The sequence below is a fragment of the Amblyomma maculatum genome, chromosome 9 (genome assembly GCF_055883805.1).
Source record: "Amblyomma maculatum isolate TAMU_Amacu chromosome 9, ASM5588380v1, whole genome shotgun sequence".
In the NCBI taxonomy this organism is placed as follows: domain Eukaryota; kingdom Metazoa; phylum Arthropoda; class Arachnida; order Ixodida; family Ixodidae; genus Amblyomma; species Amblyomma maculatum.
Genome location: NC_139352.1, coordinates 61432565 through 61504653, shown reverse-complemented (window position 1 = coordinate 61504653; position 72089 = coordinate 61432565). Strand labels below are relative to the sequence as shown.

Genomic DNA, 72089 nt, shown 5'->3' with positions numbered 1-72089 from the left:
TGTGATAATTTAGAAGGGCTGAAGAAGGCACGCGTCTGGAGCCGACGCCAGATTACTTCCTGCCTTTTGTCAAGTTACTTGTCTGATGGAGGATATATCCGCCTTTCGAGTTTAAAGTGATTAGTGTAGTCATAAAATGAGATTAGTGCATCTCTCGAGAAATTGGGGGAATCAACCTGGCTCACTGCTCGGCTGGCATAACCTCGAGCTATAGGGAAATGGATAAAGCCTTCGCCAAGTTGTCTGTAGGCGGCTTGCGAATGCTTTCCTGTGCGTTCTGTTGAATTTACCCAGAACTGGCAATAAAGAAAAAAAATAATACGGTGCTTTAAAAGATTCATATGCTTGCACTAAGAACAAAATAAAAGCAAGAGAGGGATGAATAAATTATGGAATAAAGGATACCAACAACACCGGAAAAGAAAAAGTATGGAGGAACGAGGACTGATGAAACTAGTTAACTCGTTTATTTTTAGTGATGTACACATCAAAGACTCTCTCTGCACTCTAACTCTTGGCCGACTCCCCTGTGTGAGTATGTGCCATAAGTTAAGACGTGGTTTTGGTTTTATGGGGTTTAACGTCCCGCGAAGCTACTCAGGCTATGAGAGACTCCGTAGTGGAGGGCTCCGGAGATTTCGACCACCTGGGGTTCTTTGGCGTAATTGACATCGCGAAGTAGACGGGCGCCTTACTTTTCGCCTCCATCGCAGAACGGCCGCGATGGAGGCGAGCGCTCTAACCACAGCACCACCACGGCAGGGCCAACCATTACGAGGATAACAAGGACAACTTAACTCGTGCAGCAATCGCAGTTAGGTATGGCAGTGATGATGTTGTTAGAATAAAAAAAAAATGTCATTTGTGGAGGTCCCAATGACGGAATAGTGACGATACGTATCTAGACTACTACACCTTATAAGAGCGTTTTATCTTTGCGAGACGGGTTATGACCGGAATTCACTTTCGCTGAATCGGCATTCATGCAACTTGCCTACTTAATAGCGATGAAGATACTACGCTACAAACTTACTAATTTTACAGGACGTTCCTTACTTCCCTTTACTTTAAAACAGCGCCAGAACAAGGACATATAGACAAACACACATTGCGCTGATGAGCGACATGCAGCGCAATGTGTGTTTGTCGCTTTGTATCTGTCCGCGTTCTGCGCAGATTTAAATAATGCTCAACCAACTCGCCCAACGAGCCACTCTGGTTACATATCTACCTGGTCCCAAGGGCTCTCGACCGTCTGATAAGGACGGAGGGAAAGGCCGCCCTCCTGATAATTGATCTGAAGTCATAAAATTTTCTATGCTATGCTGATGGCGCAGCCTGTCGAATCGGCTGATCTGCTCGCCAAGACAAAAAGTTCCGTCGCAAACAACTGGAGATTTTCGCCGATTACAATAATTCAGGCAAGTTCAGACGCTAAATTGCATTATCGAAAAACGTAGACTGCCACAGATTGCCTTTTGGTCGACGCCTTAACCGAATAGTCCAGTAGTTTGCGCAGAAGAATTTTTTACAACTGGGACAAATAAATACGGAACGCCCTAGCTTAGAAGGAAGTCGTCCTATAGTAATGGAAGGTGTTTTGCCGTAACGACCGAAGCTTATATTCCGTCGCTGAGACCTGTTTGTTTGCTTTTTTACTCTCAACGAGCTGAGAAGCTTCAGACAGCAAGAATTATTATTCACTTGTGACCATTAATTACTAAGATGCGCTGATCAGAGAGGCTGCCTTCGTGCACCACACAACTGCTTATTAAGACAAAAATATTCGTGTAACGTGCACCAGTGAGCGCGACGGTGGAAGGCGAGCTTAAAGAGATAGCGTGAAATGCTTCTGAAAACCCGATGTGGTCGCCCGGCGTCCTGCTTCACTTCGAAAAACCGCCGGAAATTGTAGATGAAGCTGACGAATTGGGCGGGTCCAAATGAAGCCGGAACTTCCGAAGACGATACTCTATTTAGAGTATTAAAAAAAATAGAAGGAATTACAATTACTTCTGCTATATTTACTTACTATAAGAGATATTAACAGACGCGCCGAACGCAGTGCATTGTGGGCGATCTTTGGGTCCATGGGAGAACAGTGCCGACGTACGTATATTGAAAGGAGGTTTTACTGTGTTTAACAGGGAATATAGCCCTCTCTAAGCTGCACGGCGAACATCACAAGCGAGCTCGAGCAGCGCAGCGGCACGTCGCCGTTCTCATCCTCGTCTTCGTGAAATCCTGTCATAGTTCACTACAACTTCCCCGGGAAAGAAGAGGAGCTGAGCGGATCAATACGTCTTGAAGCGGTCCACGTGCACAGTTTCGCGGCCGTGATGACGTATGTCTGAAGAGGGAGTTTTTGGCTCCATGATATAATTCACAGGGGAGGTTTGGTGGCAACAAGCCCTATAAGTGCGAACTTTGGCCCTTTAAATGCTTGATGAAGACACATTTAAGCTACCATACGCGAAGCCACAAGCATGAAAAACTATCTGAATGTTCCTTTTGCTGTGTGTCATTTACTCGGTGTCATTTACACGCAAAGATCCGAAACGCCATGAACAGAGTTCACCCGAAGTCTGTAATTTTTACCATGGCCTCCGAGATCACCTGCGCACGCGCGCGGAGGTAATCTTGGAGGCCATGTTTTTAGGGCAGAGGCTATTTAAACGCACGGAAATTACGTTTTAACCAGACGTGACGTCATAAACTAAATTTTTTTTTTTTGTTCTAGGTGTGCTCCGTACTGCCTGGTGCTGATGAGACCGTAGGCCGAGCGATGAGTCGTCGACGCGATCGTGTTGCATCTTGTCTTTCTAGGCGTGTTCACCGTCACTGCATTGCATTTTATGGTTTTTAGCATTGTTTATATACGCTGCAGAGCTTTATTTCCAGCGCTCTTCGTATTTGTGGGCCCACGCCTCTGCAGCCTCGCTGGACCTTTGTCACGGCAGTTCCTAGCTCGATCGGGGCTGTCGCTGAAAGCATGGAGAGGATACCCAAGTGCAGGTACTCAGTTATGGTACATCCTGTGCTCGACCCGCAGCTCGGGTTTGCTTCCATTGCAGTGTGGACTGTTCGGAACTGCAAGAACGTGGCCTTCGTGCACCATCGCCCTTGGAACACTGATCATTTTTCTGCGTCTACCGTGCGCGACTCTCCTGCTGGTGACGGTGTGCTGGGTTTTGTGCATGCGAAATTAGCTTCAGAATGGAGATAAAAGAACAAACGCGAACAAAGTGCGAATATCTTCATATTGGTCCGACGGCAGTTTGCTTCGGCCTGTCACGACATACATGAAAAAAAAAATTCTACTTGGCAGTGCCCATGACTGGTTTTATTTACGCCGCTTATCTATTGTTCGGTGTGTCCCGAGCTTCAGCGATGTGCTTCTAAATGTAAAATTACTTTACCAGTCAATTTTTACTGTCCGCATAGTTAGTGCACGATGCAGCTGCCTGGGCGGGAAAGAACATCATCTGAGCTGTCCGGCAATGACTTGCTGTCCAGAAGGTTTCAGCCGGGCAACATAGTGGATACGCATCTATCAGCAGACCATTTTTGCTGTTTATATATAAGATCCTAATTACAACAAGAAGGTCCATTCATCCAGCCTTTCTTCGAATGTTCGCTGATGATAGCATTGAGTATCTTAATGTAATGCTGTACCATTCATTTCCTCCCAAAAAATGCATTTTACATCAATAAACTTGGTTTCGCGGATCCTAATCAGTGTGTGAACTGATGCTACCTGTAGTTGCTGCAGCCCCCGCTACCCCCGCTCAACAGCAACGAGCCATCCGCCTTGCGGCTGAAGCCGTGAAGCGACTATGTATCTTCACAAGACCTTATGGTGACTTCGGCTGACGGCACTCGTGGAGCACTGTTGCAGTGGCTGACAAACCAACACCGCCACAATCGCAACATTTCGCAGCATGCACCGGCGTCTCTAGTTAGCACATTTGTAGAAACGCAGGATAGCCTCCGAGACCCTTAACTGTCTTAAATGCAGGAGTGCACAGAAAACTCCAAGAGTGCCGTCAGCCTTAAGCCTGCATGCCGGAGGTATAGTGATCTAGAATATCTTCTAGAGCACTATACCGGAGGGGTCAAAAAGGAGTTTCGTTTCGGTGGAAATAAAACGTTTTTGATGATGATGAGGACCAAGCGGGAACGGGTGCGCTCGAACGCCGCCGGTCGGTCGGCGCTTCTGGCCTTCCGCGAGTGACAGATGCTGCGCCTTTAGAATGCCGGTGAACATGGAAGCCAAGGAGTTGTTTCCTTCCTCCATGCCAAGGAGAGTTTAGCTGCTGGCGAATGGCGCGGAAGACTGGAGAAATTAACTTCTGATCACGAAAGTCACTGATTTTCGCTGCATATATCCCGGCACAGCAGAGCTAAGCCATCTTTCATTTTCTGAATTGACCAAACAAATCACAAAAGTTGGCGCGGATGTACAGCGCATACCCTGCATCATGCCATTGCTATACTTTGTTTTGTAGAGGTGCAGTGGGGTGTGATCCTAGCCTAAAAAATGAATTATGAACACATCATGATGGCAGCAAGGACAAGTGCATTTGAGCTCCGTCCTACCTTCACTTTCGGGAAATGCTATGCTGATGCATAGCATTGCATATTTTCCCATTCTGCAGTGCTTGCCCTACCAATTCTGGTCATTTGAAGAAGTGACTGCCAGTATGCACGAGCAGGGCAAACAGCTTGCAATGAACATTTTTTGACATATTTTTGGTGCATGGAGAGTGTAGTGTAGTGTTCTGCAACTTTATCATACCCGTTTTGAAAAATTCTTCCGCCTCAACCGAAGGCCCATTTACTCTGAAACTGCACCAAAAGCTTCTTTACCAGGTAAGCTTGGCCATGGTGCTTGCTCGGTTTGTCAGCGCATGATGAGAAACCAGAACAGTCTGCGACGAGACTGAGGAGCAAAAGACGCAAACACCAGTTTTCCGTTGAAGGGCAGCGGTGTCGCCATTAGCACCATTATAGGAACGTGCCATGCTTGCCTCAGCGCTTTTGAACCACAGCGCTTTCCTTCGCCACTGCTGCCTTTTGCTGGAAACTGCGTTGGCATTTTTTGCTCCTCAGTCTCGTCGCAGACGGTTCTAGTTTCTCATCATGCGCAGTTAAATCAAGTAAGCACCCTGGCCAAACTTACCTCGTAAAGAAGGGGACAACAACTCACAAGCTTTGTGCGCAGTTTCAGCGCCAATGAATCTCTGAGGAGGCAGAATTTTTCAAAAGGGGTACAATAAAGTTGCACAAGACTGTATACTACCCACAACTTGAGCAGTGCTACCTTTTTCTGGATAGTCATTTTCTGAAAATGTGTTGGCTTTAAATCACCATGCTTCTGATCAAGATGCAGGCAACATAACTTTCTAACCATAGCACACCGTCAAAAAAAATACAGCACATCAGCTTGTGCCTGGTCATTCTGCCCTTAGCATGCAGCAAGAATGGTTTAATGCATGGAACATATTGCAGCTACTATGGATAAGAGGTGATGCCAGTCCCTGTGACAGATGTACGCACAGCTGCTGCAGTCATGTACTGACGAAACACGTGTGTGTGTGTGTGGGGGGGGGGGGGGGGGGTTCTTTGAGTTAGACACATCTCTGGAGCACATACTATGGTGGCCCACAAGCTGTGATGCAAATGCTGCATTTCCTTTTCCATGCATTTTTACCATTAGCCACGGCCTGTCTCAGGAGAGAGTGCACTCTCCCTCGATCGTGACTGGCCATGCACTAGCCAGCACCTGCTTGTTAGGGCATTTATGGTTTCAAAAAGTTCCATTTTTGACGATAGTGCGGCACCGCAGAATGTCCAGCATTCAGGCAAAGCCAACATAAACCTCGTGCACTGTGGCGCTAGTGAGGCATTGACGCAGACAGAGCCAAAAATTTAGAATCGTCGCATATGCTGACTATAGGTGTAAATATAAAAGCTGCATTGCCATCTGGCTGCTGTTTTTTCTCCCTAGACGTCAGCTTTGTTGTTATTTATCAGTTTACGTCACCACACCTTTCCACCTTCTCACAACCCTCAAATTTGGTCCACCTCACAAATCTTTCTGGAGAGAACCTTGCATATTTGAGAACACTGTACTAATAGCAGCCATGAAATAGAGGATCAAGCAGTTCAAAGTTTAAATCCATCTCTCATCAGCACAAAAGACAACAAAAGAAACATCAAACAGTTCCACTGCAAATCAGTAAAACACTAGTTACTTTAGAAACTGTGCCCTCTGATCCATTCAATTAAAAAAATTCCAAGAACAGCTTATAGAAGTTCAAAGATCATGATACCTCTAACAGAATTACTTTACAGATGAAAGACAAAACTGCAGACCATCAGCCATATGCTCCAAAGCCATCCAATATACAGCTGTAATATACTGGAAGGAACCCAGTAAAAAAAAATCAATGGGTCCAATTGGGAAGACCAGTCAGATTGAATTGGTTCTGCCAACCCCAAATGGTTTGTCCAATGGGTACTGTCCAACCCAAATGGTTTCTCCACTCCTAATTAGGAAGCCCTGTTGGTTTCCTCACTCCCAATTGGGACGCCAGTTGGTTTCATGACTCCCAATTGGGAATGAAGAAACCATTTTGGGGTCCCAATTGGGATTGAATAAACCCATTGAGCTAATGGGAAGCCCAATGGGTTATTTCAATCCCAATTGGGATTCCGTCGCTCCCAATTGGGATGCCCATTTGAAACGAATTGGGCTTCCAACTGGGCTTCCCATTGGTTCTAATTGGTCCTAAGCAAACATTCCCAATTGGGAAAGTCGTCAGTGATATCCTTGACTGAGATGTGCACAGATATACATACCTCTATTAAGAGACAACAGAGAAAAATTTAAGTTCTTATAAAAAGTATATGCCGCTTAATCTTATTAATTGATTATATCATGTTCACTCTAAGTGCAGGCATAATTAAATAAGTTAACTCTGAATAACAAAAATGTGTCACTGGTCCCAGCAGCACTGTTCAAAGAATGCAGTATATAAGTCTGCAACCGGTGGTTATATACATTGAATCTGTATTAGTTGCGTGTGTGTAATGCTTGCTTGTCTCATATATGATTTCTGTAAAAAATTGTAATTTCATTCCACTTGTATAGAAGTCGGCTCCCCTATAACTTCTGGACACAAAACATTGAAATTGCATTTCCATTCTTTTTTTTTTCAGCTATGTGAGTTCGAACCATTTGGGCTCAATGGGTATGCCATTTGAGTTCAATTGGTAAACCATTTGGTCTTCATGGTGACCTATTATTTCCAATTGGGAGCACCAATTCATATCAAATGGTCAGGCCCAATGGGTGGCGAAAACACAATTGGTTTTTGACCCATTTATTTCAATTGGGAAATTCCCAATTGGACCCATTGACTTTTTTTGACTGGGAAATAAGTAAATTTCTGTGCCCAATGAACTAGAATCCGAAATTACAAAAGTGACTTCAGTGGCATCGATATTTTTTCTATCTTGTGAACCATGGCTTACAACTGTAAATGATTTATGCACTATAAATTATTTATAAATATGCAATATTGTTTGTAAGTGGACTGCAAGGACACACTGAACAGGGTTTTTTCCTTCATCACACCAACTAACCTAATACTTTCTTCAGTGCTCAATATGCCAATTTTGGTTACCCATACCACCAGTCGTTTCGCTGTGTTTAAATGCAAAGAACACTCTGCAGCGACTTGTTAAGAATGGTGCGCCTTCCAAAATATTTTAAACCCATCTGCTACGAGTCCCATGCATTACTGACAACACAGATGCTGTTGGGAATGCTATGAAAAAGGCGCAGGTAAAAAATTACATATATTTAGCAACATTATATAAACAGCTCTCATTCAAAGTGAACTTCTTCAGATATTTATTAATCAGTAACTGGGCTTCAAAGAATTTTGTTAGTGTAATTGGCAGAATGGATAAGCGAGGCTCCCAATATCCACTGGCAGGATCTGAATGATCACTGCTTGTCAAAAGCAATAAAGATAAATCTGCAGATATTTGTGCCAATTGTTTTCAATGAGCCAAAGTAAAATTTTCTTGACAACTTGAAAAATACTTATTGCAAAGCTTTATTTTAATATTCAAGCCCTTTTTACTTCAGCTTTTTCAACAAATTCTCAGAGCGAAACTTTATTTTTCACTTCCTTAAAGCTTCAACACTACCAAAACAGTAATCAGTAGAGCCACCAGCCAAAAAACATGAAATAATTGTTACTAAAGTTCTTCACACTGAAGCTACGAACCAATGCCATTTGGAAGGTATACCATGACATAAATTGACAAGCCATGCAATAAGTATGCATTTACCTTGATGTGGCAGCATGTCAGAAAACTGGAGCTTTATTTAGAGCAAAAAAAGACAAGAAATGAAAATGATATGCTCTAGATTAGCCAAAGCACAATGCAGTCATACAAAGTCAACCATTTCAAACAGATCTGCAAAACAATTGCATATAACTCCCTTTGCAGTACTCGAAAAATAAAAATAATTCAGCTAAGGTGAAAAGATGATTCTTTTGTAGAAAAAAGGAAGCTCTGTGCAACAAAAATCAGCACACAAAGCGCTAAGAATCAAATTTTCTGTTACAAAAAAAAAAGCACGTGCCACGAGCTACCTGCTTTAATTCTGAAGGCAGGCATCACAGCCAATTTGCTGTTGTCAACAAAGAGGAGTTCAGGAACATGAACCATACGAATATTCTAAATGAATATGAATCAACAATATGCACACCAGAAACGCACATCCATGACCAGAACATTTTCTTCACACCACACCTCATGAGCAGAAAATCGGAATTCTCCGAAAAAGTGGCTTGTCACACCTTACACATCGTCGGTAGCAATATCACATTAAGTGAATATCAGAACAACATCCTTAACGAAATATACTTGTCATTCGACTACAAAAACAACAAAACCAAAATACTAAATGAATGCTGAGTAATAAAGTTAGCATTTGTTGTACCGAAGTGCCTTGAATTGACAAAGATGAAACGAGTTGCTTGCCATTTTGAAAGAGGAAATGTGGTTCATTTATGAAGACAGAAAGGTCTCTTTTTGCAGTTCAAAAGTTATGCCTACAATTGGACATTGCCAAGTGGCTTGGTAATATAACAGGCTTTAAGGAGTAAATATCTTTCCAACTTTTTAAGCTTGGTTAGTGCTACGTAACTATAAACAGCGATGCTACTGGCAAATACAGACAGAACATGTCATGGCTTTAAAAAGTAGATGTGTTATTTCCTTTCATGAAATTGCATACTTTTCTTGCAAGCAAATGCCTTTTAGCGAGACTAACAATCTTTGCGTCCGTGAGTTTGGACATGCCTTTTTAGATGACAAAACTGAGTAAAAGCCATAGGGCATAGTGTGCACTGGTATGGCTTTTCGCCTGTATGGACTCGAAGATGCCTGTCCAGGCTGAATCTCATTGCATAACTCTTGCTACAATGACTGCACTGGTAAGGCCTTTCCCCCGTGTGGGTGCGAAAATGTATCATCAGGCTGTCCCTCCTTGTAAAGCTCTTGCTGCAACCACTGCAACGAAATGGGCTCTCTCCAGTATGGCGCCTCCGGTGCCGCTTGAAGTTACCACAATCAAAAGTAGAATAGCTGCACTCAGCACAAAGGAATGGCTGGCTTCCATCTCGCAATACGTGTTGATGCGGCAGGCCACCCTGACTCCAAGTTGTGGCCGAGCCTGCAGGATAAGATATAGCATATTTACTAATTCGAGGGTTGCATTAGGGCAAGCCCAGTTCTCTATAAGATCATGCAAGGCACAAATACTCTTAATCACACTCATGCTGCTGAAATAGGTGGTCAGAAATTGAGGCAGTCAAAATTTGACACATCTTGGTCTCGAAGAAAAAAAGTATTTCTGACCAGCACAAATTAAGGAGTATATCCCGCCCGGCACAGAAAATTAGGATGACATTTCAGATGAGTAAAAGGCCTGTACGTTTAGCCACTGCCCCAACTCATTACTGGCTCTACTGGATAACACAATAGCTACAACAGCAAACCATACAATGCCTGACACCTTAATGTCAGAATGCTTGATTGAAGCCCAAAAAACATAAAGCACTTTTTTCAGAATTAGTTTAAATTTAAAGTCACCTTTGCAACCTAACGGCCTGAATAAAAAAACAGTGGCAGGTGTGATATCCAAACAACATGTAAAAAATGATTCCACTCAAATGTGCAGCAGCAGTAGCAGCAGCTCTACAACAAAACAAAGAAATGCTCCATAGGAAAGGCTTCTATGTGTAAGTGTCTAATCAAGGGGTGAAGTTATCAATGTAATCTTTAGGGTTGTACCAATATGAAAATGATACAAAGTAACAACACATAGCACATGCCACAACAGTGACATGCAACAACCAACGTAAACTATAAAGCAGATACAAGCGCCTGCAAAATGTGATTTCTACTATGTATATCTAATATATGGAGAAGAATGAAAATTAGTCACACAAGAACAAGGGCAATGCTTACAATTACTCTTTACATACAATTTGCACACAAGCAAAAGCACAACACAACAGAAGGGAAAACCCATGCTCAAAAAGGATAGGTGATAAGAGCTCCTGATACCATTAGGAATAGAAACCAATTGCATGCCCTAATCAACCTTATTCATTCTTTCCTTTCTCTATGTGAAAAATTACAATAAAGAATCAGCAGAATCACTACACAAAACAAATCAAACAAAACAAGGATTTAAAACATACAAAAAATCACTGCTCTGTGGTTGGAACAGTTAACAGCAATAATAATAATTATCAACACATTAACAGAGAAAGGCCACCAGCTAGCTTTTTTTTTTGTGATACCAATTAGGTCCAGTGATACCAATTAGGTCTTTTAAAAAATCTAATAAAGCACTATAAGAAGAGGTAATAAGATATTACATGAAGCATAACTACGCAAATTAGTCAGGTGCTATAGAGAAAGAAGGCATCACAAAATGCTAGTGCTGTTGAAACTGTCAATGCTTCGTCAGATTACTGACATCCTGTAAATTATGATGGAGACTGGGCACATCTGGGCACACAAGAAAGCAAAGATAGCAAATTCATTATCTGCAGTCAGAACTGTTCTTAGTGCCTCTTCAACCATTTTTAACATGACGGCATTAAAGGTCCCATTCATTGAAAATCTAGTGCCGGTGACTCCACCCATTGGGCCCTGCCCGCCACGCTTACGAACGACCCTCAAGCCCCAGGAAATGTGATGCCTGGAGGGCTACGAACAACCGCCCACTATACTTCCACTGTGGTAAGGCCGGCAACGTCCTTCGTCATTGCCCATACAGACGAAATAGCCTGACGGCTTCACCATCGACGCCCCGCGACCCCAACCTGGGGAACAACCACAGGAAATCGACATGCCTGCACATGGGAGATAATGCACAGTCAAGCCGTCTGCTCTGCTTCTCATTGCCCTTCATGGTCCACTTTGCATTCCCCCGCCGATGATATGTGCGAAGGTCTCCAAGTCCCTGCAGGGGAAGCTAATGAGAGCAGCCTTTGGAGGTGAGGTGTTTTGTCAACCTGAATTTGCAAATAGCCACTCTTCAGGTCCATCGATGTAATTTAGCATATTTTCACTGCCACTGCATAATACGACAGCGACGACGTGTCTAGACCCCAAACTGAAGACGCCCAATAAAGTGGCAATGGTGTGCCTCAGCCACGACCTGAATACACAACAAAGCTGAGGCCAGACACCGAAGCCAACATGCAATGCAAAGGCATGTACAAGTGATCGTAAAGTGACTACCAACAGTAGCTAGATTACTGCTTAGTAGACACGGAAGCTGATATTCAGTCATTAGTGGCCTGTTTGCCTCCCAACTCAAGAAAGTGACAATCACTTGGGATGGACCTTTGATCTGCCCCACTGGTGGTAACCTTACTATGCCATTGGTGCAATGCACCACAAGGGTTACCGTAAATAAATGTACTTACCCTACCAGCTTCATCGTCCTACAGCTACATCTGTGCAACCTGATTTAAAGTATGAATTTTCTGACTGAACATCGGCCGATCATTGACTTTCGATCTCAGCTCAAGCTCTCGACGGACAAAGCCATACCTACTAAGACAACTCATGCATAACATCGCTCTCAACATCCTCGATGGTGAATTGATGATACTGCCCCAATCAAGCGTCATCTCCATGGGTACAAGAGTAATAAAAATCACTGAAGGTGTCGCCAAGGAAAACGCTCCGTTCTTACTGAAGACTTGATTTTGCAAGAAGCAATGCCCATTTCCGAAATAGAGAAGCTCAGGTGTTGGTAATGAACTTCACTTAAGAATAGCGGCATCCTAACAAAGAAACAACAGTACCTTTCCTCGGTGAGTTAGCAGACATGCAAGATGTCTTCATTTCACTGATGAATCCATTAAAGATCAACCTGACCAAGGCTATCATCCCATGTTTGATATCAATCCAGTGCTACCCCAAAGCAGACAAGACTAGATACGGGCCCTTCTTCGAAGCTACATTGAGTGCTTTTCTACAGATTCTAAATTGCGACAAACTCCGTTGACCAAGCACCACATCACAGACAAGCACGCTCAATGTTCGCGCTAAAGCCCTTGCCATGTATTCCCGTGAGAACGCCAGGCCATTCGCGATAAAGAAATGCTTTGCGAAGGTGTTATCCAGCCATCAGAGCTCCTGGGCAGTGCCAGTTGTTCTGGTAAAAGAGACTCTTCATTTTTGCGTCGATTACTGCTTCTTGAATAGCAAAACGAAGGAAGACGTCTACCCCCTCTCCACATCAGCAACACACTGGACCGGTTATGCAATGTTAGCTGATAAGCGGCTATTGACAAATTAAGACTGACAAAACAGATTGTGAGGAGACCGCATTCATCACACTGCACAGCCTATTTGAGTTCAAGGTGATGCCATTTAGCCTCAAAATGACAGCTTGAGGGGCTAATTGGTGCTGCATAATACCAAGAATGTGGCGCAACAAACACAAACACATGTGCGTGTGTTGTGTCTCTTCGCATGTGTTTGTGTTTATTGCGCCACCATTCCTGGGTACCATTTAGCCTCTTCTCCGCACCAGCGACACTTCAACAAGTAATGGACATTGTGCTGGCAGGCATGAAGTGGCAGATTTGTCTGGTATATTAGGATGATGTCTTCTCCTCAAGCTCTGAAGACCATCTGAAAATGCTTCAGAGTGCTCGAAACAATCAAGTCATCAGGGCTAACGCTGAAACCAGAGAAATACCATTTCGCTTCTTAGGTTGCATCGTTAACAAGGGTGATGTTCATTCAGACCAAGAGAAAACAGCTGCGATAGCACAATTTTCATCACATATCGACAAGAAAGCTATGCATGCAGATTCCTTGGATTGTGCACTTACTATCAGTGATTTGTGAAGAAATGTTTCGTGCATCGCCGAACTACTGGCACAGCTTACAAAGGCTAACGTACGTTTTAAATGGGAAGTGCCGCAAAATATTGCTTTCAAGGAGCTTAAGCGCCACTTACAGCATTTCGATGCAAATGCAGAGACAAAAATTCATACTGACACAAGCAGCGTTGGCCAGGCGCCCTTCTCATTCTGAAAATTGATGGACAGAAAAAAGTTATTGCATGTTAGCTATTCCCTGTGGAAAAGCTGAAGCCAACTATTCAACAATGAATAAATAGTATCTTGCCATCAACTGGGCCACATAAAAATTCACCAATTAGTATGGACAAATGTCAGCCATTGTAAGTTTGTCAGTACTTGGAGCAGAAATTAAAATATGTGCAATGTTTGTATGATAGCTCTTGCTCGACACTGCCGCGCCTGAGAACAAAATTCAGTGCTCGATAAAATTTCTCAATGTCGTGGCAACACCGTCGCAACTCTGCTAAACATACTGATTACTCTTTTGTTCACTCGTTTTGAAATACTTTTAGGAGACATGACAGTCGAAATGCTTTATGCATGCAGTCTTGCACTCCTATGGCCAAAAGCTTAAGCGAAAAACACAAAGCGCTGATCATAACACTTGACCTAAAGCAAGCAAGAGCAAAGAGAAATATTGTTCGATGCATCTTCTACCGCTTCTACTTGTTTGAAGTTGTAGTCGTTGGCGCCTCGCCGGTCGTGCCACACGCTGTCCTTTTGCACTTTTGCTTGTCGCCATGCCATGCTTGATGCGTACTGCGCTGGACCTCCTGCTACTTCTGTGAACTCAATGAAAAATAATAAGGTCAAGAGAGAAGTCAATTTATATAAAATCTAAACCTTTAGTTCAAAAACATAGCCACTGAAATCTGCCTGGTTTTCACCAACCACCGACAGCCTCAGGAAACCTGCGCGAAAGAGAACGCTAAGGGCGTGGCTTGTGATGCGTCGGCTGCTAATGTGCTCGCAACGTGCAGTCTGCTTCGACAGGACCTGCGATTCCAGTGCACATCATAAAAAGACGGGGAAGGGGCGTGAACACACTGCTTTGTTTTTTTGAAGGGACCTCCTTAATATGTAACGTATATATATATATATATATATTGTAGAGTGGTAATCTTCATCCTTATAACCACTGACATGCATCGCGTGCTGCCTCTCTCAAGGACGAAGAAGTTGTTCGCTGCCTTGCTCTTTCGCCACGCCTGACGCTCCGCTGCGAGTCCCTCCTGAGCGGCTGGATCCATCTGGGTTTACCGAATAAACGCACCCCTACAATTGGTGCAGGTGCTGCTGGGTACGTTCCCGTCCACCCTGGAACTAAGAAGCCGCTTTGCTCCTGACATGGCTCCGTCTTTGGCCCCTACCATACGGCGTGTCGTTCAAGATCACATCGCTGATGTCCTTCCGCCCAACTCCATGCTCCCGCCCAGCCTTGTGCTGCCGCCCAGCCCTGTGCCGGCGCAAGTAACGGCACCACTGACTTACGCCCAAGTTGCGGCCAGGCCGCTCATGCCATCAGCATCTCTTTCCTACCAAGCCGCTCCTTCCAACCTTCCTTCGCCTTTGCCTGGGTCTGCATTCCATGTCCCTATTCCAAGGGTACGCCAACGCCCTACGAACCCTTGGCGTACCGCGGACAACCAGCCAATCTGCTACTCTTGCAGGCTGCCGGGCCATGTCGCACGCCTTTGCCGCCAACGCCTTCCACCTTCTCGACCAGACCTATGGAACTACTCCTACAATACAGACCAGCGATCGCCGAGAAATCCGCCCAGTTCCGTCTTTGTATCTCGTGACAATCAAACGTACACAACTTGCCGATCACCTTCCCCTCGTCGCCGTTCCCCGTCCCCACTTCGACGTTCTACCGGCACTGTTGAGGGAAACTAACAGTCGCAGTTCCCGGGGCAAGAACTGCGCTTAGTTCGAACTCTTCAAGTCCTCGGTGTTCTCCCACTAACGTAATTCAAGTGTTTGTTGACGGCGTCGCAGTACTCGCTTTTGTCGACACGGGCGCTGCCGTATCCGTCATCAGTGAAGCTCTTTGCCGTCGTCTTCGTAAGGTGACCACCGCACTTTCCGACTTTTCGCTTCGCACCGCCTCATCACAGCGCATTCATCCCTCAGCGGCATGCACGGCCCATGTTCTCATCGAAGACGTCTTATACACCATCGATTTATTGTACTGTCTCGCTGCTCACACAACATCATCCTGGGCTACGATTTCCTTTCCACTCATTATGCCGTTATTGACTGCGCCCGCGCGGAAGTTTCCTTTTTACCTCTTTGTGATACCGTCTTGTGTGACGTCCCTAACCGGCCTGCAAAACTCCTCGTCGCCAATGACACAGACATTCCTCCATTTTCTGCTGCCCTCGTTCCACTCTCCTGTGAAAGCGTTATTAGTTCGACTGTCTTCTTCACACCTTCCGACGCCGCTTCAAGCCATCCCTGCCTCCTGCTTCCATTTGCTGTCCTCAAGTTCGAAGATGGCCTTAGTGCAATGTACGTCTCAAATCCATTTTCGTGCCCGTCCGTCCTGCTATGCGGCGAGTGTCTCGGTCGTATTGAAGAACTTGATCCCGCGCTTGTAAATACTCTTCCTGCAACGCCTACTTCATTAGACGCTAATGTGCTCAGCTCTTGCGATATAGCGACCGCTTCGACACCACCCGATGTTCTTCAACAAGCTATTGACGCAGATCTTCCACCCGCACAACGCGATCAACTCGCTGCTCTTCTACAAAACTTCACTTCTGCCTTCGACCTTCCTCACACTGCTCTGGGTCGCACGTCTGTCGTTGCGCACACAATCGACACTGGTACAAACGCACCTTTACGACAGCGTCCTTATCGCGTGTCGGCCTCTGAGCGCCAAGTCATTGCTGACAACGTAGACGACATGCTTCGCCGGGGCGTCATACAGCCATCTAACAGTCCATGGGCTTCTCCGGTTGTTTTGGTCACCAAGAAAGATGGTTCCATCCGGTTTTGCGTCGATTACCGTAGGCTTAACAAAATCACGCGCAAAGATGTCTATCCTCTGCCGCGAATCGACGACGCCTTGGACTGTTTACAGGGAGCCGAGTATTTCTCCTCTTTGGATTTGCGCTCCGGCTACTGGCAGGTACCGATGGCCGATGGTGACCGCTCGAAAACTGCCTTTATAACACCGGATGGATTATACGAGTTCAACGTTATGCCCTTTGGCCTCTGCAATGCCCCAGCTACTTTTGAGCGCCTGATGGACACTGTTCTTCGTGGACTCAAGTGGCAGACCTGTCTTTGTTACCTGGATGACATCGTAGTTTTTTCTACCGACTTTTCTTCTCACCCTCTCCGCCTAAAGCATGTCCTCACATGTCTCACAGATGCTGGGCTTCAGTTAAATTTGAAGAAGTGCCACTTTGCCGCTCGAAAACTCACAATTTTAGGACACATAGTTTCTAAGGACGGCATTCTTCCCGATCCCACCAAACTTCACGCAGTTGCAGAGTTTCCGAAGCCAACCTCTCTGAAGCAGCTCCGGAGCTTTATCAGCCTCTGCTCCTACTTTCGACGTTTCATCTTGAACTTCGCCTCTATCATCGCTCCTCTGACCCAGCTCCTTGCCGGCAGCTCCGACCTTTCCGCCTGGACTCCAGCCTGCGATAAGGCCTTCGATACTTTACGCCGCCTTTTGGTTTCGCCTCCCATTCTACGCCACTTTGATCCGGCTGCGCCTACGGAGATCCATACTGATGCCAGCGGTATTGGGCTTGGTGCCGTCCTTACCCAACGTAAGCCTGGTTACAGCGAGTATGTTGTGGCATACGCCAGCCGAACATTGAAGAAGGCAGAATCTAATTATTCAGTCACGGAAAGGTAATGTTTGGCCATTATTTGGGCCATCGGAAAATTTCGTCCTTATGTGTATGGTCGACCGTTTTACGTTGTGACCGATCACCACGCTTTGTGCTGGCTTGCCTCTCTCAAAGACCCATCCGGTCGCCTTGCTCGCTGGGCTCTTCGTCTTCAGGAGTTTGACATTCATGTCATTTATCGATCAGGCCTGAAGCATACGGACGCGGATGCTCTTTCCCGCTCGCCATTGCCTAGAGATACTTCGTCTGACCATGTCTGTGCCTACGATTTGTCGACTCTTACCACTATCGACATGGCTACCGAGCGGAATGACCCCTGGATCAATGCACTTTTAAATTTTCTCTCAAGTCCTACTCCCGGTCATTCATCGCCAAAGCGCTCGTCCGCCAAGCCCACCACTTCTCCATTCGTGACGGTCTTCTCTATCGCCGCAATTATTTGCTTGATGGACGGAAGTGGCTTCTAGTCATACCGCGCCATCTCCGTGCCGACATTTGTGCTGTGTACCATGGTGACCCACAATGTGCTCACGGTGGCGTATTGAAAACCTACACGCGCCTACGTCTGCGATTTTACTGGCGTGGAATGTACCGCTTCGTACGACATTTTGTGCGCGCTTGCGAATCTTGTCAACGCCGAAAAACTCCTCAGAAGTCCCCTGTTTCGTTGCAGCCGTGACCCTGCCCTGCTCGTCCGTTTGACCGCGTTGGCATAGATCTCTATGGCCCTCTTCTTACTACTCCTGCTGGAAACCGGTGGATTATTGTGGCAGTAGACCATCTTGCTCGCTACACTGAAACATCACCGTTACCCTCTGCCTCGGCAACAGACGTTGCTTTGTTCATTCTCAACAACTTGATTCTTCGCCACGGGACTCCGAAGGAACTGCTCAGTGACCGCGGACGCGTTTTCTTGTGCGACGCTCTCGAGGCCCTACTGAAAGAATGTCGCATCATTCATCGCACCGCTACTTCTTACCACCCTCAGACGAATGGCCTGACAGAACGCTTCAACCGTACTCTGAGCGACATGCTGGCCATGTATACGTCAACGACGCTCATTCCAACTGGGACCACGTTCTTCCCTTCGTAACCTACGCGTACAACACTGTGATACAGCTGACCACCACTGGATTCTCTCCCTTCTTTCTTCTTTACGGGCGCGAGCCAACCTGCACAATGGACGCGCTTTTTTCCTACCGCCCTGATATTTCTGAACCGACGCCACTCTCGGACGCCGCCCAGTACGCAGAAGAATGCCGTCAGCTCGCTCGTTCGCTTACAAAGGAAAATCAGTGGCAACAAAAACACCATCGTGACACTGGCGAGGCGCCTTCATATTCGCCCAACTCCCTGGTGTGGCTCTGGGTTCCTGCCACAACCGCCGGCCTGTCAAAGAAGCTTCTTGCTCGGTATCATGGTCCATACCGAGTCCTTCAAAAAACATCTCCTGTGAACTAAGTAGTTGAGCCCGTTACGCCATCTGCGGACTCGCGTCGCCGTGGACGCGAAATAGTTCATGTGGACCGAATCAAGCCCTACTACGATCCGTCTGTCCTTTCGGCTCCATGAGTCGCCAGGATGGCTCCTTCTCTGCCCGGGGAGAAACTGTAGTGTGGTAATCTTCATCCTTATAACCACTGACATGCGCCGCGTGCTGCCTCTCTCAAGGACGAAGAAGTTGTTCGCTGCCTTGCTCTTTCGCCACGCCTCACGCTCCGCTGCGAGTCCCTCCTGAGCGGCTGGATCCATCTGGGTTTACCGAATAAACACACCCCTACAATATATATATATATAATCTATTATATATATATAAATATTTCTTTTTTTTACATAGTCCGGGTAATTTTGTTTAATAGTGTGTGTGTGTTGGGTTTTTTTGGCGCATAAGCAACTAAGGCTATCATGTGCCAAGAGCAAGGTTATTTTTTGTGTGTGAAACAAAGAGGGAAAACGCGTGTGTTCTAACTAGAGTTTGTTTAGGAAGTCTCCTTTTACAAAACAGGTTGTGTTGGTTTTTATGGCGCATAAGCTGCTAATGCAACGATATGGAAAGCTTGAGGTTTCAATTTGTTTACTGATGCACACTTGATTTATTTTACAGTTTGTATAAGACATTTGCTTCATTTAGAAAACTGAAAACACAAGACAAATCTACAAGTCCATCTTCGCCTAAAATTAGTTTTGGGTGAAAAGGAATGTGTTGTTTGTAAAATGGGGTAAAATATTTTTTTCTTAGTGTTTCGAGACCAGTGCTTGACAATATGACGTGGTTAATAGTTGGTTGTTCTCCACATAGTGTCATAAGCAAGCACACGTACACGTCCATAGTTATTCCACCTGAAAGAAAGTACAGCGAATGTGATGGCCGCCCTGGCTTCAACGTGACAGGGCCAAGGCAAAAACATAAGAAGCATGCCACAATATGATTTAATTGTTGAATGAATATGGTTGGGACCGCAACAAGGGAAGAGGACTTCTCCAAATGGCTCACCGACAACAATAACAGCGGAAGCCTTCTCCGGTTCCTTACGGAAAATAATTTACACGAGTTTTTATAATATGCCTATGGCAAGCATGCCTAATAAAAAAAAAAAAAGGAATATGGTTGGGGCGTGCAGTCACTGTTGCCGCAAACTATTCAAATGTTTATTTGTTCTTTTTCGACAGCTGCCAGCATGTGGTCACTGATTCCAGCACACGGATCATTTCTGAATTCTTTGTTTGTTCATGCTCGTCGTCGCGAGACATTTTATCATTTTTTTTGTCACGTAAGATGCGTCGAGATGTATCTCAAAGATTCCGGCACTCGTGTGTTTTTATGTGCTAGTCATTGTTCGCGGCTTTAGCTAGATGTTTCCTAGACGCCTTTAAATTTAGCATTGATTTGCGCGGCAGGCATTCGTAAATCGACGACTGCTGAGCCCAATTGTTGCTATCGCCGACGGCATTGCCACCATCATGTGACAAATTTAACCAATTCGTAGCAGCTGTAAATTCATATAACGATGTGTCAGTGTCATGCAGATGGTACTGATTGCGTATCAAAGCTCTGATCAACATAACTTTCCGCATGTGTGCAGTGTCGAATACCTATAGTGCGTCCTCAATTATGTATATTGCACTGATGTGCAAAGGTTGACGCGTTGTACCACGTTTTGCGGTGATTGCTTTACAGCACATGCGCAAGTGGTGTTGAGTATAACTAAGTTATTTATTAAGGTTTTTGCTAGTGGCTTGAATTACAGCGCTGCAATTTCTCAGCAAATATAGTCCTTAATTCCTTCGTTCTTTTTTTCTGTTCAAAATTATACATTTGTCCTTGTACAAAGTAATTGTTCGCGGTCATTCTGACGAGTGTCAGAGCCACTTAAAAAATGCCGTTCAGGCAATGATATGCAGCGTATATGTGTTACTGCGCTGAGCAAACGAAATCAGTTTTTTGATATTTAACTGAAAGGCACATCAACAACATAGAGTTAAAAATGACATGCGAATTCTCACCTACCAATCAAGGCCCCTCTCCCCCATCCCCCCTTGTAGTTTAGACAACCCCAATTTCTATACCTGGGGAAACTCATTGCGTAAGTCATGCAAAATTAGCAGCTGTACGCTCTCTCACTGAGCCCGAACGAAGCTGTGAATCCTACGAAGCCATTTTATTAAGCTGTATTCGCTTATATGACCTGCTATAACCCACACTTGTGATACTCGCCTGCATTTAGTAGCAATTGAACCATGTTTCTGTCAATTGGTGCACATTGCCGTATTATATTGGGCAGTTAATGAGGATTCCTAACTGCGGCAACATGCCACGAAGAGAAATCTACAGAATGCGTTATCGATGAACATATTCGCGCTTCCTCGCAGAAGACACCTCACTACGGGAAGCTTGCTTTCCAGAGACAAACTTTGCATGTTTGTCGTAACCTATAATGTTGGAACCACTCAAGAACCAAGCAGAGTGCTTGCAAACATTCCGCATATTTGCATGAAGTCTCCAACTCGGCCAATATATTGCAAGTATTCGAGAGTCGCTATATGTCTAGAGAACTACAAATTGCAATGCCGTTTCATCCGTTGCCTTTCTGCACCGAAACACTGAAGGATTACTGGGAGTGCTACAAAAAAAAATGTTTTGATTTTTGTACCCGGCATGCGCGGCGCACTGAAGTTACTGATTCTATATCTGCAGACATATTCAGTTGTAGCGTAATATATAGTAGTAGTAACGGACATTTATTTCCAACAGGTTGGTGGGGGATCCTCACACAACCCCTAAAATTAAACGGAAGGAGGGCGGAGGGTACCTCCTAACCGCAGGACAGGAGCATCTCCGCCTCTTCATCCGAGTAGCGCCTCAGAGAAAGTCCCTCTTGTCCACTATACTGTACATTTAAGTTAACTGTAGTGAGATGCTATGTATATAATGTACTGGTGGCACCCATCAACTTTGGTCAGCAGTGCATATGCAGCTGCAGTACAAAGAAATATTGGCAAAGAATTGTCTTTTTAGGCAGAAATATGCATGCATCAAGGTGCGCCAATAAAGAAGCATGAAAAGATTTAAAAAAAACGTACCACTGGCATCTAACCTAGCACTATACGTGAAGTAAGAAAACGCTATACTCATCTGATTTAAGATACCGTTGCATTTAAACTGTAATCAGCTTTGCAGAGAAGTCAGACCTTAATAAATATTCCTGTAATATTTAGGCTACTGGTATTTAACAACAGTACTAGCCAGTTGCTACATGCACATACTGTCTGGAACTGAAGTGAAATTTAATTACATGCAGTTGTTGTAGACACAAGCCAAACATGGATAAATGGATGAAAAAATAAAAATTTTGGCTTAAACATATTTTGCAAAAGTGGCATACGTTGCACAACTGTTATGCTCTGTCAAGAGCTTGTGTGGTTGGCTGAAATAAGGAACACATTTGCAATTAAGTCTGTTTTTAATGACGTCTGCTCTCTAGACGTCTGCTTTGCTGTCACTTTTCAGTTTACATCACCAAACTTTTTATCTCCTCCTCATGGTCCTCAAATTTTGTTCACCTCTCAAAATTTTGTGGAGAACCCTGTGTTTGAGAAATTTTGAAGCATTCTGATAATTGCAGTCGTGAAATAAAAGATAATGCCCTTCAAAACTAGAATCAATCTCTGATAAGCACTACAGATGAAAAATTTTAAACGCCAAACATAGTTGCATTATAAATCACTAAAACACTAAATGCAGTGAGGAACTGTGTGCCCTCTGATCCATTCAATTCTCACAAAATATGCAAGAACAGCTTATAAAAGTCCAAAAATTGTGAGTGACCTCTAACAGAATTACTTTACAGGTGAAAGAAACTGCAAACCACCAGCCATATGCTCCAAAGCCATCCAATTTGTAGCTGAAATATTGTGGCAGGACATAGGCAAATTAACAACTACAACTCCAGATTTCCAAGTAGCTTCAGTGACATCAATATTTTTTCTATCTGGTGCTGGAACTAGATATGATTTATGCATTCACACTCTATCAGGCAAGACTTGCAAGCAATATTTATTATAGGTGGGCTATGAGGACATATCAAACAAGATTTTTTGCTCAACCATGCCAACCTATCGCTTTTTGAATGATCAGATACTGATTTTGGTCATCCATACCACCAGTCATCTTCCTGGGTTTGTATGTGAGACTCTGCAGCCCCTTAAGAATGGTGCACCTTCCAGGATATTTCAAACCAACCTTTGCCACGAGTCCCATGTGTTACCAACCGCACAGATACTGTTGGTAAAGCTGTAGAAAAAGGCTGAGATTAAGAAATGTTATATATTTAGCAGCATTAAATAACCATCTCTCACTCAAACTGGACTTCATCACACATTTACTCCTCAGTAAACAGCCTCCAAAGCTATTTGTTAATGCAGTTGGGAGAATGGACAAGTGAGACTCAAAATATCCAACGAGAGGATCAGAATGACCACTGCTTCTAAACAGCAGTAAAAAGAAATCTGCAGAAATCTATGCCACTTTTTTTTTTTTTTCTTTTTTCAATAAATGAGCAAAAGACAAATTTTCCTTACAATCTGAATATTTATTGCAATGTTTCACTTTGATATTAAGCCCTTTTTACTTCATGTTTTTCAATAAATTCTCAGAGTGAGACTATTTTTCTCTTCCTTAGAGCTTCATAACTCCTCAAACAGTAATTAGTAAAGCCACCAGCCAAAAAAGGTGCGGAATAATTGTTACTATTCTTCTTCACACTGAAGCTATGAGCTACTGCCATTCGGAAAGTACACCATAGGTAAACAGACAGGCAATACAATAAGCATGCATTGACCATGACATGAAAGCATGTCGGAAAACTGGAAGCATTATTTAGGGCAGAAAAAGGCAAGAAATGAAAATGGTACGCTATAGATTAGCCAAAGCACAATGCAGAGTCATACAAAAGTCAACAATTTCAAATAGACCTGCAAGACAATTGCAAACGAACTCTCATTGCAATGTTCCAAAAAGTAAAATGATCCAACAAAGGCAAAAAGAAGACTCATGTCCTACTAGAAAAAGGAAAATACTGTGGAACAAAACTCAACACACAAAGCACTAAAATCATGTTCTGATAAAGAAAAAAAAGCACATGTCACATTTTACCTGCCTTGATTCTGTAAGGCAGGCATTGCAGACAATTATGCTGTTGTCAATAAACAGGAGTTGAGGAACATCAGCCATAGGAATATTCTAAATGAATATGAATCACCAATGAACAGCAGAAACACACATCCATGCCCGGAACACTTCCTTCACACCACACCTCATGAGCAGAAAATCGAAATTCTCCAACTAAGTGGTTTGTCACACCTTACACATCTTGAATGACCATATCAAATTAAGGGAACATTAGAAGAGCAATGTCCTTAACAAAATATGCTTGTCATTCGACTACAAATAAACTACAAAATTAAGAAATTAATGCAGAGAGATAAAGTAAGCACTTGTTATATCGATGCGCCTTGAGTTGACAAAGATGAAATAAGTTCTTGTCATTTTGAAGAAGGCAATGTGGTTCATTTATGAAGACAGAAAGGTTGTCTTTTTTGTTGCTGCACTTGCAAAAGTTATGCCTACAAATGGGCATTGCCATGTGGCTTAGTAGATCTAAGCTTAAGTCAGCTAAGAGAAATAGGAACCTTAGTATGTGTATAGCCATATCCAATTACTGAATTCTCCATATTGCTTTAAAATAAGCTACATCAAAATTCACAAACGCAGAATTCGTAATCAAATAATTTAGTACAAACATGTACGGAAACAGCCATCTGATGAGTTAGAGGTAGCGCTATATCAATTCAGTGTAACAAAACACAAGAATACAGGCTCTAAAGAGTAAAGATCTTTCCAGCTTTATAAGTTTGGTACGTGCTATGTAACTATAAACAGTGATGCTGCTGGCAAATACAGGCTGAACATGTCAAGCCTTCAAAGAGTAGATGTGTTATTTCCTTTCATGAGATTGCATACCTTTCTTGCAAGCAAATGCCTTTTAGCAAGAGTGGCAACTTTTGCGTTTGTGAGCTTGGACATGCCTTTTTAGGTTAGAAATCAGACTAAAAACCATAGGGCATAGTTGGCATTGATATGGCTTTTCGCCTGTATGGACTCGAAGATGCGTGCTCAGGTTTGGTTTCTTTGTAAAACTTTTGCCACAATGATTGCATTGGTAAGGCCTGTCACCCGTGTGAATTCGAAGATGCTCTGTTAGCGCTCCCTTGGTTGCAAAGCTCTTACTACAGTGACTGCATGGGTAAGGCCTCTCCCCAGTGTGGATGCGAAAATGTGTTGCCAGCTGATCCTTCCTTGCAAAGCTCTTGGAGCAACCACTGCAACGAAATGGGCACTCTCCAGTATGTGTCCTCTGGTGTCGCCTGAAGCTACTGAGATGCCCCGTGGAATAGCTGCACTTGGCACACTGGAATCGTTGGCTTCCTTTTGCCAATACCTGTTGATGTGGTAAGCCATCCCGACTCCAAGTTGTGGCCGAGCCTGCATAATAAGAGAGAGCATGTGTTTACTAATTCGAGAGTTGTGTTACAGATGGCCCTGTTCTCTGCAAGAGAGCATGAATGATAAGAAAGCTCTTAATCACATGTTGCACTACTTAAACATGTGATCTGAAACTGAACGTCAAATTCTGACCCATCTTGATCTCAAAGCAAAAGTCAATATTTCTGACCAGCATAAGAGTTAGGACGATATCCCAACCAGCATAGAAAACAAGACTGAAATTTCAGGTGAGTAAAAGCCTACACGTTATTTGGCCACTGCACAACATGTAAATGGTTCTGTTTGCAAAAATGTGCAATAACAGCAAACGACACATTGCCTATCACATCCTAATGTTACAATGCTTGATTGAATACAAAAAATGTAACCAGTTATTTTATTGTTATTAAGTTTAAGGTTCCATTTGCAATCCAACCGCCTATATACAAACCCAATGGCAGGGATGATGTTCAAAGAACATGTAATATTAATTTGTTCTAGCAAATGTATGGTAGCTGCAGTAGCTCTACCAAAAAGTAAGAAAACACTCTGCAAAAAAAGGCTTACAAGTTTTGCTGTTTAATCATGGGGTGAAGTTATAAATGTGATTTAGAGGGATATTTGCCACTTTACAAATGATACTTGCACAGTAACAACACACAGAACTCTCCAAAACAACCATATGCAATACCCAATGTAAGCTGTCTGGCAGCTATAAGTGCCTGCAAGACACAATTATTTATATAATGCATACTTAATAGATAGAGAGAAACGGAAATTGGTCTACCAAAAAGTACGGAAAGACCTCATGGGGTGAAGTTATCAATGTGATTTAGAGGGATATATGCCACTTTATAAATGATATTTGCACAGTAACAACACACAGCACTATCCACAACAACCATATGCAACACCCAATGTAAGCTGTCTGGCAGCTATAAGTGCCTGGAAGACACAATTATTTATATAATGCATATTTAATACATAGAGAGAAATAGGAATTGGACACCCAAGAATAAATGCAATGCTAACAATTACTTTTTACATATTCATTTAGACACAACACAAAACCACAACAAAACAAAAAGGCAAAATCCATGATTCTCAAAAATGGAGGGAAGAGACAGATAAAAGATGCTGATGCCATTAGGAGTAGAGACCACTTACATGCCATAATCAAACTTCGTAATTCCTCCCTTTCTACATGTGTAAAATTATAAGATAAAAAGTCAGCAGAATGTATACTCAATTAAAGAGGAATCTCAACACAGTATTTAAAATGTATAGACTGTCCTGTGGTTAAAGCAGGGTTAACATCAATAATCAATATAACCACCACACTAAGAGACAGGATACCAGCTAGCTTGATGTCGCATAAACAGAGGTACTAATTTTGTGCCTTCCAAAACTCTAATAAAGGGCTATAGAAAAAATTAATGAAGTTCACCTGGTAAACAAATGCATAACTGACAAAATAGGTATGACTGCTATGGAGAAAATAGGGCTTCCAGAAATGCAAGCACTGCTAAAACTCCATCAATGTTTAATTAGAATCCTAGGATCCTGCAGGTATTTTGGAGAGGATGTATTTTATTGCAGAAATTATTCAATTTCACTTACAAGTGCCCACCTTCATTTTCCTCTGTTTGAAAACAATGACCATGAATTCTCTTATCAATAGCTAAAAGTCACAGCAAGATAAATGGCAGCTATCAGTTTTGTGTCATTTCCATAGAAGATAAAGCAAAGAATGGGTGCCCCCATGAGCATAAAATAGACAGAAACAGTCACAGCACTGGAGCAATTGATCACTAAATCATGTACTGATTCATATGAACAAATGGCATACATTATCACTTAGTGCTTAAACAGAACCCAAATAAAAACATTAACAGGTTATGCACAACCTTTTTTTTTTTTTTTTCAACATGAGTGGCCATTTTGGTGGAAATAGATGCACAAGAAAATATGGAGGTGCAGCTTAAAAGCACCAAAAGGTTAGCAGTGAAGTGGCAGAGCCATAATTAATTGGAAGAGCAAAACAGAAATATGAGATATAAACATGTAATATAGATGTTTGGTAAGGCAGTAACAGCGGTAGTAACAGCGGCTTGGACATGTGTAAGCCACAGAATAGCAGAATTATCTATATCACAAAATGCTGCAAGGTTCTCTTCTAACCTGAAAAAAAACAAACAGGAAAAATTCATTATCTGTAGCCAGGACTTTCCTTAGTTTGATTCTGGCTTAAGTCTTTAGCTCTTAAAAAACAGCTCCTACAGGCGACTCAATTATGATGGCACCTTATATGTGATGTGCCAACCATAAACCGCAACAATTTCGAAAACCGAAGAAAACTGGAAGCTGTGCTATGAGAAAAAAAAACGATCGAGATGAAAACAAATGTAATCTATTCTATTTAGCAATGTTTATAAAAGACCAGCACTCCTACAAAATTGACTCCACTTGTTTTTTCTTGGCAATTTCAATTCAAAACATTTCTTTAGTGCAGTTGGGAGAATGAACAAGTGAATCCGAACAACTGCGGAAGGAGCTCAATGGTGACCACTGCTTCTGAACAGCATTAGAAATTGAAATCTGTAGATAGCAGTACCAACACTTTACATCTAGAAAATGGCACAGTGTAGAATTTTTTCCATATCCTGAAATATATTTATGCAATGTTTGATTTCGATATTCAAACATTTTAAATTTTAGAAGTTTTAAAAGCTCATTATTATTTTTTATTTACTACTCTTTTTACAGCTTTACAACTACCCAAACAGTGATCAGCAGCCAAAAGAAGCAGTCATAACAAAGTGCAGGCATTGTTAGATTAGCATGCTCGAAACAACTGTCGCTTATGTTTGACACCCTGAAGCTATCAGCTACTGCCATGTGGAAGGTATACCACAGGTAAACTGACAGGCCATACAATAACCATGCATTGACTGTGATGTGAAAGCATGTCAAAAACTGAAGCTTTATTTAAGCAGAAAAAAAACAAGAAAAGAAAACAATATGCTCTACATTAGCCAAAGCACAGTGCAAGGATTCAAAGTCGGCAATTTCAAATGGATCTGCAAGACAATACCATATCAACTTCCTTTGCATTGCTTTAAAAGCAATATTAATGCAACACAAGTGAACAGAAGATTCCTAAGTCCCGCTAGAAAGAGGTAAATTCCCTCCAATAAAAATAAAGCACTAAAAATGAAAATTTTTAACTAAGCAAAAAAAAGTGTATGCCAATAGCTGCTTGCCTTGATTTTGCGAAGCAGGCCTTATAGCCATGTTTGCTATTTTCAGCAAATAGGAGTTGAAGAACATGAAGCATAACAGGAAAGAAATATTTTTGTAATCAATTTTTTTTTCTTTTGGAATTTGAGTTCACCTTTCTACACATATTTCTTGGTCGTAGTTTTTTTGGAAAGTCATATTTTGGGCTAGAACACACTCTTCCTGGGACTAAGTAGTGAGAGACCAACTTTCCTATTCAGATACCCCCCATATTTATTGTGAATCTTTAGAAAAAAATTCGCTACCAAATTTCAAGGCTTGTCCGGAATTAGCGCCATATAAAGAAATGGTCTGGTAACTATTTTATTTAATATGGGCACAAGATGGAGGCTAAAGAAAAACAAAGCAGGAAAGCTCTCGGATGGAAAAACTCTGGCTGAGGCCGACTGATGGATGGAGTCATAGACAAGCTACAAACAACGGGCTTGCCATCAGAAGGAACGTAGAAAACAGACGAAATGCGGAAGGCTGTTTGGGCAACATGTTTCCATTTATCGTCCACAGACAAGGACCCATTCCATGGACTTTAGCCAAAGGAACCCGATACGTGTTGTGCCTTCAACTGAAGTTAGAGGGAAAACCACTTGTCTGCAAGGAGAGTTTGCCTGCATCTGCCTTGGAGGCAATCAAACCCGTGCATAGGCAGCCATCGCCGGGTGTGCGCCTGGAGAGGTGCTTTCATGGGCAAAGTCAAGATGCTAATGAGTCATTCAGCCATGTTGTTTAGGAACGTGAGCCAAAGAATGAGTTAGTTTGTTAGTCTTCAGACCTTGAGGATGGCAGCACCGGATGCTGTCTTTTCACTCAGTGATGGCACCATCGCACAAAATTAAGGTTTGAAGTCTCGAGGGTTGGACTCTGGCCACAACACCATCAAATGGGCTGAAGAATGCCGATTGAAAATGAATGCACTTTGCGGACCAAGCAGCAAGAAAGCGCACAAGAGACCCGGCAAGTGAAGCGAAAAGCCAAAAAGCACATAAATGATTTTGACACAGACAACGAAGCTGAGGGCTATTAAGCCAATGTCTGCTAGTGTTTACATAAAAAAAAAACAGTTCATGTAACCTTTTTTTCCACTTGGAGCTCAATTATCCTAAAGAAAAAAAGTATTTTTTTATTACAAAGGTACCATTATTTTTATACAGTCTGAAAAAAATGCCCGATGTCTTTTTTCACCCATCTACATAACAGCTGGAAACTACTGAACTAGAATTAAACAATTTGAAGAATTCTTTTGTAATGAATTTTTAAATTCTAGAAGGTCAATTTACTCACTAGATGTTACAATTTGATTAAATACTTGATATTCAACTGCTTCTGGTATGTCCAGTTATTTAGAAAGTGCATAAAATAGGGAACAAAGTTAAGCACATATTACTAGGGTCTCTTAGTTACTGAGAAACATGCTCATCAAAATGGTTGAAGATGCATGGGAAATGTAGGGCTTACCCTGTGCCCTTAAATGATTATGCATCACGAACGCGTGCCAGAAACACAGATCCATGCCCAGAGCACTTCTTTCACACACCTCACGACCAGAAAATCGAAATTCTCCAACAAGTGCTTTGTCACACCTTACACACATTGAATAGCAAAGTGAAATGCAGCAAAGATAAGAACATTGCCTTTAACAAAACATACTTGTCATTCCACTACAAAAAGAAACAACAAAATCAAGCAATTAAAACAATGATGAGTGATAACAGTTCTACCAAGGTGCCTTGAGTGGACAAGCGCAAAACGAGTCCCTTATATTGAAGAAAGCAATTTGGTTCAAGACAGAAAAGATGAATCTTTTGCAACTGCACTTCAAAAGCTATGCCTATAATTGCACATTGCCAAATGGCTTGGTAGATCCAAGCATAAGTCAACTCGGAGAAATTGGCACGTCTGTGAACAGCCATAACCAGTTAACCTTTATAACACTTTAAAAAAAAAACTGCATCAAAATTCACTAACATAAGGCATGTATGAAAGAGGTTTTTAAAAACATGTGTGGAAACAGCTATTTTATGATTCAGTGGAAACATGTCAATTCAGTGCAACAAAACAAGAATACAAGCTTTAAGGAGTGAATATATTCCCAACTTTACAAGTTTGGTGTGTGCTGCATAACTACAAACTGTCCTGTTACTGGCAAATACAGATGGGAGAAGTTGTCACTTTAAAAAGTGGCTGCATTAGGATATTTCTTTTAATGGAATTTCATACCTTGCAAGCATTTTTAGCAAGAGTGAGAATTTTTGCGTTTGTGCCTACGGACATGCTTATTTAGGGTAGAAAGCTGAGTAAAAGCCATAGGGCATAGTTGGCATTGGTATGGCTTCTCGCCTGTGTGGATTCGAAGATGTGCTGCTAGCACTGCCTTAGTTGCAAAACTATTACTACAATTACTGCATCGGTAAGGGCTCTCCCCGGTGTGGATGCGAAGATGTGTTTTTAGGTAATCCCTGCTCGCAAAGCTCTTGGTACAACTGCTGCACTGAAATCGACGCCGGCCGATGTGTCTCCATTGGTGTCGCTTGAAGTTGGCGGGATCATCAGTGGAATAGCTGCAGTCAGCGCACAGGAATCGTTGGCTTCCTTCTGGCAATACCTGTTGATGTGGTAAGCCATCCCGACTCAAAGTTGTGGCCGAGCCTGCACAAGGAGTGATAGCATTTATTTACTAATTCGAAAGTTGAATTACAGCTGGCCCAGTTCTCTGTAAGAGAGCATAAATGATAATAAAAGCTCTTAATCACACCTTGTGCTGCTGAAGCATGTGATCGAAAATTGAGCCCAATAAAATATGAGGCATCTTGGTATCGAAGTAAGAGACAAAATATTTCTGACAGGCAAAACTATTAGAATATCCCATGTGGCATAGAAAACAGCTGATATTTCAGATGGGTAAAAGCCTACGCTATAACCACTGCACAACCTATGACTGGTTCTGTTTACAAAAAAGTGCAATGATAGCAAACAACACCATGCCTATCACACCTTAATGTCAGAATGCTTGACTGAAGCTTAAGAATGTAAAGCTATTTCTTCAGAATTAATTTCATTAAATTCAAAGTCCCCTTTGCAATCCAACCGCCTATACACAAGCCCAGAGGCAGATGTGATAGTCAAAAAAACATGTGAAATTGATAATATAGGAGTGCACTAATTTGACAAAACAGACATGTATATGTTATGTATTTTCTTGATCCCATTTGCCTGTTTTGTCAAGTTAGCCCACCTCTATATTTATTATGAGCAACCAACTAGCCCCCTATAAAGCATTACTGATGTAAAAGTGGTTCCCCCAAATGTACAGCAGAGCAACAGCTCTACCACAACATGGAAATACTGCAAGAAAGGCTTATCAGTGTAGGCATTTAATCAAGGGGTGAAGTTGTTATTGTGACCTTGAAGGATATGCCACTTTAGAAATTACATTTGCGAACACAAAACATGCCAAAACACTCATTTGCAATACCCAACTGCCAACTGAAGCTGTCTGGCAGCTATAAGCACTTGCAAAATGCGATTTCTACACTGCATTTTTTAATATATGGAAAAATGTCAGAGAACAAATGGAGTGCTAACAATTACTATTTACTTATTCATTTACATGCAACTCTTTGAAAGCACAACAGAACAGAGAAAAAGGCAAAACTCATGAAGCTAAAAAAAATGAGAGACGGCACAGATAAAAGCTGCTGATGCCATTTGGAATAGATTACACGCCCTAGTCAACCTTCGTCATTCCTTCGTTTCATGTGCAAAATAATGAAATAATTAGCAGAAAGACTACTCAAAATGAAACCCAACACAGGATTTAACACGTATGGAAATCACTGTCCTGCGATTGGAGCAGAGTTAACGGCATTAATCATAATTATGACCACATTAATAGTCAGGATACCAGCTAGCTAGATCTCACACAAAAGATAGGTATTATTTTGGTACTTTTAACGAATCTAATAAAGCACTATCTAGAGGTAATGAGTATTACACATGTTAAATAAACAAATCCATAACTATGACAAAATAATTATGACTGTTATAGAGAAAAAGGCTTCCAGAAACGCAAGCACTGTTAAAACTTCATCAATGTTTCAACAGAATCCTGGTATCCTGCAGGTATCATGGAGACAAGCTTTTATGCAAAGAACCTATTCATTTTTCCTTACAAGTCACCACCTTTATTTTGTTGTCTCAAAACAAAGACCAAGAATTTTCTTAAGACTAGAGACACCAAATTTTGAAGGCATTTTTCTTCTTGTTAACGATGTGTAAGCTATTCCTGTATATCAATCCACACGCAGTTTTTGCCTACAACTGCTAAATAATTTATAATTGAATTTTCTTTTTTACCAGTTTAGGTTTCAGCAGCTGAGATGTGGCCGTGACGTCAGAATCAAGTCTTGACTCGCGCTACGAAAAACAGCAATCTAATCGCCGATTCTTGACTTGCAGTGATCCCTGTTCTTGAGGCAGGCCAACTTTATCATTGTAGTGAATTCAAACGACACAGGAGTGATTGTATCGCTGCATTTTCGTCCCTCGCGTGACATTGACAACTTTGACGTCACAGCAATTTATCGGCCTTGAAACAAGTGCGAAAGGAAGTTCGATTATAAATTATTGAGCAGCCATAGGTGAATATGACGTGGTGATCTATGTACAGCAATGTCTTAGGCGCATCATTGCAAAAGATAAAACACGAACACAAAATTGTGAATGTATGTGCAGTACTTGTAACTGTTCATGTACAAAACAGTTAACAGCTCAATTTCTGCAATGGTGGCAGCAAGTAACAGTGGCTTGGACATGTGCAAGCCAGACTAGCAGAATTGTCCAAGTGATCCAAAATGCTTGAAGACTCTCTTCCAACCTGAAAAAGAAGCAAAAGGAAATTGATTATCTGTCGCCATAACTTTCTTTGATTTAAGTCTGGTCTGAGCACTTTAGCTCTCACAGAACAACACCTAGAGAAGACTTTCAATCAAGACAGCACTTTCTATTATCTGAAAAAAAAAAAGAAATTTCATTACAAAGGTTCCATTATTATTGTGAAAGCAATACTACGACAGTCAAAGAGAGACCTCGGGTGGCCGCAGCAACGCAGTGAAGAGGTGCCATGAAGACGCATGAAGAGCCGTAGCTACAGTCTCATCATAAAACAATCAGCCTACCATGACATTTGAATTCACATTACCCCTATGCCACAGGCAGGCAGCTGCCAACTCAGGTTGCTCCTTTTATATGGAAGGGTCATATCAGAATCAGCCTGCTAGAACGGTTTGCATTCTCGTTTCCCCTACAACATGCAGGCAAGTCCATACGGCTTGGTTGAACCGTGACTTTATATGTGGGCGGGTAGCTTACACTCGTGCGTCATACCCTTAAAGGAAGAGCTTAACTGTCCCCAATAATGTAGCACCTTACACTGATAGGGTATGATAAGGGAATAATGTAGCAGGAAAAAGAAGCTTTTGCCGTTGCTCTTGCAATTCAACTAGGGTTAACCACAGCTAAACCACAACTAATTTTTTTTATACCACCTTAAATAAATGCCCGATACCTTCTTCCACCCATCAAGATAGTGGTTGGCAACTACTGAACTAGAATTAAACAATTTGAAGCAGAATGTTTTGTAATAAATTTTGTAATTTATGAAGAAAGTTAAGATTTACTTACTATATGTTACAATTTGATTAAATACTTAATATTCAACTGATTCTGGTATGTCTAGTTAACTAAAAGTAAATAAGATAGAGAACAAAATTATGCACATATTATAAACATGCTCATCAAAATGGCCAAAAATGCATGGAAAATATAGGGCTTACCCTGTGCCCTTAAATGAATATGAATCACCAGAAACACACACCCATGTCAAGAGCACTTCTTTCACACCACACCTCATGATCATATAATCGAAATTCTCCAACAAACGGCTTGTCGCACCTTACCACACCTTGAATAGCAAAATTAAATGTAACAAACAGCAGAAGAACAGTGACCTTAACAAAATATACTTGTCATACCTCTACAAGAAAAAATAGAACCAAGGAATTAAAACAATGATTATGACCATTCAAATGCAACAATGACAACACACAGATACAGAGACGACAGGACATGACTGCTACATCTCTGTATATGTGTGCCGTCACTGTTACGCTTGAATTATCAGAAGCAATGCACCAACATGCCCCGCAAAGTGTTTTACTGAATAACAATGATGAGTGGTAGTTAGCAGTTGTACCAAAGTGCCTTGAGTAGACAAGCACGAAACGAGTCCCTTATCGTTTTGAAGAAAGCAATTTGGTTCGTTTATGAAGGCACAAAGGATGCCTCTTTTGAAGCTGCACTTCAAGAACTATGCCTATAACTGGACATTGCCTAGTTGCTTTGTATATCTAAGCATATGTCAGTAAAGAGAAATAGGCACCTTTGTTTGTGAATAGCCTTATCCAGTTACCGAGTCTCCATAATGCTTTTAAAAAGCTACATCGAAATTCACAAATATAGAATCTAATCAAAGAATTTTGTACAAACAGATGTATGGAAACAACTTTATGATGAGTTAGAGGTAACGCTATTGAAAGGTCAGTGCAACCAAGAGTGCAGCAGATCAAATAGGATTTGTAGCCATTTTTGCAGCAGCAAAATCTTAGTTTTGGAGCAATAAAATCCATAATTAGAGCAGCTCAGAAGAAAAACATAGTGTCCTTTGAAGTATGATTTCAAATTTTGGAGCCGTTAAACACGGAGGAAGCTTTACTTCCAGCACAAAAAAATGAAAAGATGTGAATATTGGACCAAACGAATGTGGGCCAAAGGAAATCTAGCAAGGGCCACCTATCACCACTGCTGCATGTACCTATCTTTGTAAAAAAAAAGGCATGCTATCACAGTGAAAAGAATGTGAGCCATAATGTGAGCCATAAAGCCAAGGAGGTTAATTTTTCAAGCTTTGGGGACCAAAAAAAAAATGGGAAAAGAGAATATGCATTTTCTTCTTTTCTTTTTATCTAGTGTGGCTTGACAATCTTAATCACGGGATATTGCTAGCAAGACTCAAAGAACAATATTTTACTGTTTACGAAATCCATAGCTTGTGTCGTGCAAGGGCAGCTCCAGAAGAGCTCAATTCAAAGCCGTGACTGCGATCAGCCTGTGCCCATAAGTGAGCCCAGTAAAAACAAAACAACAAAATGTTGATTCAAAAGCAGACACCTAAAAAAGACAAAAATAAATTATATCAGCAACCAATAACCGAAAGGGCAAATGCTGAGAGCAAATTGTAAGCAAAGAAAGCTGACGAGCGAGCGCGTCTCCAGCTTGTGATTTATGTTTTCTATGGGCTGGCGATGACTGTAGATTTAGATACAATATTTTGAATAAGGGGAGGTAGGCGATGACATGGGATATTAGGTTATATATTTCGTGCACAGAGTAGACTTTATAGTGTTTTGAAGTTCCAGCATCCATAAATGTTAATTTTGGCAGTCTTGGGCTCCACTGCGGCATTGTGGAATTCAATGCTGCTGCGAGTTTCCCTACCTGCTGATGACCGAAATAAATTTCACATGTACCACCTCAAGTTATATTAGCACTAACACAGAAGCCATAACTGATGCACCTACTACACTATCTGACAATGGGAAAGTGAGTCTATCGACGAGACATCATAAGAACAACCTTGTTGTACATGAATGACCCAGCAAGATACCGAAAACGAAGTGCAGTAACAGCAAACCAGACAATGCCTATCCCAACATAATGTCAGAATGCTGGATTGAAGCCCACAAAATGTAAAGCTAATTCTTCAGAACTAGTTTTAATAAATTCAAAATCCTCTCTGCAACCCAACAGCCTGTCTACAATCGCAGTGGCAGCTGTGATATTTAAATAACATTCAAGAACGGTTCGACAAGGGGTATCGCAGCAGCCCTGCCTCAAAACATGGGAGCAACCGGTTAAAAAGGCTTATAGGTGTAGGCGCCTAACCAAAGGTTGAAGTCACCAGTGTGGCTTTGTGGGATATGGCACCTTTAAAATGAGACTTGGAAAGTAACAATCTAAAGCATTTGCCAAAACACTCAAATGTGACACCCAATCAAAGCTGTCTGGCAACGATAAGCACTTGCAAACCATGATAATTTCCACACTGTTTTTAAATCTTATACAAAAATGAAGATTAGCCAGATATAAACAAATGCAATGCTAACAATTACTCTTCACATACCAAACCATTTGCATAACCAAAATAGACCAGAGAAAGAGGCAAAATTCAAGAAGCTGAAGAAGAGAGTAGGGATGTGAGCGAGATAAAAACGTTGCTGATGCCATTAAGAATAGAGACTGATTGCATGCCCTAACTAGATATTGGCAAGACGGCTCACTTTAGTGAGCAGATCGGAGCGGCTCCGCTCACTAAAGTGAGCCGGCTCACTTACATCTGTAGAAGTGAGTGGGTCGCACAGGAGGGGCCGCATCTTCTATATTATATATATATATATATATATGACGCCCAGAAATTGAAACAAGTGAAGATGAGGTCGATGAAGAAGCGGCTCGTGCTGGGACTCGCAAGTGGACACGGCTGGGTCTTCGACGCTCGTCTTGCGTCAACTGAAACCTCGCTTGTAACAATATATATTTAGTAATAAAAAGTAAAATCAATTATGGCCCCCACGTGACACAGCAAGCAGTGACATTTAGCATCAGTTTCTGCCTGCAGTTGTGATTGCAATCGCGGTTTCTGCCGTTGAGACGACTGAGGAAAGTGCTACGAAAGAACGCGGAACATTCGGACCACTTCGCTCTGCTTTTCTCCTCTCCGGAGAATGGCTTCATCTTCAAATGGTGTTGTTGCACATGCGAACAATGCACGACCGCTGAGTGTCGTGACACATCGTTCGTACAGCAGCATGGCAATGAACGGTGCCATTCTTTGCCAATTAAGGCTTCTTTACTCCTCCCTTCAGTGGCATCGGGTGTCACACTATATTACGTATACAGAGCCAAAGGGATTGCCGCAGACCACTTTACACAGCGGACGAGTACGAGTACCGGTCCCCACTCGTCGGCATGGAACGAAACCACATATCTTTTTTTTTTTTTTTTTCAGCTTGAGTTTTCATCCTTGTGAAAGTACATACACAAGGAAACGTTGAAGTCGAGTTGAGAGCCCTTAAGGCTGGTTCACATGCAAGCCACTGAGCGAACTGAGCGGCGAGCGGCTGCGACAAAAGCGAAAAATTTCCAATGAGTTGGAACTATGTCGCTCTCACCGCTCAAGCTGCCGCAACAGCTCAGGACAGGTTTTTGCGTCACCGCGGCAGAAATCGCTAGCATTTTCGCTTGCATGTGAACCAGGCCTTATACAGGTAAGGCATGAAATGGCAGTGCTATAATTGATATGAAAAAGTAAAATGAAAATATGCGATGCAAATATATGCAATGAAAGAATTTGGTAGAGCAGCATGCAAAACACAATCAAATAAAAATGTCAGTGCAGTGCTCGCAACAATTAATGATGAAACAGTGAACCAGCTGAATTGCTGCAAATGAGGGAACAAATAACAATGGCTTGGACATAAAAGCAGCCACAGATTGGTCGAATGTGCCAACTGATGAAAAATGCTGAAGATTCTCCTTTAATCTGAAAAGGAAGCAAAGACGGCACATTCATTATCTGCGGCCAGAATTTTTCTTGTTTTACAAGAACAATGTTTTACTCAAAAAGGAGGATGTGCTGACATTCGTCTGTATTCGAGTCATGTGACAGTCGTGATGTCATCGTGCCTGTATAGAACCTATTAACTATCAGGTTTAGCAGACGGCCGCTGTGGCAACCCTGTTTTGCGGAGATGCCATAACGTTGGGCGGTTCGAAACTAAAAGCATACAAAAAATGCTTCCGATTTGTCAGATACACGAGATTCCCCTCCAACCAGAACTCGAACCTCACCGACACATCATAGGCCCCCTCTCTCTCTTTCTTTCTCCCTCTCTCATGTTGCGTTGTGCGTGCCATGGCTGCCAGTAAAGCAGCAATGACGTCATGTGAATAAGCTCTATATACCCTATTCACTATCAGGTTTAGCAGGTGGCAGTTGTGGCAGCCCTGCATTGTGGAGACGCCATAATGTTGGGCTGTTCAAAACTAAAAGCGCACGAAAAATGTTTCCGAGAGCGCAGGGGGTAATCCCGGACAGCGTAGCTGTGCTCCTGTGGCCACTAGGCAGTGCGCGCGTCCATGAGCGAAAACACGTGAGCCTGTGTGAATATATCGAACTGACGGGCTTGATGACCCGTCTATTTCACCTCGCCAGATAGTGCGCGCTGTGACTGAACGCTCCACGTGTACTATTCGGACAAGAACGGCCGATCGCCCACGACGGCTGTCAGTGTTTTGTACAGTGTACAAGTGCGTGCATAGTGAATAGTTGCCCGGACGCAGAGCTATTGCAGAGGCCCGCCCGATGTGCCGAGTGCTCAGTGACCTAAGACATTTGCGAGTGGGCCTCAAACAAACTACTGTATACTGTACCATAGTGTATATATTTCTTTTATTTTTACCTACCCTCTTTTTCTCCCTATTGCTCACCTCTTTGATTACCTCTTCCTCGCTATCGCTTTATTTCCACCGCCCCAGTTCAGGTGCTTCAGACATCAGATGCAGATACCAGGGCTGCCAAACATCTTTTCCTTCCTACTGTATATACAATAAATAACCACTACCACCACGCGTCGGCGCCGGTCTACCGGCGCCCTCCCTGCTGTGTGCTGTTCATTTGTCGGACACTTGAGATATCGTTTGCAACGCTGTCCAACCAGAGCTCGAATTTCGCAGACACCGTCATGATTCGTTGTAGGCCCTCTCTCTTTCTTTCCCTCTCTCCGAGCCGAGGCTTTGAATGACGCGGAGGTCCATTTCGGACTTCCAGTAGAAAGTAGTACGAACACTTGAACCCAATCGGTGTGCCAAAACTTGTGAAAGCGAACATTACTTCCACTCGGAGAAGTCGTGCTGCAATCTCGTGACGCACACGGTTGGCATAGCGAGCACTCAAACCCGCACAACACGCCTAAACCCAGAACCTAACGTTGTCAGGAAAAAGAGGCGAAGTCTGCGCACTGTAGAAGTTGTAGGAAGTATGCTTCCTCCTTTTTTTTTTTTTTTTTTTTTTTTTTGAGAAAGGTTACGAAAGAGGTGTCGAGAAGGTGGGGGAGCAAAGCTGCGACAGCGCATTGGGTAAAAGGACCACAGAAGTATGTTGCACGAACCTTTCTTTTTTTCTGTTTCAGGCTTTCCGTGTAGTGCCATAGTTCAGGTCATCGAGCCAAAATAAAGGAAGCGAAGCTCGACACGCTATTCTCAACGATGCAGCACGGAGGCGAGCAATATACGATTACGCACCGCGGCGCCCGCTCCTGAAACACTCCACCCACCACTCGGATTGAACACACCTGTCGATTTCTTCGACCTGAAACCGTATTTACAAAGAAATAAAAAAAAATTACAGCAGCAGCCGCACAACGAAGTTGTACCGGTGGTATGAGACTGCTCAAGACGTTGTTGTGCTCCATCACGAATGTTCACAAAAAAAAAAAAAATAAGATTGGAACCATTGTCATTTGTAGTACCCGGTGGAGCAAGGTTAGTCGTCGTTACCAAAAACCTGAACTTGAGCGTCACCGCTCTGAACCAGCGCGCAGCGAGAAGCAGACACCACCCGTCCTCCTCCGCCGCCGCCGACCGCGCGTCACGTGACAGTAGCGAGGGACTGCCCTGGTACAGATTGTTAAAGAAATGCGTTTGCGTGAGCAAATAATTGATATACTATTTTTTTATTTGCTAACTTTAACAGGAACCTATTATTTTATGGGAAATAATGATTAATATCTGCGTTTCCAAACGGCTAAACATGACGTAGGCGAGTACTTCTAATTCCAGCCTACAGGGTCGCATGGTCGCTTCAGGAATGCAAAAATGCTGTGATTTCAGAATGGTATTATTAAATGCAGAAGCAATATTTCAACACGATATTTTGGAATCGGCATGCCTAATGTTTACTGAAGCAAGGAAAATTGCAACTGGGCAGCTACATTTTCGTTTCACGACCCCTTTAACTAGAGTTCGCAATTCTACCAGACTCTCAGCTAGGAGCTCAATATTGTCAGCATACATCAAACCGGGAAGGCGCTGCTCTACCGCCTTTCCACCTAATCTATATGACAGGTTAAAACCTAGGTTACTTTCTTGTATCCTCTGTTCCAGGTTTATCATATAAAGCACGAACAGCAGCGGTAATAGAGGACAGCCTTGTCTTAATCCTTTGCATACTTGGACATCTTCCGTACTTCTTATCCCTTCCCATGTAATTTCTACATTGCTATCCTGGTATACTTCCTGTATGTAGGAACTCTGTTAACTCATAACCGATACATTCTTCTTTTAATATGTTCCACAGGAGTTCCCTGTTTATGTTGTCGTACGCCCCGTTTATGTCCAGGAAGGCCAAATACAAAGGTCTATTTTCCACTCTAGATACTTCGATGCATTGGGTAAGCATGAACAGGCTATCATCTAAGCACCTACCATTTCTAAAGCCGTTCTGAAGTTCTCCGAGTAACTTGTTACTTTCTACCCATGCTTGCACTTTTAATTTCACTGCCTGCATGGGCAACCTGTAATAACAGATGTTATGGTAATCGGCCTGTAGGATTTTATGTGCATCCTTCTCCTTTCCCTTTATAAATCAAATTCATTTTACTCTGCCGCCAGCTGTCCGGAATTTGCTTATTTGTTATGACTGTTTCCAAAGCTTTTAACAATGTTTCCTTACTTCTTTTCTTGGACTAAGTTCATTAATCAGCTTGATCGGAATTCCATCTATTCCTGTAGATGTCATTTTAGGAATATTTTTTTCTGCCTTTTTCCAGTTTAGATTAGTCAGTTCTAAGCTGCTTTGTATTCTGCTATCTTGTGTTGCTTCCTGATTTGCAGAGATTACCCTATTGTCGCTCTTAAATGACTCGGCTATAACTGATGTAATGTAGTTCACTGCGTTGTCTCCCTTTAAACAATTTCCCTTGTTATCTTGAATCCGGTCCTGCTTTCTTTGATTCTTTTTACCTAGCCAGCTTATACGGTTCCAGAATTTTCTTGCTCTGCCTCTAGAGGCATCGTGTATGTCAGCCATTCAGCGATCAGTGGACAGCTTTATTTTAATTTGAACGAGGGCCTGTACATTAAGTTTCTTTTGTCAATATGATTCCCATTTTTGGTCGATTTCCTCCTAAGATACCTGTGCTTTCTTTGCCTCTCGATGTTCCCTTGAAGCAGCCCGTCGTTGTTCAATGGCTTCCCTGATTTCCTTATTCCACCAGCTCCGTGGCTTCCTCTTTCCATTCCAGCGGTTTGCTACTTTAACCTCCTTAGTTTTCCTTCTTATGAGTAGTTCTACCTGTTCATAATCCCAGTCTTCCAAGGGGCTTTTCTCTATTGCTTCCTTTATGCCTGCTGCTATCTGCGCTATTCGATCGTCGTTTAATTTTGCGTTTACTTTTTGTCTAAGTTCCATTTCTCTTTTCATCAAGGGCTCCATCTGCAGACTAATACGTTTATGATCACTTCCCAGACTACACCCCCCTTCTTCGTCTATTTCCATTTTTGTGACCTAGCTATAAATTCCCTGCGACATTAGACAGTAAGTAGTCAATGGTCGTCTGCCCGCTGCGGAGTTCCCACGTGAATTGGCCTTCGCATTTTGTTTCTCTATTTACTATAACTAGGTCGTGTCGCTCACAGAAATCTAGCATTAGCTTCCCGTTACAATCCGTGTATCCATCCAGACCGTCGATGTGGCCGTTCATGTCCCCCAGCAGAATAATATCGGCCCCGTCACCAAACTGGCTTATATCGTCACTGAGACATTCAACAAGAACCTTGTTTTCTTGCCTGCACTGGTGTCCTGTTCCTAAATAAACTACCCCTAGCCATGTCCTTATGCCGGCAATTGTTCCTGATACCCAGATATGTTCTTGACAAGATGATTTTATTCTTTGCCAATTTGTTCCCTGGTGTATTAACATACCTACCCCTCCACCCTTTTTTTCCGTTCTCGTTCTGTTGCACCCTTCCCAGACGTAGCCTTCTATAAACGGCGGATCTTCTAGATCCTTGAGATGAGTCTCGCGTAGAGCGTACACACCTATTTTGTCATCCTTCAACTGCTGTTCTATCTCTAGCCATTTCACTCTTTTTCTACCTCCTTGCATGTTTATATAGCTGATCCTAGTGTTAAATTTCTTTTTTGTACTTTTCTTTCTCGACCTCCTCCTGGCCATTTTTTGGGGCTCAACCTTCGTTATTAAGCGTTCTTCTGCTTCACTTCTAACTACCTCTGTGCACAGAGTCCTCGCGGACCCCCTAAAGAAGCTACAGCCCTGCCTGCCAGGCGCCAGCCGAACTTTGCTCCCACCCTTCTGTTAAAATGAATGCCATCTCGCTGAAAAGCCCTACCAAAACCTACTTTATGCACCTCCCTGTTTGCCTCAATCACTTCGAAACACTTCTCCAAGCTTAACTTTCTTATGTCGTGATTAACTGTTACCACATCCTTTTCCAGCTTTCCGTTCGATCCTAGCACCTCCGATACTGTGCATACAACTATCTGCGCTTGCTGTGTTAACTCCCTGATATCGTCAACTCCCTTAGCTAAACTTTCCACCACTCCTGCAGCGTCACCATATAGAACATCGTTTAGCCCCGCGGCTATTATTTCCATACTGCGCTCTGCAGAATTTTTCAACAGCCTATTTTTGCTCTCTTTCACCACTGTCCTCATAGTCCTCCCTGAGAAGGTTCCAACTAACACTCGCTTATCACCCTTTACACGTTCCAAGATATCTTGCTTGCACCTGCTCATGTTAGAATCTCCGACGATAAGCACCTGGGCATTATCTCTCCCTCTCCCAACTGTTGGCTCCTGCTTTCGGCTATCTGTGTCCTTTTCTCTGGGATTTTCATTCTTCCTTTTTTTCCCGACTTCTTAGTAGCTGCTTCTAAATAACTCTGTCGGTTCGAATCCACCTGACCTACTTATGCCTTCCATGCCAGTGCTGGTCCCAGCCACGTGGCCCGCACTAGAATGTTCGTCCTGGTTGTTTCCAAAGAAAAACTCCGCCTGACCTACTTTGCTTACGCAGTCTATGCCAGTGCTAGTCCCAGCCACGTGGCCCGCACTGGAATGTTCGTCCTCGTCGATTCCAAGGATAAAGTCGGCCTTTTTTTTTTTTTTTTTCATTTGAGGAAGCTTTCCTAGCAGTTTCTGATTTTCTGCCCTTAACAAACCTACTTCATTTTCTAAATCATCCACACGAGACACTAAACTGCCCTTTTCTCGTTCAAATCTATCTAGGCGCACACTCAACACGCAACATCGACACAAAAAGTCACCGCCTTTCGCTTCATCTACAGAGTCAAAACTTGTTTCCTTGAGATTAACATGCGCCTCACACTGAGTGCACTTTACCTTCTTTTGATTTCACATCTTAAGCATGTATCAACTGAACTATTTCTATTACAAATTCTCAAAATATACAAACTGCAAAAGAAACACACAAAAGACAACTAGCAAACACGCGTTAAAATAAATTCTGCAAATGCCAATAGCCTAGAAAAAAGAATATTTATCTAAACAAAATAGTTAAAGAATGAACGCCGAGAAAACGGTGAAAACCTAGCTGGCGGCACGGCCAGGCCGCTAGGACAAAGAGCTAAAATCTATTCTTTAGGCTGCACCTAACCTAACTAGCTGAAAACGAAAATAAAGTTAATAAGAGAAAGAACTCATCTATTTGATGCTTTCGGAAGCTCCCGCTGTCGCCAGTCCGTCCATTTCCGGTAGCCACGTGCAATCGGAGGAGCGATGAAACCAATTCGTCAAACCCCGCAAATTTGGCATCCATCGGATGCAGCAAGTTGCCTGGCACACAGGGACACCACTTCAATACCTGTGGGCAAATTTTTCACCACTTTAGAGTGGACTTTCACTCGCGCTCGATGACACCACTGCTAAGCCTAACCTAACGGCTGCGCCGGCGTCCGGCAGCGAGGAAGCACCGTCTGCTTGGTGATTTCGCGATGAAATCAGCTCAGGGAAATGTGCCACTGCGAGGCCATCTCAAGCAAAAATGGCGAAGAAAATTGCTACGGCGTCATCACTGTGGCAAATCACGAAACAGCGGAAACCCTGAAAGATGGTGTCCAGTGGAGGCATGGCATTATCTTGGAAATTCGCAAATTTGGAACCTCCGATAAGGCTAGTCTTACTTTTGCCGGAAAAGTGAAGCCACGGACAGTGACCTACAACTCAGAAATTGTCCAAGTGCAGCCCTACCTGCGCACTATCCCAGCCTGCGGTGTGTGTGGCACCGTGGGCCACAGGGCAGACACATGCCCAAATCCATTGCAAGATAAGTGCGGCCTGTGTGGACTACAGGCTCCTTTCGTCGAGGGAGTGCGGGCCCCTCATGAGTGTAAGCTGAAATGTGCTATTGGTGGTGCCACAAACTCCAGAGACTGTACCACCAAGTACCGCCTCGACACCAATACGATTGCCCAAAAGGGCGGCAAAACTGGCACAACGGGCAAGAAGAACGTCAACAGGATCACGTCACCGGCAGTGACGTCACCAATTCCAAGAAGCAAGCGCCTTCAAGCGGGCGTGACATCAAAGGCGACCAAGCGCCACAACCGCCCCCACACGGCGGATCGGGGAAGCAAGCCCACTTCCAACTCAAACAAGGCGAAAGCAGTGCCTGGGCAAATGCGGTCAAAAAAGAAAAAAAGGTGAGCGGCTCGGGTAGGGTTGCCTCCTCCTCCCACCCCCTTCTCACACTCGCTCGGCGGCCGACGCCGAGCTTCATAACCTGGTAGCTTCTCTCCGGGTCCAAAAGATGCTACTTGCCAAAATTGAAGCCCTTGAAACTAAAACTGCTCCTCCCCCACAACCTGCCCCCCAAGCAGAACCCATGGAGAGCGATGCGGCGGCACCGGTGACCTCGGACTCCTCCTGGCCATTCTTTAGGCCCGCCTTAACGCCAAATTCGAAACCCTTATCGGGACGGCAATGGAGCGTATCATTGCCAAAGCCATGGAGGCCCTTCCTACCATGATCGCTCAACATGTCGCGAATCTCCCCCGCACGTCTCGCCGGGCCGCTCCTCTCAAAAACGTATCCAGCCAGCCCTCAAAATTTTCGCGTCGAGAAATTGACATCGAAAATGAGGAAGATAGCTGCCCCCTCCCAGGAGCTGAATTTCATCCCCGGGTTGATGGCTCCGGGGCATCTACCTTCCCTCCTCTAACCCCAAAACCTGAACATGGCGGGACAACCTCGGCGTAGGCGTTCCCCCTCATCTAAATTGGCCTCCCCCATCACTGTAACTCAGTGGAACTGCCGAGGACTACAGTCTCGCACTAAGCGGGCCGACCTTCGGCTTTTCCTCTCAACTTTCGAGCATATGCCCGCCGTGGTGGCCCTTCAGGAGCCAGGAAGAGGTGCCACTCTAACAAACTATACGACGTTTCAGCAGGACCCCTCGTCTTGTCTATGCGTTCATAAAAATTACACAGCAAATATGGTCGACTTGAACCTTCAACTTGGCTATTCCCATGTAATGGTGACTCGCCTCCTCCTCCGCAAGCAGGACCCACAACTGCACATTCTAAATGTATACTGCCCACCCAAATTGCCGAATGACCCCGCCGGGGTGGCGCAGTTGTTACGGCGCTCGACTACTGTTCCCAAGGACGCGGGATCGAATCCCGGCCACGGCGGCAGCTTTTCGATGGAGGCGAAAAGCAAGGCGCCCGTGCGCTGTGCGATGTCAGTGCACGTTAAAGAATCCCAGGTGGTCGAAATTTCCAGAGTCCTCCACTACGGCGTCTCTCATAGCCTGAGTTGCTTTGGGACGTTAAACCCCACAAACCAAACCAAACCAACCAAATTGCCGAATGTATCATTTTCGGACCTTTTCATCCGTGCGCTGAAAGCTGCGGGTCGGGACCCCCTCTTGATTGTGGGTGATTTTAACGCCTCCAGTCGAGACTGGGGGTACAGCCGTGAAGAGAAACGGGGACGCAAGTTGGCGGAGCTTGCGTCTACGTTGGGCCTCACACTTCACACAGACCCCGTCCACCCAACACGTATAGGTAACTCCATGACTCGGGATAAGTGTCCGGATTTAACCTTTACCCGCAACATTCAGTATGCTGACTGGGTCAACACTGAGGAAACACGATCTGTAGCGACCACTGTATACTAGACACTACAATTCGGACCAGACCATTAGCAAAACCCACAACACAGGCTCGACTCCCAGACTGGTCCAAATTTAGGAAAAATTACAACACAGCTACATTGATACTCGAGCAAGGCTACCAGTCATGGTCTGAACAATTGGTTTCTATCCTTCGCTCCACCGAAACCAAAATTCAGCTCTCCGAGGCGGTATTAGACGTGGATAATCACCTCCTCCACCTCTGGGAAGCGCGGCATTGCCTTGTCCACTGGTGGCGCCGACAAAAGCATAACCGTAAACTTAAGGCTCAAATTTCCGAGCTCACCCAGCAGGCGGCCGAGTATGCGGCCCAGCTCGCAGACAACTGGGTGGATCGTTGCAACACGGCGGCACGGGAGATGTCCAGCAGAAACACCTGGCGGCTCTTCCGCGCTCTTATCGACCCAACGCAGACACACACAGGAACTCGGAAACATCTACAACGTGCCATACACAGCTTTCAGGGCAACACAACTCAGCTAGCGCACAAGTTGCGGGACCAATACTTGTGCACTACCCAGGACCCCCGCGGACCGGCGCACTCTTACGCAGGTTCGGAGAACGCTGAGCTGGATCAGCCGTTCCAGCTCCACGATATGCGGGCGGCCCTGGCGAAAATGAATCGTGGCACAGCGTGGATAGCCTCGGGTCGGGACAAAATTAGTCAAATTACTAGCTAATTTACCCGACCCGGCCTACCAGTCCTTATTGGATTACATCAATTCAATTTGGCTTGGGGCGCGCCACTCCCCATCGATTGAAAGACTGCTCTGGTCACTTTCATTCCAAAAGCTGGCAATGCTATCAACACGGACAACCTTCGCCCCATCTCTCTAACCTCGTGTGCGGGCAAACTAATGGAGACGATGGTGCGTGACAGGTTGTCCGAGTTCATGGAAAATCAACACATCTTTGCAGACTCCATGTTCGAATTTCGCCCGTACAGGTCCGCACAGGATGTTTTGCTACAACTTAATCGGGACGTCCTTGACCCGGTCGAATGCCCTCACAACGACAGGGTCATCCTCGCCTTAGACTTGAAAGGAGCCTTCGACAATGTTACTCATGAGGTAATACTCATCTTTCACAAAACGGTTACGGACGCAACGCGTTCAGATACATTCGGCAATTTTTGACAGATCGCCAATCCTACATTAAAATCCAGGACACCGAACATGGCCCGTTCCAACTTGGAACCAGAGGAACACTACAGGGTGCAGTGCAGTCTCCTCTCTTATTCAATCTGGCTATGATGCACCTGCCGGCCCAGTTGGGTGCTGTCGCTGGTGTGCAGCATGCGCTGTATGCCGATGACATCACCCTGTGGGCCACACAAGGTTCTTTTGGAGATATTGAGGCCAACCTACAGCAAGCGGCAACCATAGTGGACCGTTATGCTCGCCGCTGCGGCCTTCAATGCTCCCCTCAAAAATCTGAATTTGTACACATACGCCCCTCACCAAAGTGTACTGCCAAAATTGAGCTCTTTTTAGAGACACGATCAATTCCTGAACGCACAGAAGTCCGGGTACTGGGGCTCTTCATTCATCAACATAGACGATCGGACACTACCTTGGCGAAACTCCGTAAGGTGGGGGACCAGGTGGGCCGCATGGTCCGCCGGGTTTCTAACAAACGTGGGGGGTTGCGGTGCAAAGACGCCTTGCGGCTGGCGCATGCATTCGTGACCAGTCGAATCTTGTATTCGACTCCTTACCTCCACCTTCGGAAACAAGACAAGGATGCACTCGAAATCGTCCTGCGCAAAATTTTTAAGACAGCCCTCGATCTCCCCGTGAACACCTCCAACCAGCGTCTACTGGGCCTGGGCATGGTGAATACGTTCCGGGAGATCCGAGAGGCTCACTTAACCAACCAATACACACGTCTTTCTAAGACACCTGTCGGGTCGCCGCCTCCTTGCCCGGCTACACATCCAATACACCACCCTTATGGAAGATCGTGTACGCCTCCCTTTCGAGTGGAGATGCGCCCTCCACGTACGCCCTCTTCCTAAAAACATGACACGTGAAGACAACAATGGCCGGCGCCTGGCGCGGGCGGAAGCCCTGAGCCGCCATTATGGGTCGAAACCCGGCATTTACTACGTGGACGCTTCCGGCCCCCACCATGGGGGATAGTACATGACCGCAGTGATCCACCAGTCCAAAACTGTTAACGGGCTTGCATTTCGCGCCCGTGACATAACCCACGCGGAGGTCGCCATTGCGCTGGCAGCTACCCACACTGATTCTAAAACAATTATCTCCGACTCGCGAAGGGCCTGTCGGAACGTCGAGCAAGGCTGGGCGCCATACTTAGCCTACCGACTACTTCAAAATTGCACCTATACCGGGGACCCCGCTTACCGGAAAATAGTATGGGCTCCTGCTCATATGGGTCTCGAGGGGAATTAGGCAGCCGACGCCGACGCCCGCGCGCTCTTTCCGGGCTTCCCATCTCGACCCCCTAGATCAGGATCTCGAATTCAAACCCGCGTATTCTTTTAAAGACATTGTTCTTTATTATCAATCTTGTCATAGCTTTTACCCTCACCCGAGTAAAGGTCTATCTAAGACGGAGGAGCGGCTTCTACTCCGTCTTTATACCAACATGCCCGGCAGCACTAAAACATTTTAATCCCTCCTTCACGGGCAGTTGTCCGCACTGTGCGGAGAAGTCTTCGGACATCTACCACATGGTGTGGGCTTGCCCATCCAACCCAGCTATTCCTCCTCACCTCAACCCCCCTCGGGAGGACTGGGAGGCGACCCTGCTCGGCTGCTATGACCTGCAGGTCCAAAAGGCCTTGGTCGAGCGCGCCCGGGCAGCGGCCGACGCCACTGGGGTCCCGTACTAGGGACCTCACCCAGTATCGGTAAGGGCTGGATATTCATGGATCCGGCCGATGCATACATCCACCCCTTTTAAATCAATAAACTTTGTCACCACCACCACCGGTGCTTCCGTGATCGCAAAAGCGGCCTCCCGCTTCCATGCATTTCGCGGCGCGGTCAACACACTGCCCAATATTCTAGAGCACTATATCAGTACTAGTAGCAGAAATTAAAAATATATATATACAATGTTTGTCTGATAGCTCTTGCTCGATACTGCTGCGCCTGAGCGCGAAAAACGGCGCACGAAAATATTTCTGTATGACGAGCCAACATCGCCGCAACTACGCTAAACTTATCGAAAGTACTCTTTTGTTCACACGTTCTACACTTCTAAGTGCATGACAGTTGAAATGCTTTATGCACGTAGACTTAATCTATTTAAAGTTATACGCCCTTAGGAACAAAAGCTCAGGTGACCGCGAAAAGCGGCCGAAGCGTCGACGCGAGAGCACAAAAAACGCGCTTTCTGCAGCTTCAAGGCGCCAGGCGCCGAGCCATCCGAAATGAAAGGATCGATAAAAAACACAAAGCACTGATCAAAACACTTGACCGAAAACAAGCAAGTGCAAAGAAAAATGTTGTGCGATGCATGCTTCTACCGCGTCTACTTGTTTGAAATTGTAGTCGTCGGCGCCTCACCGGTCGTAACGCGCCGTCCTCCATGCTTGCCATGCTTGATGCGTACTGCGTTGAGTCGTTGAGTTGGACTGGTTGGACTTTCCGCCTACTGCCAACTGCATAAAACCTGATGAAAACAAACAAAAAGTTCAAGAAAGAAGTGAATTTTTACAAATTTTCAAGCATTTACTTCAAAAACAGCCACCGAAATATGCCTGGTTTTAAGGATTAGCACATGACAACCGCTCGCTTTTAAATCCTTTTAGCAGAGAAGTACTAGTGCCGCCGCTAGCGCCAACCACCGACGGCCTCAGAAAACCTGCGCGAAAGCGCGCAAAAGGGCGTACGTAGCTTGTGATGCGTCGTCTGCTAATGCGCTCGCGGCGCGCTCTGTTGCGACGGAGCCTGCGATTCCAGTGCACACCATAAAAAGACTGGGAAGGGGGATGTACACACTCCCTTGTTTTTCTGAAAGGATCTCCTTAATATATAACGAATATTTATTCCTTTTTAACATAGTACGGGGAATTTTGTTTAATAGTGCCTTTTTTAACATAGTACAAGGAATTTTGTTTAATAGTGCCTTTTTTAACATAGTACGGGGAATTTTGTTTAATAGTGCCATAAGACGAACACGTGTGTGTGCATAAGGGACACATACGAACATCCAGTTAGATTGTGATGGAAGAAACCACGACTTTCACCCGCAAGAAAATACAGCGAATGCGACGGGCCGCCCTGGCTTCAACGTGACAGGGCCAGGGCTGTCACCGTCGCGCAATATTAAGATATGCTTCAGCACTGACGTGCGCGACAGCATTCGTAGATCGATCGCTTCCGCCGAGTTGTTCAGTTTTTTTGCGGGCGCAGCTTAGCACAATATAAAGAGTTGATTCATGTGAAGATCAAGACTCCTCATTTCTGCCGACGGCATTGTCACCACCATGTGACAACATTCAACCTATTCAACAGCTAGCCGTAAATTCATATCTAGATATACATGTCAGTGTCATGCAGATATTACAATTGGTTCGTATCAAAGCTTCGTGATACACTCTCCGCGTGTGTACATGTGTCGAATACCTGTGTGTATGCTCAATTATGTATCACGCTCATGTGCAAAGGTGCACCATTTTACAGCATTTTGCGGCAATTGCTTTACAGCTCAACCGGTGTTGAAGAGTATAATTAAAGGGCCACTGTCCAGGGAAGGACCTTTTAAGCAAAGGAGGCCAGTGTTTCGATCAGGTACCGGAGATAGTCTGTGCAAAATGATACAATGACACGCGCGCCGCAAAGCAACGAAAATACAAATCAAAGCTCTCTCATGTTCTCCTTGGAAGCCAGCTTTCCCGTTCCCTGCGCTGGCCCGGCGAGAAGCCCTATAAGTGCAACATTTGTGGCAAAGACATGTTTAAATTACCATGAGCAAAGCCACAAGCATGAAAAGCTATTTGAATGTCCCTTTTGCTCTGTGTCATTTACAAGCAAAGAAAATATTAAACACCATAAACAGAGTTCACCTGAAGTATACTGTTCCGTGAAGTTATGTTAATTTTCAGCATGCAGAGAGTAAAGAATTTTGGAGTTGTAGTAAAACCTAGTTTATTCGAAGTTGTGGTGGATACGAACAATGATCGATACACCGAGTTTTTGAATTCACCGAACAAAGCAAAAAAAAAAAAAGGTGGTCCCGTGCAGAATGTTCTATAGCATGGATGTAAAGCGCATACCCCGCATCTTGCCATTACCATATTTTTTGGACATACTCACAGGGTGCAATGGGATGTGATCCCGGCCTAAAAATGAATTATGAACATATCATGATGACAGCAGAGACAAAAAGTAGATTTGAGCGCCAACCTACTATACTCAAGTGAAGCCTGAATCACTTTCGGGAAATCTACATTGCTGTGCATATTTTCGCAATCTGTGGTGCTTGCCCACCTTCAGATTATTGTAGGAAGTTACTCACACTATCAACTAGCCATTCGAAGACGTGACTGCCAGTATGTATGAGCAGGACAAACAGTGTTTGCAATTAAAATTTTCAAATAGCAAAGTTGATTTGCATATGAATTAACTGTTTTCGTTGCATGGAACTCAATTCATCCAGATGCAATAAGAGGGGCCATTATGTACATAGTGTACACTACTTCCAGCATTTGCAGCACTACCTTTCTTTGGATAGCCATTTTCTGAATATGTGTTGCTTTAAACGATCATGCTTAAAATGATCGTGATGCAAGTGACATAACTCTATCAGTCCTGTTGTGCACCGACGAAATGCTGAAAGTATCTAAGACTGTGTTAGACTTAGACCCGTCTTCTCTGAAGGCACAGAGAGTGGTGGCCTGCAAGCCATACTGCAGATTGATTTTTAGTACTGGGAGCTCTGCGGCTGGAGGTATAAAACATATCAAGCATCAGCATCCCTTATTAATGCTGCTTTATGGTACAAAGGACCGTGACTGGGTTTGTAGTGGCATTGGAACATAGAGTTCCCACATAGCACCCAAATTGAAATAACCGAGCTGGTACAGGCTGTGGCTTTTATTATCTAGCCAGATTTAATTTTCACTGAAGAAAATGGGACTGTATAAATTCTTCAGATTGTTAGGATTTGGCACTAACAAAGTTTGAATTATTATTTTAGTGCACGCGAGATGTATCTACATCTACCTCACCTTCTAAGTAGATGCCTTCACGTCTTCAAACCTACGTTCAAAGTTTCATTTTCTTAAATTGGCATCTTGTAATCAAGGACTGAACTTACATTTAGTACTTATAAGAGCGATTTTCTGGTGTGCGTTGCTATGAAAAATCGAATTATACTGTTGGTAGACTATGGAGTTGGCACATCTAATAGCATGCATTACTTTTGTTAACACGAGTTCTTTTGAACTTAACGTGCATAAATTTCATAGTATGAAAATCCATTTGTAAGGAAACATGCTAGTTGCTCCTCTAAATTTTACATAGGGGTATCATGCAGCTATGACGACTGCTCCATCTAAGCAACCACCTCAAATTATATATCCAGTCCTTTTAGCATCCAGATTGAGGCTGTCACAATATTCGTCTTAAAATCTGTGCATGGAACATCTTAATATATCCACTTGCTTCAGAATGACAAGGTATGCATTGAAAGTTTGCTCTATGTACATATCTGATGGGAATTAATGTACTCTGTGCATAGATATCCTCTATTTGCTCCTGACGGAATTGATAACGATGATGTTGATGAAGACAATGGTGTCCTCCAACTTGCCTCAATGGCTGCATCTGTAAATTATAAATAAAGTTGATTTTGATTTTAAGTAGAGCTCAGGCATTCATCAGGAAGACGATATATGATGAGGATACTCATTATGACTCTATTGTAATTAACGTATGTCAGGATTTTCCCCATTACTGCTGCCCACCTCCAGCTTCAAGTCAGCTTTTCTCAGGGACAACTTACTTTCGGTGACTAATGTGGCTAGTCAAGCCAATTTAGACATTGCAGCATGTGCCACCTTCCTTCTGGTTTAATTCCTGGTGGCATCCACATGCTTCCTCTACTCGTCGAGTACGCCGAACTGTTGCAGACCAAGGATTCTTTACCGCGGGGGGTCGCAGTCCATGCAGTGAAGTATCCTTAAAGGAGACGGGCTCATTTGTAACGAAGTGCCACTGCTACTGTGTCGCATTATCAAAAGGGCCGTACGGTGCTTGCCATTTTGGAGCCATTCTTCAGCACTCTCGACAGTGTCCACAAAACAAAGAACTTGAAAAATCGACGAAAAATTGTCGCTATTAGCTTTCATCATCGTACAGGTGTTCATTAAATAAAGTTCCTGTGACGAAAACAGTTTTCAGCAGTTTTCTAGGGCCACTAGATAATCATAAAATTTTAGTGAATTGAGATTTTACTGTATGTATTTATAATGTGGCTGCCATTTTCTCCTTTTACTTGATTTCATCATTGTCTGTTTCTGAAAAGCTGCATTTTCTTTCACGTTCATTATTACTACTAGCCACGGCCTGTCTCGGAGAAGCATGCGCTCTCCCTCCTGACCGGCCGTGCACTAGCACAGCACCTACTTGTTAACGCATTTATGGTTTCAGAAAGTTCCACTTTTGACCATAGTGCAATGCCGCAGAATGTTGCCTTCAAGCAGGACCAACATAAACCTCGTGCACTCTGGTGGTAGTGAGGCGTCGATGCAGGCAAAATCAACTAACAGTTTGGAATCTTAGCACACACTGAATATGAGTCCGAAAATAAAAGGTGCATTGCCACCTTTGCTCCTGCTTTTTCGCCCTAGACGTCTGCTTTGTTGTCATTTTTCAGTTTACATTATCACACTTTTCCACCTCCTCCTCATGGTGGTCAAATTTTGTCCATCTCTCAAAACTTTCAGTGGAGAACCCCTTGTTTGAGAAATTTTGAAACATTGTGATAACCACCGTCCTGAAAGAGAATCATGCCCTTCAAAGCTTGAATCAATCTCTCATTAGCATGTCATTGTGATAATTGCAGTCATCAAATAAAGGATAATGCACTTCAAAGCTAGAATGAATCTCTCATTAGCATGACAGATGACAAAAGAACTTAAATACCAAACCCAGTTGCATTGTAAATCACTAAAACACTAATTGCAGTGAGGAGCTATGTGCCCTCTGATCCATTCAATTCTCACAAAATATGCATTAACAGCTTATAGAAGTCCAAAAATCATGAGAGACCTCTAACAGAATTACTTTGCAGGTCCAATACACAACTGCAGACCTCCAAAGCATCGGGCCTTTGCATCGGTGTGCCCCTTGGACGTGCGCTGTTCTGGAGGCTGCTACTTCGGGACTGCCGTTTTGAAGTTGGCGCCTTTCTTCACGCAACAAGAAGCTTCTCCACCATTCGTGGCATTCCTGGGCGACAGCGGCGACACATCTTTGCCTTATCGGCTTCGTCTACTGTGGGCGTTTTTTCCTCGCATTTGGCAGCAGCGGCAGCTCGTGTGACGCAACTCGCCTAACGCTCCTCTGTGATTTCCCAGTTCGTGTTGCTGCCGCTTTCCTGGCCTTTGCATCGGTGTGCCCCTTGGACGTGCGCTGTTCTGGAGGCTGCTACTTCGGGACTGCCGTTTTGAAGTTGGCGCCTTTCTTCACGCAACAAGAAGCTTCTCCACCATTCGTGGCATTCCTGGGCGACAGCGGCGACACATCTTTGCCTTATCGGCTTCGTCTACTGTGGGCGTTTTTTCCTCGCATTTGGCAGCAGCGGCAGCTCGTGTTCTTATACCTTCAGTCCAAACCTGCCGCTGCTGCCAAAGAAACAAAAATTCTTGTTGATGCATTTCTGCTTTTACCGGTCTAGTTTTTGACATGTCCCGTTGTTGCGCGTGTAGAGGAGTGCTGTCTGAAGAGCACTCACAACTGACATGCTGCGCGTGCGACTTTTCCTTCCACTCGGGCGCTTGCTCGGGTGTGACTGATGAAACCCTCAAGGGGAAACGAGAATCGTTTAGAAAAACATGGAAGTGTGGGTCTTGCAGACCGAATGCAAGTAATGGCGCTATCACAGGGAAAGCCGACCAGGCAGAAGTTAATATGCCTACAATTCTGTTAGACATAAACAGAAAGCTTAGCTCTCTCCTTTGCCTCCCTGAAAAAGTGGACGGAATCGAAAAGGCAATTGACTTGCTTTCGGGTGAGTTCGACAAGTTCCAAGAACGACTCGATGCCCAAGAAAAGGAAACCAAAGAGCTCAAAGTTCGAGTTGCAGTGCTGGAAAGCAACTGTGCTGGGTCTGATTTGACCGAGATCAAGTCTAGTGTCAATGACCTGGAATGGCGTAGTCGGCATTTAAACCTGGAATTTCATGGTGTTATTCAGAGCGAACAGGAAGACCTACTGGCTAAAATTAATGAAGTGGGGGCCGAGGTTTCTCTTGAACCACTACTGCAACAGGATGTCATGACCGTGCATAGACTGCCCGCGAAAAAGGACAGAACTCCCATCATTCTTGTCCGATTTTCTCGTCAGGAACTAAGGGACAAATGGTTCGCCAAAAGGAGCGCCTTCCATGATGTAGACAGCTCTGTCTTTGTCAAAGAGAACATGACCAAGTATTCGCGAGACCTCCTTGGAATCGTGAAAGAGCAGGCGAAACGATTTGGCTTCAAATTTGCTTGGCATGTCAATGGCAAAATATTGGTCAGGAGGAAGGAAGGGGACTCCGCCTTTGCCATTCGGTCAGAGAGTGATCTTGCTCTGCTAGCCCAATAACTCACCGTAAACTGAAAACTAAATATGGAGTATCACGAATTACTACTTCCCCATAAAGTAAACGGTTGCCTCGACCTAAATAATTTCTCTGCCTTACATATTAATGTCCGGTCTCTGCGTAACAAGTTTGATGACTTTTCATATTTTGTTGACAGTCTGCAGCACAATTTTGATGCAATTCTGCTAACTGAAACATGGGCCGTATGCGATGCTGACTTGGTGAAACTTCCCGGCTATGATCCTTGTTTCCTGAATCGCCCTTCTCGTGGAGGGGGTGTTGCCATTTACGTAAAGAACAGTGGCCTTCATAGCGAAGTTTTACCTGAGTTCTCTATAATGACTCCTGACTGTGAAATGCTCGCGCTGAAGACTGCGGACAAAATGGTTTCTGTCGTTTACAGGCCGCCGTCAGGTGACCCAGATAAGTTCTTAACACATCTCGACAAATTTCTCGATTTTGCCGCTGAAGTCCAATACTCTACTATTATTGGTGGTGACCTGAACATTAATACACTTGCACCTTCTAGTATAAATCGCTAATTGAATCGCACAATTGCTTCCAATGGTTTTACAAATCTTATCACTACACCCACAAGGATAACAACGACGTCAATCAGTACAATTGACCTTTTTATAGTAGACATTGTCTCCCCCGTCATTTCTGCCGGTACTATTGCTTGTGACCTTAGTGACCACAGTGCCATTTTCGTATCCATGCCACATAGCTGCTCACCAAGTTACGCACAACCAAATAGTTTTGCTTATCAATGTATAACTGATGCGACACTTGCCCGATTTCGCGAATCTGTACGCGTTGCAGATTGGAACTGTGTTTTTGCCTGTTCTTCCGTTGATGAATCTTATGAGCTCTTTTTAAGTACTTTGAAAGACATTTACAATAAGTGTTTTCCCTGGAAAACAAAGAAATCAAACACAAAACTCCATAAACCTTGGGTGACTCCAACACACGTCAAAATGATGAATCATAAGTCTAGGCTCTTCAAACGCTTTATGTCCACTCGGAACCCTGATCACCTTACAGCTTTCAAAAAACACCGCAACAAGTTAACCAACGAACTGCGAAGATCTAAATATGCCTATCAATCGCGTATCCTCACTAGCAGGGAAGATCCGAAAGCATTTTGGAAACTTTTAAATGAATCGTTTCTAAACAAGAATAAAAATACGCACTTAGGTCAGCTTGTGATCGATGGCTTGCCCTATTCCCGCTCTTTGCTGGCAGAAAAATTCAATGACTTCTTCACAAGCTTTAGACCGAGTGGTTCCGCGGTCGAAGCACTTCGGTATCTCCAAAATACAGGTTTAGAGACTTTTGCTTTTCATTTAACGACCAGCGAGGAAGTTTTTAGCGTTATAATGAACCTAAAACCTACAAGTTGCACCGATTTCGATGGCTTCCAAATTAAACCAGTTAAATTTGTTTCGGATCTCTTAGCACCATGCTTAAGCTACATCTTTAACTTGTCGCTCACATCAGGAATTTTTCCTGCACGAATGAAATATGCAAACGTAACTGTTATTTTCAAAGGAGGCGATAGAAACAAGATGACAAACTATAGGCCAATTTCTATTCTCCCTGTTTTTTCAAAGGCTCTTGAAAAAGTAATGCTCAAGAGAATCGATGGGTTCTTTTCTAAACATGCCTTAATAAATGCCAGTCAGTTTGGATTTCGAAAGGGCAAGTCCACGGAATCTGCTTTACTCTTACAAAAGGAAATTATTTTAAATAATATCGAAGCTAAAAGTTTGACCCTTGGTATTTTCATCGACTTTACCAAAGCTTTCGACCTTCTTAATCATGAAATACTACTCTGTAAACTTGAAAGCTATGGTGTCCGTGGTCTTTCCCTCCAACTCATTCGTTCTTATTTAAACATGCGCCAGCAGGTCGTTTCGGTCGATAATCATAAGTCTAGCTCCCTTCTCATTGAATGTGGTGTCCCGCAAGGTAGCCTTCTTGGACCGTTCCTCTTTAATGTATATGCTAACGACCTTCCGAGCATAGCTTATCATACAAGTTGTATTCAGTACGCTGACGACACAAGTTTTTTTCTTAGAGGATCTTCTGCCGATGAACTAATCAATAGTGCAAATCTGGTTCTTTGTGCTCTCCACAAATGGTCCACAGCTAATGGTTTGGTAGTTAACTCTAACAAGACCAAAGCAGTCTTTTTTCGTCCCCTTAGCCAGGATATTACAGTAAACAGTACTCTGCATCTAGAAAATAACATTATTGAAATTGTAGACAAGTTCAAATCACTCGGTATTGTATTCGACTCTCGCATGAGGTGGTCTGACCATATAATGTATATTGAAAGCAAGCTCACTAGATCTGTTGGTTTTCTCTCGAGACTGCGCAACGAATTTTCCTCAAAGCATAAGCTCCTTATTTATCACGCTTTAATTCAATCTCACATAAACTACTGTCACCTCGTTTGGGGTACAACATCCAAAACAAATCTAAACATCATACTCGGTCTCCAAAAGAAGGCAATTAGACTGATCGCTGGTGCATGCTACACTGCCCATACAGAAACATTATTTCCGAAATATAGGATTCATCGTGTGCATGCCATGTTTGAGTATCGTCTACTTCACTGCCTTAAATTGTCGCCTCAATGCTTAACTGACTTCTTGAAGAATATATCTGGACTTAAGCCTTACGAGAAACCCTTTCACACCAGAAGTAAACAAATATGGGACGTTCCTCGAACGAGGACGTTATACGGTAACCAGAGCCTTCGTTTTACTTTACCATGCATATTAAATCATTATAGCATACACAACCCAAACATCTTTACCGCGTCAATTAAGGACTTTAAGCTATATTTTATCAATTCCGCACTGTCTCTCTGTACTTTCCGTTCCTTGCCTTAAACATTATTACAAGAATAGTCACTTCATTTTCATTACGTTCTGCCATATTTCGTGCATACTGTTACACTATTGAGGATCGTTAATTTACTGTGCTGTTTTTTAACTTGCTGTTTCATTTGTATATATGTGCTCTTTCTGTGCTTCGAAAATTTCATGTTATATATGTATATCTTCGCCTTAACGTCACACGTCCTGTTGCTCTGCCATTACTGGGCCTCGGGCATCTCTCAAGCTATTGCTGTAGCTTTTCGCCCGAGGCCCATTTCCTGTAAATTACTGGAAATAAATTTTTTTTTCAATCTCAAATACAATTTGCAGCTGCAATATATTGGGAGGACATAGGTAAGCACAGCTGTGCAAAATGAGCAACTAAAACTCCAAAATTTAGAGTGGCTTCAGTGGCATCAATATTCTTTCTATCTGATACTGGCACCAGGGCATACAACTATATGTGATTATTTATGCATGCACACTCTAGCAGGCAAGACTTTCAAGCAATATTTATTGTAGGTGGGTTACGAGACACATAAAACACGATTTTTTGCACAACCATGCCAACCTATCGCTTTCCGAATGATCAGATACTGATTTTGGTCATCCATACCACCAGTCATTTTCCTGGGTTTGAATGTGAGACTCTGCAGCCCCTTGTTAAGAATGGTGCACCTTCCAGGATATTTCAAACCACCCTTTTGCCATGAGTCCCATGCATTACCAACCGAACAGATACTGTTGGTAATGCTGTAGGGAAAGGCTGAAATGAAAAAATGTTATATATTTAGCAACAATAAATAACCATCTCTCACTCAAACTGGACTTCATCACACATTTATTCCTCAGTAAGCAGCCTCAAAAGCCATTTGTTAATGCAGTTGGGAGAATGAACAAATGAGACTCATAATATCCACTGAGAGAATCAGAATAGCCATAGCTTCTAAACAGCAGTAAAAGAAATCTGCAGACATCTATGCCACTGTTTCTTTTTTTTTCAATAAATGAGCAAAAGTAATATTTTCATTAAATCTGAAAAATAATTATTGCAATGTTTCACTTTGATATTCAAGCCCTTTTTACTTCATGTTTTTCAATAAATTCTCAGAGTGAGAATATTTTTCTCTTCCTTAGAGCTTCATAACTGCTCAAACAGTAATTAGTACAGCAGAATGAAAAGAGTCATACAAAGTCAACAATTTCAAATGGACCTGCAAGACAATTGCAAATGAACTCTCTTTGCAATGCTTGAAAAGTAAAATGATCCAACAAATGCAAACAGAAGACTCTCATGTCCCACTAGAATAATAAAAATTCTGTAGAACAAAAATCAACACACAAAGCACTAAAATAAAATTTTCTGAAATAAAACAAAAAAGCACATGCGCCATTTTACCTGCCTTGATTCTGTAAGACAGGCACCGCAGACAATTTCGCTGTTGTCAATAAACAAGAGTTGAAGGACATGAACCACAGGAATATTCTAAATGAACATAAATCCCCAATGCACAGCAGAAACACACATCCATGCCCAGAACACTTCCTTCACACCACACCTCATGAGCAGAAAATCGAAATTCTCCAACTAAGTGGTTTGTCACACCTTACACATCTTGAATGACCATATCAAATTAAGGGAACATTAGAAGAGCAATGTCCTTAACAAAATATGCTTGTCATTCGACTACAAATAAACTACAAAATTAAGAAATTAATGCAGAGAGATAAAGTAAGCACTTGTTATATCGATGCGCCTTGAGTTGACAAAGATGAAACAAGTTCTTGTCATTTTGAAGAAGGCAATGTGGTTCATTTATGAAGACAGAAAGGTTGTCTCTTTTGTTGCTGCACTTGCAAAAGTTATGCCTACAAATGGGCATTGCCATGTGGCTTGGTAGATCTAAGCTGAAGTCAGCTAAGAGAAATAGGAACCTTAGTATGTGTATAGCCATATCCAGTTACTGAATTCTCCATATAGCTTTAAAATAAGCTGCATCAAAATTCACAAATGCAGAATTCATAATCGAAGGATTTGGTGCAAACAGATGTGTGGTAACAGCTGTCCGATGAGTTAGATGTAGCGCTATATCAAAGTGTAACAAAACAAGAATACAGGCTTTCTTAAAGGAGTAAATATCTTTCCATCTTTATAAGTTCGGTGCGTGCTACGTAACTATAAACAGTGATGCTGCTGGCAAATACACGCTGAATATGTCATGCCTTCAAAGAGTAGATGTGTTATTTTCTTTCATGAGATTGCATACCTTTCTTGCAAGCAAACGCCTTTTAGCAAGAGTGACAATTTTTGCGTTTGTGAGTTTGGACATGCCTTTTTAGGCTAGAATTCAGACTGAAAGCCATAGGGCATAGTTGGCATTGGTATGGCTTTTCGCCTGTATGGGAACGAAGATGGTTGTCTAGGGTCCTTTTCACTGCAAACCTCTTCCTACAATGATTGCATTGGTAAGGCCTGTCACCCGTGTGAATTCGAAGATGCTCTGTTAGCACTCCCTTGGTTGCAAAGCTCTTACTACAGTGACTGCATGGGTAAGGCCTCTCCCCAGTGTGGATGCGAAAATGTGTTGCCAGCTGATCCTTCCTTGCAAAGCTCTTGGAGCAACCACTGCAACGAAATGGGCACTCTCCAGTATGTGTCCTCTGGTGTCGCCTGAAGTTACTGAGATGCACCGTGGAAAAGCTGCACTTGGCACACTGGAATCGTTGGCTTCCTTTTGGCAATACCTGTTGATGTGGTAAGCCATCCCGACTCCAAGTTGTGGCCGATCCTGCATAATAAGAGAGAGCATGTGTTTACTAATTCGAGAGTTGTGTTAGAGCTCGCCCAGTTCTCTGCAAGATAGCATGAATGATAAAAAAACTCTTAATGACATGTTGCACTACTGAAACATGTGACCTGAAACTGAACGTCAAATTCTGACCCATCTTGATCTCAAAGCAAGTGTCAGTATTTCTGACCAGCATAACATAAGGACGATATCCCAGCCAGCATAAAAAACATGACTGAAATTTCAGGTGAGTATAAACCTACACATTATTTGGCCACTGCACAATTTGTAATTGGTTCTGTTTGCAAAAATGTGCAATAACAGCAAACCACACAATTCCTATCACATCTTAATGTTAGAATGCTTGATTGAATACAAAAAAATGTAACCAGTTATTTCACAATTAATTTTGAAGTTCAAGGTCCCTTTTGCAATCCAACGGCCTATATACAAACCCAATGGCAGGTATGATGTTCAAAGAACATGTAATATTAATTAGTTCTAGCAAATGTTTGGTAGCTGCAGTAGCTCTACCAAAAAGTAAAAAAACACTCTGCAAAAAAGGCTCCCAAGTTTTGCTGTTTAATTATGGGGTGAAGTTATCAATGTGATTTAGAGGGATATATGCCACTTTACAAATCATACTTGTAAAGTAACAACACACAGCACTCTCCAAAACAACCATATGCAACACCCAATGTAAGCTGTCTGGCAGCTATAAGTGCCTGCAAGACTATTATTTATATAACGAATATTTAATACATAGAAAGAAACGGAAATTGGTCTACCAAAAAGTACGGAAACACTTCATGGGTGAAGTTACGAATGTGATTTGGAGGGATATATGCCACTTAATAAATGATACTTGCAAAGTAACAACACACAGCACTCCCCAAAACAACCGTATGCAACACCCACTGTATAAGCTGTCTGGCAGCTATAAGTGCCTGCAAAGCACAATTATTTATATAATGCATACTTACTACATAGAGAGAAATGGAAATTGGTCTACCAAAAAGTACAGAAACACTTCATGGGGTGAAGTTATCAATATAATTTGGAGGGATATATGCCACTTAATAAATGATACTTGCACAGTAACAACACACAGCACTCTTCAAAACAACCATAAGCAACACCCAATGTAAGCTGTCTGGCAGCTATACGTGCCTGCAAGACACAATTATTTATATAATGCGTACTTACTACATAGAGAGAAACGGAAATTGGTCTACCAAAAAGTACGGAAACATTTCATGGGGTGAAGTTATCAATGTGATTTAGAGGGATATATGCCACTTTACAAATGATACTTGCAAAGTAAAAACACACAGCACTCTCCAAAACAAACGTATGCGACACCCAATGTAAGCTGTCTGGCAGCTATAAGTACCTGCAAGACACAATTATTTATATAATGCATACAATACTACATAGAGAGAAACGGAAATTGGTCTACCAAAAAGTACGGAAACACTTCATGGGGTGAAGTTATCAATGTGATTTAGAGGGATATATGCCACTTTACAAATGATACTTGCAAAGTAACAACCCACAGCACTCTCCAAAACGACCACATGCAACACCCAATGTAAGCTGTCAGGCAACTATATGTGCCTGCAAGACATAATTATTTATATAATAGATATTTAATACATAGAGAAAAATAGGAATTGAACACACAAGAATAAATGCAATGCTAACAATTACTCTTTACATATCCATTTACATACAACACAAAAGCATAGCAAAACAAAGAAAAAGGCAAAATCCATGATTCTCAAAACTGGAGGGAAGAGAGATAAAAGGTGCTGATGCCATTAGGAGTAGAGAGCAATTACATGCCATAACCAAACTTGGGAACTCCTTCCTTTCTACATGTGTAAATTTTGAGACAAAGAGTCAGCAGAATGTATACTCGATTAAAAATGAACATCAACACAGCATTTAAAATGTATAGACTGTCCTGTGGTTGAAGCAGAGTTAACATTATAATTCATAACTATCACCACACTAAGAGACCGGATACCAGCTAGCTTGATGTCACATAAACAGAGGTATTAATTTAGTGCCTTTCAAAAATCTAATAAAGCACTGTAGAAAAAGTTTATGAAGTTCACCTGGTAAACAAATGCATAACCGACAAAATAGGTATGGCTGCTATGGAGAAGATAGGGCTTCCTGAAATTCAAGCACTGCCTAAACTCCATCATTGTTTAATTAGAATCCTGGCATCCAGCAGGTATCTTGGAGAGGAGGTATTTTATTGCTGAAATTATTCAATTTCACTTAAAAGTGCCCACCTTCATTTCACTCTGAAAATAATGACCATGAATTCTCTTAGCATTAGCTAATAGTCGCAGCAGGATAAATAGCAGCTACCAATTTTGTGCCATTTCCATAGAAAATAAAGCAAAGAATGGGTGCCCCCATGAGCATAAAATGGGCAAAAGCAGTCACAGCATTCGGAGCAATTGGTCACTAAATCATGCATTACGCCATATGAACATGACGTACATTTTTATTTATTGCTTAAACAGAACCAAAAAAAAATAACAGGTTATGCACAGCCTTTTTGTTTTTCAGCATGAGTGGCCATTTTGGTGGAAATAGATGCACAAGAAAATATGGAGGTGCAGCTTAAATGCCCCAAAAGGTTTGCAGTGAAATGGCAGAGCCATAACTAATTGAAAGAGTAAAATGCAAATATGACATTTAAACATGTATAATGGATGTCTGCTTGGGCGTCCTGTAAAATGCAAACTCGTAATGGCATGGCACCATTGCAAGAGCTTGTGAAAGTGCAGTGCTTACAACAGTTAACGTAGAAACAGTTTAACAGCTGAATTGCAGCTAAGGTGGCAGCAAGTAACAGTAACGTGGACATGTGTAAGCCAAAGATTAGCGGATGTATCTAACCCACAGAAAATGCTTTATGATTCTGTTCTAACCTGAAAAAAAGAAAGAAAAAGGAAAAATTAATCTGTAGCCAGGACTTTACTTGATTTAAGTCTGGCTTGAGTCTTTAGCTCTTTTAGAGCAGCTCCTACAGGAGACTCAATTATGATGGCACCTTCTATAAGATGTGCCACCCATAAACCACAAGAATTTCGAAAACTAAAGAAAACTGGAAGCTGTGCTACAAGAAGAAAACAATTGAGATGAAAAAAAAATTCTATTCTCTATTCTCTTTAGCAATTCATTACAAGATCAGCACTCCTTCAAAGTCGATTTCACCACTTATGTTATATTGGTAATTTCACTTCAAAACATATTGTTAGTGCAGTTGGGAGAATGAGCAAGCGACTCCCAATAACTGCGGAAGGAGTTGAATTGTGGCCACTGCTTCCGAACAAAATTAAAAATTCAAATTTGCAGATAGCCTTACTAAATTTTTAGAACTAATAATTAACACACTGTAGAATGCCTTCTATATGCTAAAAAATATTTGCACAGTGTTTGATTTTGGTATTTAAATTCTTTATTACCTTTTAAGTTTTAAAAGTTCATTATTTTTTTTAATTTTTTACTGCCTTAAAATTTCATATCCGCCCTTACTGCAATCAGCAGTACACACACCAATCGAAAGAAATGGTCATTAACAAAGTGCAGGGATTGTTACATTCGTATACTCGGAACAACTGTCACCTATGGTCTACACCCTGAAGCTGTGAGCTACTACCTTTTTAAAGGTATACCACGGGTAAAGTGACAGGCAATACAATAAGCATGCATTTACTGTGATGTGAAGCATGTCAACAACTACAGCTTTATTTAGGCACAAAAGAACAAGAAATGAAAACAATATACTCTAGATTAGCGAAAGCACAATGCAAGGATTCATACAAAGTCAACAATTTCAAATGGATCTGCAAGACAATACCACATCAATTTCTTTTTCAGCGCTTGATAAGTAACACTGATGCAACACAAGTGAACAGAAGATTCTCATGCCCACTAAAAAGAGGTAAATTTTCTCCAACGAAAATAGCAATGCACTAAAATGAAAATTTTCCAGAAGCGAAAAAAAGTGTGTGCCGTGCTGCATGCTTGGATTCCGTAAAGCAGGGCTTGTAGCCATGTTTGCAATTTTCAGCAAACAGGAGTTGAAGAACATGAAACAACAATATTTGAAAGGGACAGACTAAGATAAAAAATTTTTAAAATATATTTTTGTTTCTTTTGGAATTTGAGAAATTCACCTTTATACACATATTTCATGGTTGCGGTTTTCTTGGAAAGTCATATATTTTGGTTTGGAACACACTCTTCTTGAAACAAAGTAGTGAGCGACCACCCTTCCTTTTCAGATACCCTCCACGTTTATCATGAATTTTTAGAAAAAGATTGCCCACCAGATTTCACGGCTTGTCTGGAATTAGCGACATATAAAGAAATGGTCTGGTAACTAAGTTTTTGAATATGGGCACAAGATTATGGAGGCTGAAGAAAAACAAAGCAGGAAAGCTCTCGGATAGAAAAAGACTCTGGCTGAGGCTGACTGATGGATGGAGTCATAGACAAACTACAAACAACTACGGGCTTGCCATCAGAAGGAATGTACAAAACTGAGACGATTTCGGAAGGCTGCTTGGGCAACATGTTCCTACTTTTCGTCCACAGACAATGACCCATGCCATGGACTTAAGACAAAGGCACCAAATATGTGTTGCGCCACCAACACCAGTTACAGGTCGAACCATTTGTCCACAAGGAGAGTTTGCCTGAATCCGTCTTGCAGGCAATCAAAACCCATGCATAGGAAGCTATCACAGGGTGTGCTCCTGGAGAAGTGCCTTCATAGGCAAACTCAAAATGCTGATGAGTCATTCAACCATGCGGTTTAGGGATGTGTGCCAATGAATGTTTGTAAGTCTTCAGACCTTAAGATGACAGCACTGGTTGCAGTCTTTTCATTGTGATGGAAGCATTGTAAAAGAGAAAAAGTCTTGAAGTATCGTGGATTTGAGTCTGGCCGCAACACCATCAAGTGGCTGAATGAAACTGACTGGAAACGAATGTATTTTGCAGACCACGCAGCACGATAGCCCACAAGCCCGGCAAGCGAAGCGAGAAGTCGAAAAGCACAGAAACGATTTTGACACTGACTAGGAAGTTGGGAGCTATTAAGGCAATGTTTGATAGTTCTTGTGTAAATAAAAAAGTGCTTTTAACCTCTTTTTCCACTTGGAGCTCAATTATCTCAAAACAACTTTTTTTATTATAAAGGTACCATTCTCATGCATGTACTGTCTCAAATAGATGCCAGATACTCTTTTTGACCCATCCACATAACAGCTGGCCATTACCGAACTGGAATCAAACAATTTGAAGCAGTTATTGAAATGAATTTTTCAATTACAAAGTCAAAACTTACAAGATGTTACAATTTGATTAAAACTTATTATTCAATTTTTTTATGTATGGCTAGTTATTTAGAAAGTGCATAAAGGTAGGAAACAAAATGATGCACACATTAATGGGGTATCTCTTGGTTACTGAGCATTCTCACCTAAAATGGCCAAAAATGCATGGCTTATCCTGTGCCCTTAACTTAATATGAATCACCAACGCATGCCAGAAACACACACCTATTTCCAGAGCACATCTTTCACACCACACCTCATGACCATAAAATTGAAATAAGTGCTTTGTCACACCTTACAAACCTTGAATAGCAAAATCAAATATTACAAACATCAAAAGAAAATTGCCCTTAAAGAAGTATACTTGTCATTCCGCTACAAGAAACTGAACCAAGCAATTGAAACAATAATGACTGATAAAGTTAGCAGTTGTACCAAAGTGCCTCAAGTCGACAAGCCCGAAACAAGTCTATTTTCATATTGAAGAAAACAATTTGGTCCATTATGAAGACAGAATGGATGAATATTTTGCAGCCGCACTTCAAAAGCTATGCCTATAACTGCACACTGCCAAGTGGCTTGTTAGATCCAAGCATAGGTCAAGTCAGAGAAATAAGCATGTTTGTGAATAGCCATAACCAGTTACTTAATCTCCAAAACGCTTTAAAAAGCTGCATCAAAATTCACGAACGTAAAGCATGTAATGAAAGAATTTTGTAAAAACAGATGTGCGGACACAGCTATTTTATGATTTAGAATAAACGTCAATTCAGTGCAAAAAAAAAAAAAATACAGGCTTTAAGGAGTGAATATCTTCCTAACATTATAAGTTTTGTGTGTGCTTCATAACTACAAACTGTCATGTTACTGGAAAATACAGAGAGAACATGTTACGGCTTTAAAGAAAGGATGCATTATTTCCTTTCGTGGGATGTCGCACCTTTCTTGCAAGCAAATGCTTTTTAGCAAGAGTGACATTTTTTGCGTTCGTGAGTTTGGACATGCCTTTTTAGGTTATAATTCAGACTAAAAGCCATAGGGCATAGTTTGCATTGGTATGGTTTCTCGCCAGTATGGACTCGAAGATGCTTGCTCAGGTCTGCTTTCTTTGTAAAACTTTTGCTACAATGACTGCAATGGTAAGGCATTTCCCCAGTGTGGATGCGAAAATGTGTTGTCAGCTGATCCTTCCTTGCAAAGCTCTTTAAGCAACCACTGCAACGAAATGGGCACTCTCCAGTATGTGTCCTCTGGTGTCGCTTGAATCTACTGAGATGCATCGTGGAATAGCTGCACTTGGCACACAGGAATAGTTGGCTTCCATCTGGCAATACCTGCTTGTGTGGTAAGCCATCCAGACTCCAAGTTGTGGACGAGCCTGCATAATAAGAGAGATCATGTGTTTACTAATTCGAGAGTTGTATTACAGCTGGCCCAGTTCTCTGCAAGAGTATGAATGATAAAAAAAAGGTCTTAATCACATTTTGTACTACTCAAGCATGTGATCAGAAATTGAGCCCGTCAATATATGACACATCCTGGTGTCAAAGTAAAAGACAGAGTATTTCTGACAGACATAACAATTAGGATGATATCCCATCCGGGATATAAAGCACGGCTACAAGAAACCATTGAAGTCAAGTTGAAAGCCCTTGGACATGTAAGGCATGAAATGGCACGAGCTATATTTGATACGACAAAGTAAAATGAAAATATGCTATGCAAATACATGCGATAAAAGAATTTGGTAGGGCAGCATGCAAAACACAATCAAATAAAAATGTAGCAGTGTAATGCTCGCAGCAAATAATGCAGGAACCGTGAACCAGCTGAATTGCTGCAAATGAGGGAGCAAATAACAATGGCTTGGACATAAAAGCAGCCACAGATTGGTCGAATGTGCCAACTGATTAAAAATGCTGAAGATTCTCCTTTAATCTGAAAAGGAAGCAAAGACAGCACATTCATTATCTTAGCCAAAAATTTTCCTACTGCCATTTAAAAAATTTTAACGTGATAGCGGTAAAGGCCCCATGCACTGAAAATCAACGGCGTTATGAATGAAAAATCCTGAGCATGACGCTGGCAGCCAACATGGCCATGCACTGGCAAGACATAGGGTTATCTGACATCATGTGTTTCCAGGAACTGTCTACTCAGGGCCCTCCTTTCATATGGGAGGGTCGCATCAGATTCAGCCAGCCAAAACCTTGCTTTCACATTATCCTTCAGTCTCGCCGGCATTTTTTTATGGAATGATAAAGGGAAGCTTTATATGTCCGGTGGTAGTCTACACTGTCGCATCACGCTCTTAAACGTGGAGCTTAATTGTCGCCCATAATTTGGTGTTTGCAAGCATTTCAAGCCAACACATAGAAGTCAATATGACAAGCTGACTAATCAGTGCCATTACAAAGTTAGCAAAAAAAGGGGATATCTCCGGAATCTACAAATGAGTGTATAAAATGGGCATTTATGTGCATACGAATAAATGTGGATCGCCCTGTTCATTTCCAAAGTGTTCATAATGCTGATCTGTGAAAAACGCCTTCCAAGGAGTTTATTGCTTCAAAAGATGCCATAACTAATTAAGAATTTCGTTTTGGCACCTCATGGCAAGCACAAATGCATACAATAAATAATGAGTTTCACTTTCCTGATGCAAAGAAGCATGCACTATAATGAAGAAAGCCCTTCAAGGCTCTGATGTGAAAAAGTTCACATCAGCAGGAAAAAAAAGCAATCGAGCTCTGGCTCTGCCTCACAGTTAACATAGCATCGAACTACTGGAATGGATATAGACACCCCAACATTGCAGTGACCAAACCAAATGTTTCATTATGATAAACAGATCAACAAGCAGTGGCTTTTGCTTTTCTCACCAATAACAAATCAGGGCAGTCACACAATAATTTTTTTTTTCTTTTGAGCATAAGCACAGAATAAATATTTAGCACAAAAAAGCTGTAGGAGCAATTCAATTAGAGAAAAGAATTAAGGGAATGAATAGGCAAACTAAATGTTAACCATTGGCAAGAATTTGCAGCAGCAGTAACAGCAAAACAAATTCCTCCATGCATGTTCATTGTGTGGAATCCTATTGCGTGCACTAGACATAAAAAATAATGAGAACAAAGGGCCCAAATAAAGGGTCATGATAGCATGATAGATTAGGCCTACTGCTCAAAGTTCATTCGTATACACGGTACAGAGCCATACACTAAAAAGCTTGTTCAGTGAAAAGCACTTAGCCATAGCCCATAAGTATAGTGGGGCTCAGACAAAAGAGTCCCCCCAGAATTCCAATATCCACAAACACCAAATGTTGCATTAATAATTTCAGCAATGCTTTTCTACAACTTGTTACCCCCGCCGGGGTGGTGCAGTGGTAAGACGCCCGACCACTGTACTGGAGTACCCGGGTTCTAACCCGACCTCGGCGGTTACGTTTCGATGGAGGCGAAACGGAGTGGCGTTCGTGTGCTGTGCGATGTCAGTGCACGTTAAAGAACCCCAGGTGGTCGAAATTTCCGGAGTCCTACACTACGGCGTCCCTCATAGCCTTAGTCGCTTTGGGACGTTAAACCCCATAAACTAAACCAAACCAAACAACTTGTGACTTTCAAGTCTTAGTTAAGCCGAGATTGTCTTCAGGCAGTGTCCTCTTGAAAGTGCTCTTCTTCGGTTTCCTGGTAACAGCTGCAATGGTTGCAAGAATGGAAACAGCAATGATAACAAATTTTACAAGCAGCTGTGTTCAGCTGTTCTCAGCATTCCACAAGCACAATTAGGCTACTTGACATCTATGTGGATAGCCAGTGAGAAAAGCCGAAAGTTCCTCACACCACCCAGCCACTTCAACATGGCATTATCCATTGCGCATAAGATATAACTACTATGAACCAAAGTCACTTCCCTGCCAGGTGTTGATACAAGCGTATATCCAGTTCTCATTGGATATACGCATTACGTTAAAACATTAAAACTGTCAGGCATATGAGCCCAACATCTCCATTCATACAGGAATAAAACATGTCTAACGTGCACATATACCATGCTTCAGCATGCGTGACAATATTAATAAATACCTTGCTACTTATGAGGATATTACTCAATTTCTAAATGTTGGAGGCTCCTGCTGGATGGGAACAGAGCCCCCCGAGCCCCCCGAGCCCCCCCCCCCCCCCCCCCCCCCCAGAAACAACAGAGCCGTGACCTT

General features: G+C 42.9%; 1 protein-coding gene across 1 annotated transcript; it reads right to left on the bottom strand.

The window, feature by feature from the left end:
- Window positions 1–24472: 24472 nt before the first annotated feature.
- LOC146179183 (uncharacterized) lies at window positions 24473–71746 on the bottom strand. Its single transcript, XM_084580140.1, has 5 exons — window positions 71667–71746; window positions 69205–69248; window positions 62010–62504; window positions 30927–31340; window positions 24473–25397 (listed from the first exon to the last, which is right to left on the bottom strand). The coding sequence occupies exons 1-5, from the start codon at window positions 71744–71746 to the stop codon at window positions 24898–24900; spliced, it is 1533 nt and encodes a 510-aa protein (XP_084436266.1). The 3' UTR covers window positions 24473–24897.
- Between the last annotated feature and the right edge of the window lie 343 nt (window positions 71747–72089).

Excerpts from the sequence above, each read along its gene's own strand:
- LOC146179183 (XM_084580140.1), bottom strand. The coding sequence starts at position 71,746 with ATGGATAATGCCATGTTGAAGTGGCTGGGTGGTGTGAGGAACTTTCGG. Across the intron at positions 69,249-71,666 it reads GCTATCCACATAGATGTCAA|GCTCGTCCACAACTTGGAGT; the intron begins GTAGCCTAATTG and ends CTTATTATGCAG. Across the intron at positions 31,341-62,009 it reads ACGCAAAAATTGTCACTCTT|GCTCGGCCACAACTTTGAGT; the intron begins GCTAAAAGGCGT and ends CTCCTTGTGCAG.